Source organism: Opisthocomus hoazin, chromosome 32 (genome assembly GCF_030867145.1).
Source record: "Opisthocomus hoazin isolate bOpiHoa1 chromosome 32, bOpiHoa1.hap1, whole genome shotgun sequence".
In the NCBI taxonomy this organism is placed as follows: domain Eukaryota; kingdom Metazoa; phylum Chordata; class Aves; order Opisthocomiformes; family Opisthocomidae; genus Opisthocomus; species Opisthocomus hoazin.
In genome coordinates this window covers 3,663,586-3,732,598 of record NC_134445.1, presented here as the reverse complement: position 1 = coordinate 3,732,598, position 69,013 = coordinate 3,663,586, and the positions used below count along the sequence as shown (strand labels likewise).

The following is a 69,013-nucleotide window of genomic DNA, read 5'->3' as shown; positions in this document are numbered from 1 at the left end:
TTCCTTTCTTCTGTGAGCCCAAGCACTCACCCCTCATCCTTCTCCCACCTCCGCAGGAGCTGAAAATGGGGTGAACCAGGAGGCGAGTGCAATGGATTTAAGCAAGGTGAGGCACTGGTAGCTGTCTTCCGCCTTTAGGGCCAGATTTGGTCTTGCAACCTTGTCTGCAGAGTGCGCTGCAGAGTGCTTGTGGGCTTTGTTTTTGGGGTAACTGCCTGAGAATCGCTTGTCGTGCCCAGGCGGAGCTGCACTTCCTGAAGAAGATTCCCAGCGGGGCAGAAGCGTCCAACGTGCTCGTGGGAGAGCTGGCTTTCCTTCGCCAGCCCATCGTGGCGTTCGTCCGCCTGAGCCCGGCTGTCCTCCTCCCGGGCATGGCAGAAGTTCCCGTCCCAACAAGGTCAGAATGAGCAGCACAAAGTTTGCCTTTAAAACATCCTAAGCAAGCATCAGACTGCAGGCATCTGTTTGGCGTCCCGAGGGAACGAGGGCCGTGGGAGCAAGCACGTTTCTCCCACCCACATGTGCTCGCCTTTGTTTGTCCCTTCCCTGCTGTAGCCTTGAAAGCCATGGGCCAATTTTAGTGAAAGCTGGCCCAAAACTGAAATTTGTGGTTGATGTTGATGAATTTCAAATTCATTGCTGGAGTCGGTGAGCCCACCTGTCCCCTCTCGAGACGCGCTCTGGGCTGGGAGCTGCCAGGGCTTTCCTTGGGTGCTCTTTCAGCCCGGGCGTGGTGCTCTCTCTCATTTGACTTTTCTTGTCCAGGTTCCTGTTTGTTTTGCTTGGGCCGGAAGGAAAAGCCCAGCAGTACAATGAGGTCGGCAGGTGCATGGCTTCTATCATGACAGATGAGGTGCGATGAGATAAGAGAAATCAGCGGGTGCTTTTTGGCTTTCTTCACCTCTCCCTGTCTCTGAAGGAGTGAAGGAGAGGATGTGCTGTCCCAGCTGCCCGCAGCTTTCCAAATAGCCCAGCCCTCCTTTGCAGCCCAAAGCAAACCCATGGATTCGCATCATCCCCCATCCCAGAGGCTGCAATCCCACCGGGTGTGCATCCTGCCCTTAACCCTGGGGTGCCCAGCACACTGTCCCCAGGGGTGGCGTTGGCATGGCCAGCAAAGGCTCTGCTCTCTCAGCAGAGGTGTGCCACAGGGGATGGGAGCCTGGTGGAGATGATTCCAAATACCAGGATGCACAGCCTTTTCCTTTTGGGGGAACCTGTCCTGCCAGTTCCAGCAGGAAATCTGGGGAGAATTGTCTTGCCTTTAGGCAAGAGCTTATTGCACGGGTGAGGACATCTGAGACGGGTTGTCTTCTCACCAGGCTGTCTCCTATCGGCAGGTTTTCCATGCCGTTGCCTATAAAGCCAAGAACCGGGCTGACCTCGTGGCTGGAATCGAGGAGTTTCTGGATCAGGTGATGGTCCTGCCACCAGGAGAGTGGGACCCGTCGATCCGGATCGAGCCCCCGAAGAACGTCCCTTCGCAGGTGGGTGCTGCGGCGGAGGGAGGTGCGAGGGGGCCGGGCAGGATGGCTGACGGCTGGGGATGCTGCTCAGGGTCCCAGATTCACCAGGTCCCAGTTTGGCACAGTCACACAGCCGGAGCAGAAGCAGAACGAGCCAGTGGTTACAAATACATAGCTTTATCTTCTTGGTGTTTCCACAGGAAAAAAGGAAGATGCCAGGAGGTGTCAACGACAGTGCTTCTCGCAGCGATGTGGAGAAGCATGGTGGTCCTGAGCTGCAGCGGACGGGAAGGTGTGAGCTTGAATAGTTTGGGTTTTTTTCTGTTTGCCTCTACAATGTGAGCATGCCCCTCCGTTCTGGCTGTTTTTTGGGGGTTAGTTGGTTCAGAGAAGGGGCTGCACATCACCAGCTTGGTCCCCTGGGCTGGGCAGGTGGGAGATGTGGGCAGCTGGGCTCAGGCGCAGCGTCAGTGCACGCAGGGTTTCTTGCTCTGGGGTGGAAGCAGATGTGTGAATGCGTCCAGGTCGAGCTCTGCTGCTTCGTGGACATGGCACTGTGCATTTTTTCCCCTTCCTGCAGGCTGTTTGGCGGTTTGGTGCTGGATGTGAAGCGGAAAGCCCCATGGTTCTGGAGCGACTTTCGGGATGGTCTGAGCCTGCAGTGCCTGGCGTCCTTCCTCTTCCTCTACTGTGCCTGCATGGCTCCCATCATCACCTTCGGGGGACTGCTGGGGGAGGCGACCCACGGCCACATAGTGAGCGCCTCTCTCTGTTGGGTGGCATGGGGCAGGACACAACTCGTGCAGAAGTCCTCGCTGCAGTCACTTGGCTTTGCTTGGGTTTTATACTCTGTGCTGATCCATTGAGTCGCTGCTGCCTCTCTTCCCCGGACAGTGTGCCATGGAGTCGCTGCTGGGCGTGTCCATGACCGGCGTGGTGTATTCGCTGTTTGCTGGCCAACCTCTGATCATCCTCGGCAGCACCGGGCACATCCTTGTGTTTGAGAAGATCCTCTACAAATTCTGCAAGTAAGGCTGGCTGCCATGCCTGGGTGCTGCGAGAGCCTTTGGAAGAAGGCAGTGATGGAGAAAAGATGTTTTTCTTGTATTTTTCTTTGTGGTCCTTGTTAGATCGAAGTTGTCTTTTGTGTCACAGACATTGCCGGCTGCTGCTTTAGTAGGTGATGGTGCGAGAGGCCTCGGTCTCTGCAGAATGGATGGGGTAGTTTGGGGTTTTCAGGGTTAAAGCAAAGCAGCAGGAGGAGGAGAAAGCCCAAGGATGCGGCTGCCCAAGTTGGGCTGCCCAGGGAAGATGCGAGCAGTTGCTCCTTTCCAGCCTTGCTTTTCTCTTGGTTTCCCAGGGAGTACTCGCTCTCCTATCTCTCTCTGCGGGCGTGCATCGGGCTGTGGACCGCCTTCTTGTGCATAGTGCTGGTGGCCACCGACGCCAGCTCTTTGGTGTGCTACATCACCCGCTTCACTGAAGAAGCCTTCGCCTCCCTCACCTGCCTCATCTTCATCTATGAGGCTCTGAAGAAGCTGAGTCACCTGCAAGAGACCTACCCTGTGCACACACCCAGCAAACTTGACCTCCTCACCATCTACAGGTGGGTTTTTTCCTCCTACAAGGCTGCAGTGCCTCGGCAGGAGCTGAGGGCTGCACCTCCCTCGCCTTTCCCTTACCCCTGTCTTGGCTTGTCTCCTGCCAGCTGTAAGTGTAAGGCACCGGCCCAGCCCAGCAACGAAACGCTGCGTTTCTGGGAGAGCAACAAGATCAATGTGTCTGGCGTCACCTGGGAAAACCTCACGGTGACAGTAAGTGCCCCGAGCCACTGCTTCCTCGCGCCGCGGCCACGGGGTTTGGGGGTGTGTTGCAAAAGTCAGAGCCCTTTGTGTGATGATGGGCTTCCAGCTGTGGTAGTGCTGCTCTGGAAAGTCATTGCTTCAACACAATGCTTGGCTTTAACGCGCTTGGTCCACCTTGTCCAGAGCACCTTGTCCCCAACATGGTGGGTAATACCTGTCCTCCTCAAGTCGGTTCAGGACAATATTTCTGACTGGGAGCAAGGTGAAGCGGGTGGTTTGGTTGTTGTAGCGGTTGCTGGACTGGAGTTCATGCTTGAAGGTAGTAATTGGCTTCCTTACTGGGTTGGTAAGATCTCCAGGCCTTGCTCTCTGGTTCAGCGCTGTCTCTGGGTATGGGCAGAAATGTGCCCATCTGAGCAGGCTCTGGGGCTGTTGTTGCTGGAAGCAGAGGCCAGGCATAGGATGGGAGGCTCTTCTGGACTTCTTCATCCCCTCTTGGCCATGTCCTGTGAGCCCTCCACCGGGAAGGGCCGATTTGTCTCTTCTCCTTTCCTATCACGGTTGTCTTAGCCCTCCTTCCCTGTTCCCTCCTTCTCTGTCCCCAAGAGTTTGCAGCATTTCCTTCCCCTCTGGTGTTGTCTTCAGCCACGGTTCCCGGCCCTTCAAGCGGAGGATGTGCCATGGGTCTGTGACATGGTGTCCCATCACATCTCATCTCTCCACTCTCCTCTGTCTAGTTGGGTGTGTCCCTTGTTCGGCTGCTGCTGCTCATGAAATAGAAATCTCCATCGGCAGCAGCAGTTACAGGATCATGGATCTTGGACGGAGATCCTGAAAACACCGCAGTTATCCGAGGTTTCCTTGCTGCACGTGCACTGCCTTTGTGTCCTGACGCTCTGTTTCTCCAGGAATGTCAGTATTTGCACGGAGAGTTCCAAGGAGCTGCCTGTGGGCACAACGGCCCCTACGTGCCTGATGTCTTCTTGTGGTGCTGCATCCTCTTCTTGTGCACCTTTGTCCTCTCGAGTTTGTTGAAGAAGTTTAAAACCAGCCGCTACTTCCCAACCAGAGTAGGTAGAAGATGGTGGCCAGCAGCAGTCTCCACCTTTGTCTTTCAACTGCTTAGACCATGAAGCAGGATTTGCCAGTACTTGGTCAAGCTGGGCACCGTTGACCTTGAAGGCCAAGCTCTCCATCAGCTTGGATGTCCCTCGCTCATTTCCAGGAGGGCAAAACGACTGTAGCATTTCCCAGCTGCCTCGCAACCTGCCCCAGAGTGATGTTTTGCTCTGGCAGTGGGAAATCAGGTCTTCCAGAGGGTTGTTTTTTTTTTTTTCACCTTCTGTGCATGATGTTCTCACGGGGAAAGTTGATTCAAATGCGGAGCTGGCATAGAAAAAGAGACTGTGTCTTCCTTTTGAGGAAGAAAGAGTGCCACAGTGCCTTACTCCCGTTTTAGCTGTGAGTCTGGCTGTAGTGGCCAACATCTGCTTCCTTATTTTTGAATATGTTTTTGAAGGTTTGAATGAAAACATCCCTCTTCCACCAAATTAAACTTTTGTTGTCTTCTGACGGCAGATCTCAGAGTGACAAACGCAGCAAGAGAACGTAAACAAGAGATTTGGCTGCATGTCCTCTGAGCGGTGGGATTCTGTTACCCAGCCTTCATGTTGCTGATGTCCCTAAGTTTTCCGTCTCATGTTATGGCCTCGTTTGCGATGCCCCTTTCAGCTCTGGTTCTTGTCCCAGGTGCGGTGCACAGTGAGTGACTTTGCTGTTTTCCTCACCATCGTCGTCATGGTGCTCATCGACTTTGTTACTGGGATCCCATCACCGAAGCTCCACGTCCCCCATAAGTTCAAGGTAAGGGGGTGTTTTTAGCATGGAGCGGGTTTTGGCCCTTGGGACTGCCGGGGCGTGACACGGCTGTGTCTGGAGGAGATGCTGTCGGTGTGACCATCTCCTCTTGCATGTGCAAGTGCCTTGTCTCCTTCTGGACAAGAGAGGCCCACCCCCAAAGTAGATACCTCCAGGAGAAGTATGTCTAGGTGCTTGCAAAGAGGCCACTGGCACTGCTGAAGCCCGTGGGAGAGGGTGACCTGGAGGCAGGGCTGGGAGGTGCTCTGACCCTGGGATGGAGAGGAAAACGCAGGCGAGTGAAGTGGCTGGGCCAGGAGAGGATGCTGATGCGTGTGCTTTGTTGCAGCCTACCCGAGATGACCGCGGGTGGTTCATCAACCCCGTAGGACCCAACCCTTGGTGGACGGTGTTGGCTGCGCTCATCCCAGCTCTGCTGTGCACCATCTTGATCTTCATGGACCAGCAGATCACTGCCGTTATTGTGAACAGGAAGGAGCACAGGCTGAAGGTAAGGGGCTGCAAGAGATGAGCCCATCCCCAACCCACTCAGGGCTGCAGGTGTGGGGAGAAGCTCCTGTTCCAAATGCTTTGCGAAGGCATTGGTTTGGGACAATGTCAGGCTGCGTGGCCGGAGGCCCTCCTGGCTTGCTGATGACACAGGGAGCAAATGACAGGGGAGTTCAGAGGAGCGATGTCTGGGGGCGACAACTTAAGCTTTGAGCAAGATTGAAGAGTCCCATCTTTCTTGCAAGTGGTGGAAATTTCTTTTGGAATGAAAAAAATAGTGGGTTGGGGTTTTTTTGAGAAGTAGCTAGCACACCAACTCCCCAAATGCACTTTGTCTGCACTCCTGCCAGATTTTAATTGCTGTAAGTTTTCAAGGATGTGACCTGCGCTGGAGTAGGGTTTGAGCGTGAGCTGCGACGCTGTCCTTGCTCTTGTGCTGTGGGATGCTCTGTTTCTTGTTTTGCTTCCCCCAGAAAGGATGCGGGTACCACCTGGACCTCTTGATGGTGGCCGTGATGCTGGGGGTGTGCTCCGTGATGGGGCTGCCCTGGTTCGTGGCCGCGACCGTGCTGTCCATCACCCACGTGAACAGCCTGAAAGTCGAGTCTGAGTGCTCCGCTCCAGGAGAACAACCCAAGTTTCTGGGGATACGAGAGCAGAGAGTCACGGGCTTGATGAGCTTTGTGCTGATGGGCTGCTCGGTCTTCCTCACCTCTGTGTTAAAGGTAAGAGGAAAATGCAAAACACCCACCAACCACGAGCTTTCTGGCGGTTGTAGAAAAATAGTGTCCTCTCTGCAGGCCAGAGTGGCTGTGGAGCGGAGGAGGAGGCGATGCCAAACCCTGGGGTTTGAGGCATGGTGGGAACCAGCCTTGGTTCTGCTTCCCAGCCCTTCAGCCCCAGCGTGGTGTGCTCGAGGCAGGCCAGCACACAGCTGCCTTCATTTGCAGGTGTCTTTCAGGCCCATCCGTCTTGATGGGTTACAGCTAAGCGTATTCAGAGCAGTACATCTGCTCTCTTTGGGACAGGCAGCGCTTTATCCGTTGCCATTTGCTCCCCCCAGTGCCTCAGAAGAGCCGTTCTCAGCAGCTAAAGAGGCTGCGATCATCCCCGTGGGCTTCCTTGCCCGTTCCTCCCTCAAAGTAATCTCATCTCTAGGCTCCAAGGAGGCACGGCACGTTTGTGTGTTGCCACAAGAATACGTAGAAATGCTTTTCTGCCGTCACAGAACACGGCATACGGTAGCATGGGTGCAATGCCTGATTTTCCTCCAACCTAAGCCCAAAGTTCAGCTGAAAGCAGAGCATTATCGCACTCGCTCGCACAAAATCTCTCCTGGTTCAAATCTGACGCATCTCTAACCCTGTGGAAGCTGGAAAGCTGTGGGCAGTTTTAGGCAGTGGCTGTAGGAGAGAGGGGTAATGCTGCAAATGCAATTTAAAAAAAGAAATGGTTGCCTTCCTTTTTTCAGTTCATACCAATGCCCGTGCTTTATGGCGTCTTTCTCTACATGGGGGTGTCGTCGCTCCGAGGAATTCAGGTACGGCCATTCTTACAGCGCGCAGCGTGTCGGCTCCCTGGTGTTTCACCTCTGTAGAAGCAGGAACAAAGCAGTGGTGTGGGAAGAACCTCCCCGAAAGCAATCCGTGACAATACTTTGTGTAAGAAAAAGCTTGGTGGAGGCACGGGAGGTCTGCAGGGCTGGGAGGACCAGGCCAGTTGATCCCTCTCGGTCTCACGGTTCGGGGCAGGTCAGTGTTTGGCTAGGTGAAAATGCGGGAGTGGAGGTCAAAGGGAAGATAGTTCCTACCACCGCTGGAAATCCTTGCTGGGGGACTCAGTGGGCCGAGAAATGCTAGTAATAGAATACCGTGGAATAATTGCTGTTTGGTGGGCAGCTCTGATGGGCAGGCCGGTGAATAGCTGGAGCGAAGGGAAAAGGGGTGCTGCTCCCAGGAGGAGGATGGAGGGATCCAGGGTTTCTCACGGCAAGCCAGATCCTGATGACTCCCTGCGCATCTCCACGGGGCCAGAAGCTTTCCGCAGTCGCAAGGCGGCAGCTTTTCCCTCTTCCTTTGCAGTTCTTCGATCGCTTGAAGCTGTTTTGGATGCCGGCCAAACACCAGCCGGATTTCATCTACCTGCGGCACATCCCCCTGCGAAAGGTGCATCTCTTCACCTTGATCCAGCTGATCTGCCTCGTCCTGCTCTGGGCCATCAAGGTGTCCCGTGCCGCCATCGTCTTCCCCATGATGGTAAGAGCCGCTGTTGCTGGGCAGCAGGAGGTTTTCAGCATTGGTGGGAGGTGTGGCATCATCTCAGGCCTGATCGCATCTGCCCTCTTCTTGGTGAAGGTTTTGGCTCTCGTTTTTGTCCGCAAAGCGATGGACTGGTGCTTCTCAAAGCGAGAGCTCAGCTTTCTGGATGACCTGATGCCAGAAGGGAGGAAGAAGCAGCTGGCCGATGCTGAAGAAGCTGCCTAATGCTGAAGAGAATGCCCAAGAAGAAGAGGTAACGCTTGGCGGGTGCTGGGGACTGGGCATCATCTCCCTTGATCTGTGAGATTGCCTGTTTCACCCGGTCAGCTGGGTGGTCAAATGCCGTTCATGGGCAGCAAACCAGCTCCTCTCTGCCGGGGTGGTCCCAAGAACGGGGCCGCAGCAGCAGCAGCCGGCAGGTCCTCCACTGATGCTGCTCTCCCTCTTTTTCTCTTTTTCCCTCCCCAGTTTTCACGTTGAGGACTGCTGACCTGGAAGGAGAGGAGTGAGGACGTGACTCAGGGACGTGCCAGCACCGAGCTGGGGAGAAAGCGCTCTTTTTCAGCGGCAGGATTGGCATGAAAGCCGTGCAGACGTCGTCAGTTCTCTGTGGTGTGGTTCAGTGTCTGTGGATGTGGTGGTGCAGCCCCCCCGGTGGGCCACCTGGCGATGTCAGGAGAAGCCAATGTTGTGTTCCTGCCTTGGTTCAAAGAGCCGTGAATTGGGACCATCAGGCGCTGCCTGACCGTCCCTGGAGCTCCTGCTGCCTGGACTGTCTGGTAGTCTGTCTGGTAGATGCCAGAACTGTACTGTCTGGGAAGTACTGGAGTTGTAGGGTTGCTGCTAAGACAGCAGAACCACCTGACACAAGTTGTGTTCGGCAGAACGGAATAAAGTGCTGACCAAAGTCAGTCGTCTCGCGATCCTATAAATAGCCATGCTGAGTGAGACCCTTGGAGCTCTCCAGGATCGCAGTGGGCTGGGACCCAGTGTCTCGTCGTGAGCTGGGATGCCTCTCCGGGTAGATTTTGTCAAGTTCAACGGTTGCCCGCTGATAGATGCCAATGAAGGAGAAATGTTGCCTCATCATTCGCTGGTAGATGCCGACGAAGGAGAAAAGTCAGTAATTGACTACAAGTAGTAGTGCAGAGGGAGATTCTGCTCACAGGTCAACCTCTGTGTCTGTGCTTGCGTCTGTGCCCTTTTTTCTCTGTGTGTGTGTCTGTGTGTGAGATTTGCTGTGAAGACCCTGCTGTGAGTCTTGAGTGAACCCCTGCGCTTTGAAATGTTTAAGTCGCTGTTTTGATTATAGCAAATTTTATCAGCCTTTAAATTGGCCGATGATTGTCATTAAATAATCTTGGAAGTTATATAAAATCTGTAATCTTCAACAATTTTCCGTAGTTGTCAGGATTCTGAAGTACCCCTGCATGACACTCGCGCAGCAATCTGAGGGGCACATCACAGTCAGTGGGAGCTGGGTGTTTGAAGCCTCTGTGTGTACGTGCGTGTGTTCTTGCGGTCTGGTAGTGGTAGAGGGTCTGCTACCGCTTTCTCATTCAGTGCTCTGTTTTTAAGATCTAACACCTCCTCTCCTGTTCCTTTTTCCAAATATAAACTTTTCTGTTCTATTTGACACATTCTCCACTTTCTTCTTCCTCATGACTGGATTCTTCATCTGGTTTGGGATCCTGGCTGTAACTGCCTCTTCTGTCTCTCCCTGGAACAAGAGCCATGACCTGCGTGGTGGGAGAGTGTAGAGAGCGTCCAAAGAGTTGGGCCAAGGGGAAGAAAAGCATTTGCTCCCTGCGCTGCAGTTTTACATTGGGTTTCTTTGGCTTTGGCTCTGCCAGCAGCCTGGAAGCTGCCAAACGCAGAAATGCCACCTGCTTGTCCCCTGGCTGTCAGCCGAATATCAGGGAGCACTTAAACACTTTGGAATACATCGTATGGTGACGGCAGTGGCCGGGTGGACCTGGGGCTCTGGGGCCCTGAGCTGCCCCCTCCGTTGTTCCTCTGCTTTCCTTCCTTTTCCCTGGGTGTGGTTTTTTCTTCTCCCCTGTGCTTGCAAAGTCTGTCCTCTCGCAGGCTGCGACCAGCCAGGAGGGCAGCGGGAAGACGCCTTTTCCTCCTCCCTTCCCCTGCTGCTGTGCAGGAAGAAGCTGTTCAGCAGAGGTGGTACTGGCGCGCTCTTCGCATTCTGGGAAAAAGCAGCAGGAGAGCCCTGATCTCTCCACCACCTGGAAAATCACCTTTAATTCCCGTGGAGGTAGAAGCACTAAGCCTGTGAACAGAACTTCCACCCCAGAAGGAAGATGGCGCCGGTGTTCACGGAGAGCGGGCTGGGTCCAGCTCCGCGAGGGTCTGCATCTCCCTGCCTTGGGGGGCTGCAAATCGTTGGCAGCCGCCTTGGCAATCCCTTGTCTAAAAAGTGAACCAGGCTTCCTCGGTATGCCTGAGCACGGCCGTCTTTTGCCTTTGAAGCTTTGGTTTTTCTCTTTACAGCGCTACAATTTTTTCTTTCTATATTCTATTTTTCCTTTAAATGAAATGAAAGCTGAGGGCTTGCTTAATAACATGACTCGGGGTGATCCAAATGGAGCTGCAACCCCCTGGGCTGGCTGCAAGACCCAACGCTACGGCTGCCTGCCCCCTTTAGACACCATAAACCCAGGGATGGCTCCTTGTTTTGGGAGGATTTCGTGTTTCCCTGCGCAGAGGGAAATTATGTGCGTTTGTGTGTGGGGGAACCCTCTGAAAGGTATTCCTGGAGTCACTTTAGGACTAAAAAAACATCCTGGAAGTGGCCGGTGACACTTTAGTTGGCAACAAAGCCCCTTCCCAGCAATGTGAGATGGGGGCTGGGCGTTCTCCTCAGCTTCGGTGCCTTCAAACAGCTCCCAAAATCTCCTGTGGGCCCCTTCGAAAGAAGTTTCCTGAAATGAAGTCCACGGGAATCCCTAAGGGCACAAAAAACAATGTACAAAGGTAATAAATAAGGTGCTGGCGCCTTGTAAAGAGCCCACCCAGATGGAGGATTACAACCATCAGGGGAACTGAACGCCCTTTGGGGTTTGTAACAACCTCGGTGGGCCCACAGTGAAGCTGCACGTGTCACGACACCAGTGCGGACCCGGCAGCTGCTCCCTTCCACACACAGAGTTTTGGAGGCCTCTCACAGAAAAGTGCTTACGGGCTCAGTGACTTTCGTCTGGCTTTTGGTGGTGGTGAACGGAACAACGATGCAAATGCCGATCCCAAAAGCAACAGCAGAACAGATGCAAACTCTGTGCAGCCATACGGTCACCAGGCAAGTAGAGAAGCAGCTCCACGGATCCAGCGAGACATGGAAATCTAGAAGAAATCACAGATTTCGCAAGGGCAGAGTCCTACAGCGGGAATTTAGAACGAGCACACCACAACAAAGAATCACCCGGCACCCATGGCCCCGTGCCATCAGCGATTGCTCGGGCTCTGCAGCGAACAGCTTTGGGCTGAAGACCAGGCCCCAAAATGCACCAAGGAGCTCCACCCCCGCAGAGCTGTGTGAGCTGGGGTTCATCTGCGCACCCAAAGGAACGCTTTGGACTGCCTCATGGGAACTCTGGGTTCTCCTCAGCTAGGGCAGGTTCTGCCAGAAGGAAAGGCAGCAGAGCTGTGTGCTGTGTGCGCGTCCCAAAGTCACGAGTCCTTGTGAAGCACCCACCGGGCCGCAGGGGTCTCCGCTCTGCACAGAGCCGACGCCTGCAGAGCTCCGGCGCTGCAAAGCTCCACGGCGAGGGACAAAGCATCTCCACAGCGCTTGCTGCTGAGCACAGCCCTCGCTCGCGGCCGCCGCCCTGGCTCCAGCAGCTCGGACCCAGAGCTTCGAGGCCGCACTGAAAGCTGGGCCCAGCAGCCAGCGCTTTGCCAGCGCGCCGTCGCCTGGGCCAGGCCGGGCTCGGCCCAGCTGAGGTTCTTGGCGCCGGTTCCGCACATCGGGGTCCATCCCGCTGCAGCCGGCACTGCCCGTCTCCGGTGGAACATCCCGGAGCTGCAGGCGGGCTGCTCTGGGGCACCCCCGGCCAGACACAGAGCCAGCCCCGGCCACCCCTCCCTGCAGCCCCCTCGGGCCTGGTTTGGGCAGGCCTCGGGCAAGAGCAGCCAGAGCCAGCCGTGCCCAGAGCCTGCCGACTCGGCCGTCTCGCTCTCCCCGCTCTCCCATATTGCTGAAACCCCCCGCAGCGAGCAGTTCCTGCAATGGTTTATAGCATGGTTGTTAACCACGGGGAATAGCTGAACATGGATTCGTACCAGCTTTGTTGTGCCTCTTTCTCTTTCCTTCGTTTGTCTAGACGCTCTCGTAGCTTGGCCATGGTATCCCTAACTACTCCGGTATGATCAACATATACGCAACATTCCTCCCGTAGGGCGGCACACAACCCTCCCTGCTGCATGAACATTAAATCTAGGCCCTAATAAGTCGCAGTTCGTGACAACAAATGTGGGAGCTCCAGGGGTGGTATTTGTACAGATCAATTTTGAGTTTTCCATATGGGCTAAAGTCCACCGAAAAGGTTGGTGACCAGCCCCTGATCTTACAACAATAAACTTACATCCAAATAAGAGCAATATTACCCAAATACGGACTGCTGGCGGGGGCCTTGGGGGAGTCCAAATCTGGAAGGAGGCCAATTCCCTGTACTTGTGTCTTGGGGCGCAGTAGATTGGTCTAGACTCCTTCCCTTTCCGTCCCTTACAGGGCCACCCTGCGAGGGACCGGTTCCACATTCCACCTTACATGCGTCTCTGCCTCCTTCGCCTACTCCAGTGCCTGGAACAGCGAGGTTAGTCATCTTCTCGGCAGCAGCCGCAGTCTTCAGGAATGGGTTTTCCGGACCTCCTGGGGCCTGAACAGGTCCACACGCTTTTGTCAGCAGGGCCCTGAAGACAATAAACGAAATTTGGGAAAATGGAGCTCTAGGGTTGTTGGATCCACCCCTGCCCTTTTTGGGTGCCTCTCGAACAGGAGGTGTAATAACAATTCCCCAGTGAATGCTCCCATCCTTGGTCTTACCTCAGTTAGTCCCTTCTCCCCTGTGGTTGTTCCCACTAGCAGTCTCCTTTAAACAGTCTTAATACTCCGCTTGGCTTGCTTCCAGGCGAACCTGGCAGTACACTGGTTTATTGTTTTATTCCAATCTGTCTCATATATCTCCTAGGTTTCGGCATCAACAATTCCCGACCACAAACCAATCCGTATATCTCCATTTCTGTTCCCTGGATTCTAGTAGGTATAGGGTGTTTTCTACATTTCCTACAATAAAAGCGTCATATACACGAGACACAATACCATTTTCTGTTACACTTTACACATTTACAAACTACCCAACCCGAATGTCTAGAAGTCAGGTGTTTTATACAAGTTATCCCCCAAATGTTTCTATTTTGAGCGTTTCAGGTATTTCTGTTTCTACTTCACAACACAGAGGGAGGACTTGAGACGTTCCTATTAACTTATACAGTCCAGCCCCTCCTGTTCGATCAGGTATTTTCCCTTTACTCCAGGGTGCAAAGTGTACTTTCCGTAAAGTACTTTCGGGGGGGGGGGGGGGGGGGGTATTTGAAACCACTAGTTTAGATTGTCTCTCACTTCCCTTCTAGGATGGTTCATTCACTGGTGCCGGTCTTTTCCATCCTTATCCGAAGGTCTCCCGGTTCAGATGCTATAAGCCATTTGGTGGGAGTGGATTCCACCGGTCCCTTGACTCGAGATGCATGAGTCCAACCCCGCTCAGCTGTACGAATTGCCGTATCTGTGGTGAGAAGAACAACAAAAGACCCTTCCCAACGAGGGGTTAATGGGGATTCTCTCGATGTTTTTATCAATACTTGATCTCCCGGCTGAATTTTATCTATAGATATATTTAAGGGAGGTCGTTGTACCACCAGCCCTTTCTTTCTAAATTCTTGTCTTCCTTTTATTAATTCAATTATATATTCCCTTAGAAGGGTATTTTCTACCTTTGGATCCTCTGTTGGGTTTCCGAAATCATATGGCATTTCATACATCATCTCAAATGTTGAGATCCCTGTGTCAGTGCGTGGCTGGGTTCGGATATATAGTAAAGCTAATGGTAAACACTTTACCCAATTCATTTTGGTTTTAATCATTAATTTAGCTAAATGCCTTTTTTTATTTCTCCATTCATTCTTTCGATTTCACCAGAGCTTTGTGGATGCCAAGGGGTATGATATTCCTACTTAGTTCTAAAAAGCTCCAGATCCGCTAGGGTAAATCCCCCAGGTCCCCGTCAATCCTCCTTGACGTGGGCCTGTATTTTTTTTTTTCCTCCTGCCCTGCCCTTCTGGACACCCATTTTTTTAATGTCCCCTCTGCCTAAAACACGCACATTGGTTTCTTTTCAAGGGCCTCTCAGGTCCTTCACTTCTGAATCTTTCACTGTTTTGTAACACCGCTACTAACATCTGCTTCTTTTACTCTCTTGTAACGCTGCTAACAACATCTGCTTATCTTTTTTTTTTTTTTTCCTCCTCCCTGTTACTAAACACTCTCCAAGCCTCGTCTAGTAAGCTTTCCAAATTCCTGCCGCTCTCAGTTTCTGCATTACTTGCTGACTGCCCAATGAGTAATGTTCTGGCAGGTCAGATACATGATCCCTCTAGGATCTTTCGTTTTATCCAACTTAGTACATCTCTGCCCTATACTACACGCTGAGCAACATCCTTTCAACTTTCTTGTTCTTCTTTCTTATTTTATGCAAAATACAGCCCAAAGGGCTTTAACCAAACTTTTATACTTTAAGCACCGAGACAACATAACATCAATTGCAACAAAGTATTATAATTCAGAATTCCATTAAGGGGCTATTTTCTTTAATATCTAGTTTATACTAAAGCCATCACTGATCACAATACTTTATTAAGGTCTCCTTTTGTTCACACTCCTGCCTGGTGGTCCTCCTATATCTTTCCATTGAACCAAAATACAGCCTAAAAGGCTCTTTTCCACTGTCTCTCCACTTTGTTTACTTCTTCTAATTAAACTGACAGCACTAATAACTTATCCAAAGCAGAAGGTGCAGAAGTGTACTCACCCCACAGCAAATACACCTAAATTCAAGACAATTATTGACCTAAAACCCCTGTCTTCCGTTTGACAAAAATAATGTACTTCTAACACTTTGAACACTGAGTGTGAACAAATAGGCAACAGCAGTGACAAAGTGGCCAGGAGCTAGTACGAGCTCCACATTGAGGGACCACAGTGCTACTCTGTCCTATGTCCCTTCCCACGTAACAACAAGAACTCTGTAGCTATACTTTTATTGCCCGAATTTCACTGATTATTAATTTTTCCTAAATTTCCTCAAATCGCTTGCTTAAGTCCGCCTGAGCGATCAACCCTGTCCCAGTCAGACTAATTTCCACATTATGTACACTGTCTCTAAACAGTACTTAAAGGTTTTTCTCACAAGAAAAACACTTAAAAATCGAGTTACATGAAAAATCCCCCTGTACAGAACACCAGGGGTTAATACCTGATTCAAGTAACCCTGTTTCACAGTCTGCCACACGCTTCCTTAGTCTCCGGCTTGCTCTCCTCGCAGAGAACACAGAACTGCGGATCAGAACTCTGCACTCACTTTGCAGCCAGGCTGCCTCTCACTCGCCCCGTCACTCACCCAGCACTTTTAACGCACAATAACAACACAATAATACACGTACATTCTGGAGCTAGCCTGGCACTTCATACAGACATCAAGGCCCCATTTTTAGGTGCTACAATAGTGTTAGATGGTGTGATCCTTCACACAACACAGGGTACCGAACTTTCACAGCACATAACAATAACCATGGCAATACCAAATATAACTCCTGCTTCTGCTTCTTCTTCTCTTTTAAAGGGAATAAATGAGTTCTAGTATCCGATCCTATCCACTACTTGCGTATTCCCTTTCCTCAGGACTGGCTGGTGGTCTCTTACCATTCACCCATATACTTAATTGTTGGCACACCCAGTCCTCAAATGACCCAAAAATGGGCCAAAGTACATGGGGGTTTGTGAGAGGCTTCCCTCCCCAGACCTCAGTACAATAATGGATCATCTTTTCTTTACTTTTTCCTCGCCTGGACGGCCAGTCCCCCCAGTGGGCAATCATTAACCCTAAGGGACTGTCTGGCGGTATACCGGGTAGCCTTATCCTTCCTCCTCGGCGAGCTAGCCCAATACTTCATCATCTTTTCTTTAGACTTATTTTTCTTCCTCAGCGAGCTATCCCAATACCTCATCATCAGCTCTAGAGGGCATCCTGGGGATACTCCTCCCCCTCCCCATGGGTGCAGGGGGCTTGCTTTTCCCCTGTCCCATCTTCCGAGGTACCTTTATTCACACACATACAGGCTCCCCTCGTTCGTGGCCCACGCCCTCGCGGGCAATGGGAACCGCACTACCAGAGGGTCCGCACTCGCTTCGCCCGGTGGACTACTAAGTCCGGTGGACATCTCAGTCAGTTGCACCTCGGGAAACCCACCCCGACCGAACGGAAACCTTTAATGGTACTCACGTGTCCGGGAGCCTTCGTTCGGCTCTTCATGCACAAAAATTACGGGGTACTGCAGGTTCTTTTGCTCAATTATCGTAATTTGGAAGGTTCGTGGATCCAGGATTTGGTAATGGCTCCCTCCAGAACACGGCTATCTGTAGATAGGGCACCTCCTGCCCTACAGGGGTCCGCACCAAAGGGCCTGGATCCGAGTCACGGCACCAAATTGTTATAGATGCTCGTGCTCAAATCAAATTGAGAAGCCAATTTTTCATTAACCAAAGTGAATTTATTGGCAAGCGATAAAAGAGCAAAACAGCGCTGGGCAGCCGGGGAGTCAGTGCTCCGCCAACGGTTCGCGCCAATAACGGATGCAGCCCCTCTTTTTATAGAGTTCCCATTTCCTGCATACGTGACTTTTGGTATTCTCTGCGTTGTGTTTGCGCTTGCGCGACTAGTTGCTAGGTGGTCGTTGTCTGCCTCTCGGTGGTGGTTGGGATGAAGGCCGAAGTCTTTCTCAGGCGTCCTGCTGTCTGCTCATTCATCCCCCAAGCCATTCTTTTGCTCGTCAGCAGATGGGCCATTCCCTTAGTTATTGTTCACTCCTCGGGATGTCTTCGGCTCCAGCTTAAGTTGCAAAAGAAACTCTAACACCCACATGCGATTTCATGAACAAAGTTAACCCATTCATCACAGGGTTTCTTCTCTTTCTCCATCAGCCAGTTTGAGAACAAATTTTATATGTATACAGTTATTACAGCCATCCCCTCAGGAGGGCATTCCCTCCCCCCTCCGCCACACCCGAGGGGACCCCGGGGCTCCCGGCCCTGCTGCCCGCCTCCCCCCGTTTCCCACCAGACGGCTCTTGCTGCGCCACGGTGGGCGGGGACGTCACGGCGGCGGCCAATGGGGAGGCGGCTCCCGCCCGCCCGCAGTCCGCCATGGCGATCTTCACCCCCACGAACCAGATCCGCGTCGCGAATGTGGCCATGGTGCGGGCGCGGCGGGGCGGGCAGCGCTTCGAGATCGCCTGCTACCGCAACAAGGTCCTGGGCTGGCGCAGTGGAGCGTGAGTGCTGGGCCCGGGTGGGGGGGGGAGTGCCCCGGGGCGCTGCGCGGTGCCGCCGCCCGGGCCGGGGCAGCGAGGCTTCGGCTGGAGCAGTTGACGGGCCCCGGCTGCGGCCTGAGGCGTTGGTGGGGTCCCGGAGGGGCTGGGGCTGGGGCTGGGGCTGGGGCTGGGAGGGCCCCTCCGAGGCCGCCCGGAGCAACCCCCCGCAGCGAGCAGGGCCGTCTGCAGCTGGCTCCGGTTGGTCGGAGCCCCAGGCGGCCCGGCCTGGAGCGTTCCCCCGCCGCCGGGCAGCCTGTGCCAGGGCTTCCCCGCCCTGGGCGTCGAGCAGTTCTTCCTTGCGGCCGCTCTCCGCCTGCCCTCTGGTCGCTGACAGCCGTTGCCCGCTGTGCTCTGGCGACAGGCCCTGCTCAACAGCCCGTCCCCATCTTTGTTCTCAGCCCCGGCGTCCGCCTTTCTGCCCTTGTTCAAAACGGGCACAACGTTCCTGTCTTTCCAGTCGGCAGGGACTTCCCCTGCCTGCGTGCCAGGACTTTACAGGTATCGTGGAGAGTGGCTTGGCAGCTCCATCAGCCCGTTGCCTCAGGACTGTGGGGGGCATCTCGTCAGCTCCTGTAGACTTCTGTCTCCTGTACGTCGAGGCTCCTCAGCTGGTGCCGGGCCTGATCAGCTTCTCTGGCGGCGGGAGGGACTCTGCTCCCCAGTCGCTGTCTGTCGGTCCGTCGGCTCGAGAGGTGTGGGCAGAGAGGCTGCCAGCGAAAGCAGAGGCAAAAGAGTTGCTGAGTCCCTCAGGCTGCTCCTGGTCCGTTGGTACCAGTTTGGCAGCCTTGCTCCTCGGGGGGGGGTGGGGTGGGGTGTGTCGCTTTCTTTGGCCTTCGTCTTCTGGCTGCCGTACCTGTAGGAGCCCTTCTTGTTATCTTCTTGGTATCTTCTGCTGTCTTCTTACAAGTTTCCTAACCCCATCCTGGTCTGTAGGGAGAGAGATCTTGACGAGGTCCTGTAGACGCAGACGGTGTTTGTCACCATCTCCAAAGGCCAGGTGGCGAAGAAGGAAGATCTCGCGCGAGCGTCTGGGATGGACGACCCAACAGAAATCTGTAGGACCGTAGGTTTCACCCGCTTTGCATCAGAAGAGCTTGGAGAAGGCTTTACGACTGGTTTACATAAGGCTTGCGCAGACCTGGAAGGCTGTCTTTTTACTGGAAGGTTTTTGTCGAACGCAGCGCTGGTGCAGGCCACAGGGTTGTTTGTCTGCTGAGAAATGGGTAGAAAGTGGTGGGACCGCGGTGGTATCGTCTTGCATTTTGTACCTGCATCTGGCTGGAGGAGTTCCGAGTGTCCTGTAGAAGACTCGGCTCCTGTGCACGGGTGTCTCCGGACACAGAGAAAAGGTGAGGCAGCGCTGAAGAGTTTCTCCCCTCCGATCTCTTGTGAAGGGTGCAGGGAGAGGCAGGGGGCGGTTGCTCTGCTTTGGACAGTTCAGTTCAGCGGTAAGGGCAGATCTGGTTTCTTGGTAGGATCGGAACTGTGGGGCTTGTTGTGGGCAGTGAGAATTGCAGTAAAGCTGCGCTTCTCTTTCTGCAGTGCAGAGTTTCTGTGGTGGGTGTTTTGTCTGAAGTCTTCCTGGTGTTGTCTGTCGTAATGATGTGCATTGTTCATAGGGTTCTTCTTTTTCTGCACTTCACGTCTAACCAGAGCATTCAAGCAGCAGTTAAATTTAACAGAGCGACTAGAGTTTTCACTCTGAAGTCAGATGGGAGCTGTTTATGAACTGGTTTCTTTATTTTGACTCTGCATCTTTTATCCAAAGGGGAGCTGCTGCAGGTATGGGACAAGGAAGGACAGACACAGCTGGAGCAGATGTTTAGAGACATCGCCACCACTGTGGCTGAGAAATGTGTGAATCCTGAGGCAAAGCAGCCGTACACCGTGATCCTTCTAGAAAGAGCCATGAGGGATATTCACTTCTCGGTCAAACTGCACAAGAGCACGAAGCAGCAGGTCAGGCGAGTTCTCTTGCACAGTCAGCTTCTGCGGAGAGGTGGGTGGTGTCTGCAAGTGTCGTTTCTGTGTGAGCAGTCAGCGAGGGATCCGCACCGCCCCAGGGCCTCAAGCCCGCCGAAGGAGCGCTCAGCCGGCTGGCAGTCGAGTGCTGGACCCAGGCGGCCTCTGAAAGTCGTGCCGTTTGTTTTCTGACCGTTGCGGGAAGGGGGGGGAAAGAAACTGCCTGAAGCAGCAGCAGCGCTGTGCCTGGAGCAGAAATAAAAGCCTGATGGTTTATTTTAAGTGAGGGAGCAGATCAGGCTTTGCACCTGAGCCCCAAGGCTGTTGGTGGTTCTGCAGTATCGCTGCTCCTTCACCTGCAGCAGAGTGGCGGGGGTCAGTACCCAGCGCTGTGTCGGCAGCTCATGCCAAGGCTTGGAGATCTGGACGTGGGCGGTGTTTGTGAAGCAGGTGTGTAAATGCTCTTTCTTCTGCATGTCTGTGCAGGCCCTGGACATGATCAGACAGTTGAAGGAGACCATGCCAAGGAACATGAGGAAGAATTTCTTCCCTCTGAGGGTGACGGAGCACTGGAACAGGCTGCCCAGGGAGGCTGTGGAGTCTGCTTCTCTGGAGATATTCAAGACCCGCCTGGACAAGGTCCTCTACAGCCTACTGCAGGTGACCCTGCTTCGGCAGGAGGGTTGGACTAGATGACCCACAGAGGTCCCTTCCAACCCCTACCATTCTGTGATTCTGTGATTCTGTGAAGGTGCTGGCATGAGGCTGCGAGTTCTTCTTCCAGCCAAGGAGGGGAAGAAACTGGAAGAGAAGCTGAAGCCCCTGATGAAAGTTATAGAGGGTGAAGAGTTCCAGGAGCAGCTGGAAATTGTAAGCGATAAAGCAGTCCGTGGGTTTCGTACGTGATTTGGCTCCACCTGTACGGGTTCCTAGAGGATGAATTAATACAGGGGAGTGGTTTAGAGAAGCTGCAAGTTTACCAGAGGTTCAAAGGGAGAGGTGTAGTTTTAGTTAAGAATTTCACAGAGTGCTAGTGATGAAGGCTTGTCAGTAGCCTTTGTTGCACAGAGATGGCTGCTCCAAGCTGAGGAGAAGCACAGCATAATTTCCCTGAGCAGTGACTCTGCTGCAACACTGAGAAGTTTCTCGGGAAGTGTGGAATGTTAGTGTTCAGTGTTTGGTGGGTCAGGGCTGTGTTTTGGCAGTGGTTAATGAGTTTTTTACTAAACAGTCTGCCGTAAAGCAAAATTTGGTATTGGTAAAAATCTGGCAGAGAACAGATTAGAATGGAGCAATCCCAACGCTGCGAAGACCTGTGCAGCATGGGTGAATGGAACTGCAGAGCCTCTGGGGAAAGGCTCCTCGGTAGAAGTGGCTTACCAAGTCTGCAAAGTCCTGCTTTGTACCTAGGGTTTGGGATTGTTTGTTTTTTTTTTTAATTTTTAAAATAACTTTTTTTTTTATTTTTTAACTTTATTTTTTAATTTAATTTATTTCCTTTTTCTTATTTGCCTGTGCAAGTCACTGTGCTGAGCTCTGTGCTGCAGGAGGGAGAGGACAGCAGAGTCACACTGCTCACCTCTGCCAGATGCAGGGCTGGGCAGGCAGCTCCGAAATGGGACTGGGGGGTGGATGAAGGTGGCGGCACAAGAGAGAAAACCCTTTAGGTCCCTCAAGCTGTGGTAAAAGCCTCATGCAGAGCCAGCACTTGTTTGGTTTGGGAAACTTGCTTGGCCACACCATAAAGATGATGGATTTTCAACGGGAATAAAAGAACCGAAACTGAACATGGGTTTGTCTGCACCCAAAAGTGAGCAGCTTAGATTTGAAAACTGGGCCACAGAGTTACAGTTTTATCCCTCTCTTCCATGCTACAACCATCACAACTAAAATCCAGGCAACGCGATTGAGGAAGTGTCCTGAGCTGCCCAGCCCAAAACCAGTGAGATTTGCCACTGCTGCCTATTCTGCTTTCTCTCACACAGAGCAGGCAGTGCACATCCTTTCACAACGTTCTAAAGCCAGAAGGAAATTGCCCGGTTTCTACCATCCTCAATCTGCAGTGACTGTCAGAGAATGTAAACTGGTTGGTCAGGAAACCAGAGCAAGAGAGACAGCCAAGAGCCCTGCAGAGCATCCCTCGAGAGCCAGAGCTCCACTTCCCAAAATCACAGGCCAGAGAAGGGTCAGAAATGACTCGGTGCTTCATCCTCTCAAGGGGGACACAGCACAGCTCCGGGCGCCCAACCGCCCCAGCTGCTTTGCCAGCAAAGCCTCGTGCTTTGAAGGAAGCCACCAGCTTCATTGCCCTTGTCTGGACGTGCTCCAGCACCTCAAGGTCCTGCTTGTAGTGAGGGGCCCAAAGCTGAACACAGGAGTCGAGGTGCGGCCTCAGCAGTGCCGAGCGCAGGGGCCCGATGCCTGCCCTGCTCCTGCTGGCCACACCATTGCTGATACCGGCCAGGCGGCCGTTGGCCTTCTTGGCCACCCGGCCACACTGCTGGCTCAAGTTCAGCCGGCTACAAAATTCTTGAAAGAGAAGTTAGTCAGATGTTTATTCAGCATGAGCAACAGTTTAGTGCTTTCCAGCAGCATGGGGAGCAGAAACCTGGACTGGTTTCACAAGCTTCTGCTTAGGTGCTGCCTTTGTGGGAGCCTTTGCAGCAGAAACAGCCGTTTTCTTGGTTGCCTGCTCAGCCTTCTTGGCCACATTTTGGCACGTTTGGAAGCTACAGTCAGTGTGCAAATCGGACCGCAGGATGCACCTTCCTGCTCCACCCCATCCCAAGCCGACGGGTCCACAACCCCGCAGCTCTATGAAATCCTGAGACCGTGCAGCAATTTCCTGAATGGAATAACCACTCCGAGTTGGTCGGAGTGGCCATCGGGGATGCTGCAATGGCCGGGGAAGGGCGATGGGATGCTCGGAGCATCTTGCCGCGAAGCTGGAGGGGAGTAAAGAATGTCGCTGATCTGGGCATTGGCGTACCATGCGGGGAGCTGGTCAGGCTAACGAGGGTTTATTGAAGCACCCGAGGGCTGGAGGCTGTGCCAAAGGCAGACCTTCCTGAAACGCCCTGATGTTCTCCAGGAGATGTGGATGGAAGTCAGTGCCGCCCCGTAAGGTGCCTTTTTGCCGTGGTTTGCACCCCAGTTTGCATTTTGGCAGCTTGTGCTTTTCAATACCCCCAAACGCTGCGGAGGCCTTTGGCCCCGGCGGGACGTGGCGTTTCGAGCCCAGTTCTCTGTTTGCAGAGTTTTGCTGGAAAACAGTGCTGGTTTGTCCCCATCCGCTAAGTTTTCCAAGCGGGCAGAGTCTCGGGGCGTGTCGCTTTGTGCGAGCGCCTGGGTGTGCATCAGAGCTGGTGACTTCATAAAGGGTCCCGCTCTGTGTCCCTGGAGTCGGAGCACTCTGGGTGCCACTGAGCTCCTCTCGGTGAGGGCTGTCCCAGTGTCACGGAGGAATCCGGCCCCTGACTGATCTTTTGCGTTCTGTTATCCCCCCAAACCGGTGGTGGACGTGAGGATGGACCGGAGCGGGGGTCGCCAAATGACCCTTCTGGAAGAGTTACAGGTGGGACGGCCAGGGCTCTGCTGAGGGGCCGAGTAGCCCCCAACCCTGGGAACACTCTCCCCCAGATCCCGTTGGCATTTCTGCGGAGCGCAGGAGGCTGGGCAGGGGGAGATGCTTTGTGCCGGGGAGGGCAGCCGTGGTCGGGTTTGGCGTCGCTGGTCGTGGGACGGAGGCAAAAGGTTTTGTGAGAGAGGAGGAGACTTTGCCTGTGTGGCCCGCGGGGCATTGGAAAGCTGCAACTCCCAAATCGCTGCATGGATTCCCAGTCTGACACCCATGTGAGGTGCTGGAGGTTCCTGAGGGCCTTTGGAGGCTGTTGGTGACCATGTCCTGTGGCCAAGTGGCATCTAGTGAGCCCTGCAGGTACCGCGTCTGGAGACGGAAGCTTGGTGTCCTCCAAAGCGCAGTTTTGGTGGGGTTTTTTTCCCAGTTTGGAAATCTGCTTTTGTGTTAGTTTTGTTTTATTTGGGTTTTGTTTTTTTTTTTTTTTCAAAAAGGAACTGGAAGAACAAAGCAGGAGCGTTGTCTTTGGTCTCAAACCCGGAGTCTTCTCCTCCTGTAGCAGAGACTCCCAGACTCCCATTGTGTATAACATAGGTGATGTTGTGGGCTGTTTTTTTTGGGTATGGGAAGAAAAACCTGCACAAATCCATGTTTTTAGAGGTGTGCCTGGAGGAGGAGGCAGGTGGAGACCTGATGTTCGTGGACTGGTGTGGTCGCAGGGGTGTTGGATGGCCGGGAAGCAGTAAGGGAGCTCTACACCCCGAGTCCCACCTCTTACCTTCTTCTCATTGCTGCACAGAGACCTGACGAAGAGGCAGTGATTGACCAGGGAAGAACGAGCGCTCTGGTCAACATCCACTATGAAACGGAGGCATTGGAAGGTGAGTCTGTGCCGAGATGCTGGCAGAGGGGCCACCAGCCCAGCGCCTTTTCCCGTTGCACAAAGTCCCTACAACGTCCCTTGCTCGGTGTCACAGCATGTGCAGCCAGGCGTGCCGTGCTTCTTCATAGAGCAGCCCAGTTATTTCACGTTATCAATACCGTGGGTTTTAAAGAGAGGGCCAAAGCCCCTCCGGAGGCCACGGTGTGAGTTTCAGCCACGGGGCTGGAGCACTGAGGGCTTGTTTTCTCACAGAGGCTGCTCCTGGCTGGGAGAGGTCAGGAGAAGAATCTGACGGCTGCAGGCATGGGGCTGTGGTTTTCTTTCTTTGTTGTGGAGTTCATTGTCACGGGACTGATTTGATCTTCTCTCGTTGGCTTGTGCCATGGAAAGATTTTAAAAAGCCTGACCTTGTGTGGCTGCGTAAGGAGCAAGTGTGGGTGTTGTCCAGCCGAAGGTGGAATTGGAGGAGAGGTTCGATACTTTCAGGGCCCTTTTAGATGACCCGGAGCCATCGCTCGTGGTCGCTCTGTTGCTGCAGAGCTCGAGTCAAACAGGCTTGGCAGAAAGGCCAGGTCTGTGGCATTTGGGGGTCCAGTGAACATCAAACGAAGAGCGGTTGGTGCTTTGTCCTGGGATGGCTGCACTGATTTAACCGTGGCATCTGCGTCAACCATCTCCGCAGCACCGAGAGCGCTGCAACTGCTGCTTTTTCGCAGGCCACCGGACCCTGTGCACGGGCGTGCGGATGCCGGTGGAGAGGCAGAGCCAGCGGCATGAGCGAGCCCACAGCCAGCAGCGTCAGCAGCTGGAGCGGGAGAAGGACTCTGCCCCGACGAAGCAGGGCTACCACCGTAAGTCCCGCCGTGGCCATCTCTAAACTCCTCGGGGCTACTTTTCTATGTCTTTGGTTTCTTTTTTTTTAAGGCAGTTAAATGCTTCCTGCATTTAGGCTGATCTTCCTTAGAAGGATCCATGCTTGAAAGTGGAAGCGTGGGGAAGGAAAGCTGCCCTCCCTTCTGTGGAGGTGGAATAGATGCTTCTCCTTCAGTGTGGCTGTGTGCAAGCCCGGACAGAGCCAGGGGAGAGGGCCCAGCCCAAGATTTCGGGCTGAGCTGGTGCTGCTCTGATGCCCACTTTGCCTGTGAGTGTGACGGGCCATATTAAAGCGCAGTAACGGGACGAGGCTTTGCCTTCTGCCCCCAGACAGCCCGTCCCAGCGGGTGCAGTTCATCCTCGGGACCGAGGAGGACGAGCAGCACGTTCCGCACGACTTGTTCAGCCAGCTGGATGAGATCTGCGTGAAAGAGGGCGAAGAAGCCGAGTGGAAGGAATCGGCAAGGTAAATGCGTGCTGCCGGCTGTGGTGGGACAGGGGTCCCCTCACCAGCAGCGCCCACGGGCTCTGCTTTCCGCTCTCACGGGCACGAAGCTTTTGCAGGTGCAGGTGTCGATACGAGCAGCCTTCTCCTCTTGCCACCCCGTAGCTCTGTTCAAGGGGTTGCGGAGCTGGGGCTGTTTCCTTGCAATGGGGCTGATGGCACCCGATGTCTGCAGGTGGCTGAAGTTTGAGGAGGACGTGGAAGATGGCGGCGAGCGCTGGAGCAAGCCCTTCGTGGGCACGCTGTCCTTGCACAGCCTCCTGGAGCTGAGAAGCTGCATCACCGACGGCACGGTGCTGCTGGACGTTTGTGCCACCAGCATGGGAGAGATTGCAGGTGGGCGCTGCGTCCCTGTGGGAACGGCCGAGCTCGGCTCGCCGCGGTGCCCTTCACTCCTGAATCAAACCCTGTCCCAGACGCGCGTCTTTTTCCAGAAGTCCCACTGTGTTTTGAAGTTGTGAGATGGTTTTGGGTGTTGACTGGTCGTGCAACAGTCGCACCAGCTTTTTCTTCCAATATGGGATGGTTTTGAAAGCCATTTGTGGGGTTGGAGAAGCGATTAGAGAATATTCTGCAGCCAGATGGGGCCTGAAAATGGCATTATTCAGAATGGGAAATGATTCTGTTAGCGCAGTGATGAAGAAGCAGCAGGATGGTGGGTTTTAGCAAACAACCATTGCTGCTTTCACTGCAGAGGCTGAACTGTAGTGAAATGCCTTGCTAAGCAAGGCTGATCCTGCGTTAGGGTATTCTGTGTGGCACAGCCGTCCCGGGGGGCTTTGTGGGTCAGGACCTGAGGGGGGTTTCTGTCCTGATGGCTTGGTTTCCCTTTGCCATCCCCAGACGTGATCCTGGGCCAGCAAGAGCACTCGACAGAGTTGGACGAGCACATGTGGGCGAGAGTTCGGGAAGTTCTCCTGAAGAGGCATCACCATCAGAAGGAGAAGAAAAGAAACCTTCTCCTGAGCATCTGCTCATATGTTGATGTGAGCAAGAGGCGGTCAGACCAGCAAACGCTCGCCAAGCCGGGTGAGGATTCCTGCAGGCGTTGGCCCCAGGAGAGGGTTTCTGCCAGGCTTTGGCCCCATTAGACTTGTAGTGGCAAAGAAGCAGCAACCTCATTGCACCCTGTCCCTCTCTCTGAGCGTGCGTTCTTTACTTTCTGTCTGTCTGTCTCTCTTGCTTCCTGCCCGCCTTTCTTTTGGCCTTTCATCCTTTTTTCCTTCCTTCCTTTCTTTCTTTCCTATCTTCTGTTCTTCCTTTCTTCTGTGAGCCCAAGCACTCACCCCTCATCCTTCTCCCACCTCCGCAGGAGCTGAAAATGGGGTGAACCAGGAGACGAGTGCAATGGATTTAAGCAAGGTGAGGCACTGGTAGCTGTCTTCCGCCTTTAGGGCCAGATTTGGTCTTGCAACCTTGTCTGCAGAGCGCGCTGCAGAGTGCTGTGGGCTTTGTTTTTGGGGTAACTGCCTGAGAATCGCTTGTCGTGCCCAGGCGGAGCTGCACTTCCTGAAGAAGATTCCCAGCGGGGCAGAAGCGTCCAACGTGCTCGTGGGAGAGCTGGCTTTCCTTCGCCAGCCCATCGTGGCGTTCGTCCGCCTGAGCCCGGCTGTCCTCCTCCCGGGCATGGCGGAAGTTCCCGTCCCAACAAGGTCAGAATGAGCAGCACAAAGTTTGCCTTTAAAACATCCTAAGCAAGCATCAGACTGCAGGCATCAGTTTGGCGTCCCGAGGGAACGAGGGCCGTGGGAGCAAGCACTTTTCTCCCACCCACATGTGCTCGCCTTTGTTTGTCCCTTCCCTGCTGTAGCCTTGAAAGCCATGGGCCAATTTTAGTGAAAGCTGGCCCAAAACTGAAATTTGTGGTTGATGTTGATGAATTTCAAATTCATTGCTGGAGTCGGTGAGCCTACCTGTCCCCTCTCGAGACGCGCTCTGGGCTGGGAGCTGCCAGGGCTTTCCTTGGGTGCTCTTTCAGCCCGGGCGTGGTGCTCTCTCTCATTTGACTTTTCTTGTCCAGGTTCCTGTTTGTTGTGCTTGGGCCGGAAGGAAAAGCCCAGCAGTACCATGAGGTCGGCAGGTGCATGGCTTCTATCATGACAGATGAGGTGCGATGAGATAAGAGAAATCAGTGGGTCCTTTTTGGCTTTCTTCACCTCTCCCTGTCTCTGTAGGAGTGAGGGAGAGGATGTGCTGTCCCAGCTGCCCGCAGCTTTCCAAATAGCCCAGCCCTCCTTTGCAGCCCAAAGCAAACCCATGGATTCGCATCACCCCCCATCCCAGAGGCTGCAATCCCACCGGGTGTGCATCCTGCCCTTAACCCTGGGGTGCCCAGCACGCTGTCCCCAGGGGTGGCATTGGCATGGCCAGCAAAGGCTCTGCTCTCTCAGCAGAGGTGTGCCACAGGGGATGGGAGCCTGGTGGAGATGATTCCAAATACCAGGATGCACAGCCTTTTCCTTTTGGGGGAACCTGTCCTGCCAGTTCCAGCAGGAAATCTGGGGAGAATTGTCTTGCCTTTAGGCAAGAGCTTATTGCACGGGTGAGGACATCTGAGATGGGTTGTCTTCTCACCAGGCTGTCTCCTATCGGCAGGTTTTCCATGCCGTTGCCTATAAAGCCAAGAACCGGGCTGACCTCGTGGCTGGAATCGAGGAGTTTCTGGATCAGGTGATGGTCCTGCCACCAGGAGAGTGGGACCCGTCAATCCAGATCGAGCCCCCGAAGAACGTCCCTTCGCAGGTGGGTGCTGCGGCGGAGGGAGGCGCGAGGGGGCCGGGCAGGATGGCCGACGGCTGGGGATGCTGCTCAGGGTCCCAGATTCACCAGGTCCCAGTTTGGCACAGTCACACAGCCGGAGCAGAAGCAGAACGAGCCAGTGGTTACAAATACATAGCTTTATCTTCTTGGTGTTTCCACAGGAAAAAAGGAAGATGCCAGGAGGTGTCAACGACAGTGCTTCTCGCAGCGATGTGGAGAAGCATGGTGGTCCTGAGCTGCAGCGGACGGGAAGGTGTGAGCTTGAATAGTTTGGGTTTTTTATCTGTTTTCCTCTACAATGTGAGCATGCCCCTCCGTTCTGGCTGTTTTTTGGGGGTTAGTTGGTTCAGAGAAGGGGCTGCACATCACCAGCTTGGTCCCCTGGGCTGGGCAGGTGGGAGATGTGGGCAGCTGGGCTCAGGCGCAGCGTCAGTGCACGCAGGGTTTCTTGCTCTGGGGTGGAAGCAGATGTGTGAATGCGTCCAGGTCGAGCTCTGCTGCTTCGTGGACATGGCACTGTGCATTTTTTCCCCTTCCTGCAGGCTGTTTGGCGGTTTGGTGCTGGATGTGAAGCGGAAAGCCCCATGGTTCTGGAGCGACTTTCGGGATGGTCTGAGCCTGCAGTGCCTGGCGTCCTTCCTCTTCCTCTACTGTGCCTGCATGTCCCCCATCATCACCTTCGGGGTATTGCTGGGGGAGGTGACCGATGGCCACATAGTGAGTGCCTCTCTCTGTTGGGTGGCATGGGGCAGGACACAACTCGTGCAGAAGTCCTCGCTGCAGTCACTTGGCTTTGCTTGGGTTTTATACTCCGTGCTGATCCATTGAGTCGCTGCTGCCTCTCTTCCCCGGACAGAGTGCCATGGAGTCGCTGCTGGGTGCGTCCATGACCGGCGTGGTGTATTCGCTGTTTGCTGGCCAACCTCTGACCATCCTCAGCAGCACTGGCCCCATCCTTGTGTTTGAGGAGATCCTCTACAAATTCTGCAAGTAAGGCTGGCTGCCATGCCTGGCTGCTGCGAGAGCCTTTGGAAGAAGGCAGTGATGGAGAAAAGATGTTTTTCTTGTATTTTTCTTTGTGGTCCTTGTTAGATCGAAGTTGTCTTTTGTGTCACAGACATTGCCGGCTGCTGCTTTAGTAGGTGATGGTGCAAGAGGCCTCGGTCTCTGCAGAGTGGATGGGGTCGTTTGGGGTTTTCAGGGTTAAAGCAAAGCAGCAGGAGGAGGAGAAAGCCCAAGGATGCGGCTGCCCAAGTTGGGCTGCCCAGGGAAGATGCGAGCAGTCGCTCCTTTCCAGCCTTGATTTTCTCTTGGTTTCCCAGGGAGCACTCGCTCTCCTATCTCTCTCTGCGGGCGTGCATCGGGCTGTGGACCGCCTTCTTGTGCATAGTGCTGGTGGCCACTGACGCCAGCTCTTTGGTGTGCTACATCACCCGCTTCACTGAAGAAGCCTTCGCCTCCCTCACCTGCCTCATCTTCATCTATGAGGCTCTGGAGAAGCTGGGTCACCTGCGAGAGACCTACCCTGTGCACACACCCAGCAAGCTTGACCTCCTCACCATCTACAGGTGGGTTTTTTCCTCCTACAAGGCTGCAGTGCCTCGGCAGGAGCTGAGGGCTGCACCTCCCTCGCCTTTCCCTTACCCCTGTCTTGGCTTGTCTCCTGCCAGCTGTAAGTGTAAGGCACCGGCCCAGCCCAGCAACGAAACGCTGCGTTTCTGGGAGAGCAACAAGATCAATGTGTCTGGCGTCACCTGGGAAAACCTCACGGTGACAGTAAGTGCCCCGAGCCACTGCTTCCTCGCGCCGCGGCCATGGGGTGTGGGGTTGTGGTGCAAAAGTCAGAGCCCTTTGTGTGATGATGGGCTTCCAGCTGTGGTAGTGCTGCTCTGGAAAGTCATTGCTTCAACACAATGCTTGGCTTTAACGCGCTTGGTCCACCTTGTCCAGAGCACCTTGTCCCCAACATGGTGGGTAATACCTGTCCTCCTCAAGTCGGTTCAGGACAATATTTCTGACTGGGAGCAAGGTGAAGCGGGTGGTTTGGTTGTTGTAGCGGTTGTTGGACTGGAGTTCATGCTTGAAGGTAGTAATTGGCTTCCTTACTGGGTTGGTAAGATCTCCAGGCCTTGCTCTCTGGTTCAGCGCTGTCTCTGGGTATGGGCAGAAATGTGCCCATCTGAGCAGGCTCTGGGACTGTTGTTGCTGGAAGCAGAGGCCAGGCATAGGATGGGAGGCTCTTCTGGACTTCTTCATCCCCTCTTGGCCATGTCCTGTGAGCCCTCCACCGGGAAGGGCCGATTTGTCTCTTCTCCTTTCCTATCACGGTTGTCTTAGCCCTCCTTCCCTGTTCCCTCCTTCTCTGTCCCCAAGAGTTTGCAGCATTTCCTTCCCCTCTGGTGTCATCTTCAGCCACGGTTCCCGGCCCTTCAAGCGGAGGATGTGCCATGGGTCTGTGACATAGTGTCCCATCACATCTCATCTCTCCACTCTCCTCTGTGTAGTTGGGTGTGTCCCTTGTTTGGCTGCTGCTGCTCATGAAATGGAAATCTCCATCGGCAGCAGCAGTTACAGGATCATGGATCTTGGACGGAGATCCTGAAAACACCGCAGTTATCCGAGGTTTCCTTGCTGCACGTGCACTGCCTTTGTGTCCTGACGCTCTGTTTCTCCAGGAATGTCAGTATTTGCACGGAGAGTTCCAAGGAGCTGCCTGTGGGCACAACGGCCCCTACGTGCCTGATGTCTTCTTGTGGTGCTGCATCCTCTTCTTCTGCACCTTTGTCCTCTCGAGCTTGTTGAAGAAGTTTAAAACCAGCCGCTACTTCCCAACCAGAGTAGGTAGAAGATGGTGGCCAGCAGCAGTCTCCACCTTTGTCTTTCAACTGCTTAGACCACGAAGCAGGATTTGCCAGTACTTGGTCAAGCTGGGCACCGTTGACCTTGAAGGCCAAGCTCTCCATCAGCTTGGATGTCCCTCGCTCATTTCCAGGAGGGCAAAACGACTGTAGCATTTCCCAGCTGCCTCGTGACCTGCCCCAGAGTAATGTTTTGCTCTGGCAGTGGGAAATCAGGTCTTCCAGAGAGGTTTTTGTTTTTTTCACCTTCTGTGCATGATGTTCTCACGGGGAAAGTTGATTCAAATGCGGAGCTGGCATAGAAAAAGAGACTGTGTCTTCCTTTTGAGGAAGAAAGAGTGCCACAGTGCCTTACTCCCGTTTTAGCTGTGAGTCTGGCTGTAGTGGCCAACATCTGCTTCCTTATTTTTGAATATGTTTTTGAAGGTTTGAATGAAAACATCCCTCTTCCACCAAATTAAACTTTTGTTGTCTTCTGACGGCAGATCTCAGAGTGACAAATGCAGCAAGATAACGTAAGCAAGGGATTTGGCTGCATGTCCTCTGAGCGGTGGGATTCTGTTACCCAGCCTTCATGTTGCTGATGTCCCTAAGTTTTCCGTCTCATGTTATGGCCTCGTTTGCGATGCCCCTTTCAGCTCTGGTTCTTGTCCCAGGTGCGGTGCACAGTGAGTGACTTTGCTGTTTTCCTCACCATCGTCATCATAGTGCTCATCGACTTTGTTACTGGGATCCCATCACCGAAGCTCCACGTCCCCGATATGTTCAAGGTAAGGGGGTGTTTTTAGCATGGAGCAGGTTTTGGCCCTTGGGACTGCCGGGGCGCAACACGGCTGTGTCTGGAGGAGATGCTGTCGGTGTGACCATCTCCTCTTGCATGTGCAAGTGCCTTGTCTCCTTCTGGACAGGAGAGGCCCACCCCCAAAGTAGATACCTCCAGGAGAAGTATGTCTAGGTGCTGGCAAAGAGGCCTCTGGCACTGCTGAAGCCCATGGGAGAGGGTGACCTGGAGGCAGGGCTGGGAGATGCTCTGACCCTGGGATGGAGAGGAAAACGCAGGCGAGTGAAGTGGCTGGGCCAGGAGAGGATGCTGATGTGTGTGCTTTGTTGCAGCCTACCCGAGACGACCGCGGGTGGTTCATCAACCCCGTTGGACCCAACCCTTGGTGGACGGTGTTGGCTGCGCTCATCCCAGCTCTGCTGTGCACCATCTTGATCTTCATGGACCAGCAGATCACTGCCGTTATTGTGAACAGGAAGGAGCACAGGCTGAAGGTAAGGGGCTGCAAGAGATGAGCCCATCCCCAACCCACTCGGGGCTGCAGGTGTGGGGAGAAGCTCCTGTTCCAAATGCTTTGCGAAGGCATTGGTTTGGGACAATGTCAGGCTGCGTGGCCGGAGGCCCTCCTGGCTTGCTGATGACACAGGGAGCAAATGACAGGGGAGTTCAGAGGAGCGATGTCTGGGGGCGACAAATTAAGCTTTGAGCAAGATTGAAGAGTCCCATCTTACTTGCAAGTGGTGGAAATTTCTTTTGGAATGAAAAAAATAGTGGGTTGGGGTTTTTTTGAGAAGTAGCTAGCACACCAACTCCCCAAATGCACTTTGTCTGCACTCCTGCCAGATTTTAATTGCTGTAAGTTTTCAAGGATGCGACCTGCGCTGGAGTAGGGTTTGAGCGTGAGCTGCGACGCTGTCCTTGCTCTTGTGCTGTGGGATGCTCTGTTTCTTGTTTTGCTTCCCCCAGAAAGGATGCGGGTACCACCTGGACCTCTTGATGGTGGCCGTGATGCTGGGGGTGTGCTCCGTGATGGGGCTGCCCTGGTTCGTGGCCGCGACCGTGCTGTCCATCACCCACGTGAACAGCCTGAAAGTCGAGTCTGAGTGCTCCGCTCCAGGAGAACAACCCAAGTTTCTGGGGATACGAGAGCAGAGAGTCACAGGCTTGATGAACTTTGTGCTGATGGGCTGCTCGGTCTTCCTCACCTCTGTGTTAAAGGTAAGAGGAAAACGCAAAACACCCACCAACCACGAGCTTTCTGGCGGTTGTAGAAAAATAGTGTCCTCTCTGCAGGCCAGAGTGGTTGTGGAGCGGAGGAGGAGGCGATGCCAAACCCTGGGGCTTGAGGCATGGTGGGAACCAGCCTTGGTTCTGCTTCCCAGCCCTTCAGCCCCAGCGTGGTGTGCTCGAGGCAGGCCAGCACACAGCTGCCTTCATTTGCAGGTGTCTTTCAGGCCCATCCGTCTTGATGGGTTACAGCTAAGCGTATTCAGAGCAGTACATCTACTCTCTTTGGGACAGGCAGCGCTTTATCCGTTGCCATTTGCTCCCCCCAGTGCCTCAGAAGAGCCGTTCTCAGCAGCTAAAGAGGCTGCGATCATCCCCGTGGGCTTCCTTGCCCGTTCCTCCCTCAAAGTAATCTCATCTCTAGGCTCCAAGGAGGCACGGCACGTTTGTGTGTTGCCACAAGAATATGTAGAAATGCTTTTCTGCCGTCACAGAACACGGCATACGGTAGCATGGGTGCAATGCCTGATTTCCCTCCAACCTAAGCCCAAAGTTCAGCTGAAAGCAGAGCATTATCGCACTCGCTCGCACAAAATCTCTCCTGGTTCAAATCTGACGCATCTCTAACCCTGTGGAAGCTGGAAAGCTGTGGGCAGTTTTAGGCAGTGGCTGTAGGAGAGAGGGGTAATGCTGCAAATGCAATTTAAAAAAAGAAATGGTTGCCTTCCTTTTTTCAGTTCATACCAATGCCCGTGCTTTATGGCGTCTTTCTCTACATGGGGGTGTCGTCGCTCCGAGGAATTCAGGTACGGCCAGTCTTACAGCGCGCAGCGTGTCGGCTCCCTGGTGTTTCACCTCTGTAGAAGCAGGAACAAAGCAGTGGTGTGGGAAGAACCTCCCCGAAAGCAATCTGTGACAATACTTTGTGTAAGAAAAAGCTTGGTGGAGGCACGGGAGGTCTGCAGGGCTGGGAGGACCAGGCCAGTTGATCCCTCTCGGTCTCACGGTTCGGGGCAGGTCAGTGTTTGGCTAGGTGAAAATGAGGGAGTGGAGGTCAAAGGGAAGATAGTTCCTACCACCGCTGGAAATCCTTGCTGGGGGACTCAGTGGGCCGAGAAATGCTAGTAATAGAATACCGTGGAATAATTGCTGTTTGGTGGGCAGCTCTGATGGGCAGGCCGGTGAATAGCTGGAGCGAAGGGAAAAGGGGTGCTGCTCCCAGGAGGAGGATGGAGGGATCCAGGGTTTCTCACGGCAAGCCAGATCCTGATGACTCCCTGCGCATCTCCACGGGGCCAGAAGCTTTCCGCAGTCGCAAGACGGCAGCTTTTCCCTCTTCTTTTGCAGTTCTTCGATCGCTTGAAGCTGTTTTGGATGCCGGCCAAACACCAGCCGGATTTCATCTACCTGCGGCACGTCCCCCTGCGAAAGGTGCATCTCTTCACCTTGATCCAGCTGATCTGCCTCGTCCTGCTCTGGGCCATCAAGGTGTCCCATGCTGCCATCGTCTTCCCCATGATGGTAAGAGCCGCTGTTGCTGGGCAGCAGGAGGTTTTCAGCATTGGTGGGAGGTGTGGCATCATCTCAGGCCTGATTGCATCTGCCCTCTTCTTGGTGAAGGTTTTGGGTCTCGTTTTTGTCCGCAAAGCAATGGACTGGTGCTTCTCAAAGCGAGAGCTCAGCTTTCTGGATGACCTGATGCCAGAGAGGAAGAAGAAGAAGTGGGACGATGCCAAAAATGAAGGCAGAGAAGAAGAGGTAATGCTCACCGGGTGCTCGGGGCTCGGCGTCTCCCTTGAGCTGTGGCATTGCCTGTTCTTATCACAGCTTGTCTTTAAATGTTGGGGAAAGATCAGAATGAGTAGCAATAGATCCTAATAGCCTTGATCCACCTCGTAATGTTTTCTCCGTAAATTAGCAGACAACACTTGACTAGAGGTATAATTTTTAAAAGAAGTGTTTTGGAATAAGGTGGATGAAATGCCTGCAAAGTAGCTACAGGAAAACCCATGTCCAAAGCAATGCCTCCCACCACAGAGGGTAGTGTTGCACCCAAGGGACATCCGCAGAGCTCTGTCTCAGGAGGGCAGAAGAAACCTTGGCAGAATGAAGCGGGTAAGCCTTTTCTTGCCGGGAGTGGCACTGCAGGCTCCCTGCTGAACGGCCCCCACAAACGGAGGGAGTGTCACCCTGCCGTGTGAACATCGTGTCCCCGGGTGAGGCCTTGGAGGAAAGGGCTGATGCAGACCAGCCAAAGGGATCTTGTCTGCAGAGCTGAGGGAGCAATTTGCCAAACGATCCCTGATGACTCCCGGGCGCCCCTTGCCACCTGCTGACGCTGCCATTTCTGGTTTAGGCACAAGTTGCTTCGCCTCCAGCCACCCCAAGGACACCGGTCGACTCCCTGGTATACGCAGAAGGACCAAAGAGCCTTTTGGAGGATAGAAGGTAAAAGGAGTCAGCTCTGGTGAAATGCAGAACTGATTCCAGTTGATCCTGGCTTCCCCTATCTAATCCCACTGTGGGATGGAAAGATTTGCAGGCTCCCCCCAGGAACATGAAAATGGAAGAAAAAGAAAGAGAGAAGAGGCGTGGGCAGAGCCGAGGGAATTCCAACAAGAGAAGAAAAGAAGGAAGACAGAAGAAGACGGGGACTGAAAAAAGCAGGAGGGTCCAGAAAGTGAAGCAGCCAGATGTGTGCCGGGCTCTGCTGCCCGTCTTTCCCAGCTCTGAGCACTGCTCTGAAGCAGTGCAGCTCGCTGGCGAGGGACGGCGAGGGCTGGTGCTGCACAGGGTTTGGGAAGAACCCCACGGCAGCTCCCCAGGGGCTCCTGATGGAGCCCCGCTGCCTGGCACAGGGGCATGGGGGCTCTCTGCGCATGCACAGCTCTGCGAGGGCATCGCCCGTGGGGACAAGGTGCCAGAGCCACCGCGTAGCCACTGCCAGCAACAGCTCTGTCTGCTAGGCTGTCGACAGCTCCCTGTGCGCTGTGTTCCCCAGAGACAGGGGAACCGAGCCGCGGCTGCTGCTGCCTCTGTGCATTGATCAGTGCTTTCTGACCGTGTCGCTGCAGGTGCCGATTTCCTGCTCCTGGCTGAGCCCCTGCAACTGCCGGGCTCCCGCACTTGGTGACCACAATAAAACAAAATGAAATCATTAACTGCAATAAGGAAATGAAATAAAAAGAAAGAATTAAATGAAACAAAATGAAATAATAAAATGAAACGGAAGAATGGAATACTGAAATGCAGCAAAGTATGAAATACTGAAATGCAATAATTAAATAATGAAATTACAACAGAATGAATAGAAAGAATGACGTAATACATTCTTTAATTCCATTTGATTCATTCATTTCATGTAATTTCATTCTCTTTTAATTTCTTTCATTTAATTTCTTTTTTCATGCTCTCATTTCATTGTTTCAGTTCATTCCTTCATTCTCAGCCACCACCTCCCTTATTGTCATCACTCACCGACAAAATCTGCGTTGTAAAATATCTTACAGCTAATTAAAATTATCCTTTCCTTCCCAAATCTTTGTTCTTCTCATGCCCTCAGACTAATGTGGTAATGGTCATATAATTATCCTGTAATCACCACCAAAGGCAAAGGGGACATGAGAGCCCCCGGGGAAGCAGGGTTACCCAGGGAGCATCCCGATGCCGTCCCTTCCCAGAAGCACATGGCAGCACAGCACACGCTGACCCCGGGTGTCCTTACAGCAGAGCCCCAGCTGCCCCGCTGGAGCACAGAGACCCGGAGGGGAGGAGGAGGAGAGACGCTATAGGCAGCCTGTCCCCTCCTCAGACACCCCCGGGCACCGAAAGGCCCCTGCGCCCTGCCAAGCCGGCAAGTCGCCACTCGTGCCGTGGTGCAGAGGCGGCCACCTCCTGCGTGCTCTGGGCTGGCGCAGCCTTGCCCTGAGCCGGGGGAAGGTTCCCTGTGCCTCCGTCCAGAGTCCTCACCTGCAAAGCCTCATTTTCAGGGCCAAAATCCTCATTTTCAGGGCCCCAACCTGTCTGTTCTTGCCCACAGCCCTGTGTTTCCCTCTCCCACTTCAGCACTCTCCACAGCTTCCCCAGGAGGGGACGTGAGAGGGAGGTGCTGAGGTCTTCTCCTGGGATCCATTATTTATGGACTATTCTCCCCCAAAATCAAATCCCCGTGAGGTACACATCAGACTTCCCCATCCTTCCGCATTACCCACCGGGTACACCCAGGTCCTTGAGCAAAAGCAATCCCGTGGACGGGCTTGCTTTTGCCCGAGGCAGGACTAACCCAAACTGTCTTCCCTAACATGTTCCGCATGTGCACTACAGGGACTTTATCCCCCTTCTACGGGGTGCTGAGGTTTTGACTGGGCAGGACCAGCCCGCTTGGTGGATCCTCTGGTGTTAACCAACCAGGTGGCCTTTGCTAAATGGGTATCCCAATTTTTGAAAGTCCCACCCCCCATTGCCCTCAAACTGGTTTTTAGCAGCCCATTGTACTGCTCGATCTTTCCAGAGGCTGGTGCATGGTAGGGGATGTGATACACCCACTCAATACCATGTTCTTTGGCCCAGGTGTCTGTCTATGAGGCTGTTACGAAAATGAGTCCCGTTGTCCGACTCGATTCTTTCGGGGGTGCCATGTCGCCACAGGACTTGTTTTCCCAGGCCCAGGATGGTATTCCGGGCAGTGGCATGGGGCACAAGGTAGGTTTCCAGCCATCCGGTGGTGGCCTCCACCATTATGAGCACATAGCGCTTGCCTTGGCGGGTTTGTGGCAGTGTGATATAGTCAATCTGCCAAGCCTCCCCATATTTATATTTTAGCCATCGTCCTCCATACCACTGAGGCTTTACCCACTTGGCTTGCTTGATTGCAGCGCACGTTTTACATTCATGGATAACCTGTGCGATGGTGTCCATGGTCAAGTCCACCCCTCGGTCACGAGCCCATCGGTATGTCGCGTCTCTTCCTTGGTGGCCCGAGGTGTCATGGGCCCACCGACCTATAAAGAGTTCACCCATATGTTGCCAGTCCAGATCCACCTGAGCCACTTCAATCTTAGCAGCCTGATCTACCTGGTGGTTGTTTTGATGTTCCTCAGTGGCCCGACTCTTAGGGACGTGGGCGTCCACATGACGGACTTTCACAGCCAGCTGCTCCAGACGGGCAGCAATATCTTGCCACAATGGGCAGCCCAGATAGGTTTTCCTCTGCGCTGCCAGTTGTTCTTCTTCCGTTGCTGCAGCCACCCCCACAAGGCATTGGCCACCATCCAGGAGTCAGTGTAAAGACAGAGTACTGGCCACTTCTCTCGACTGGCAATGTCTAAAGCCAGCTGGATGGCTTTCACCTCTGCAAACTGGCTGGACTCACCTTCTCTCTCGGCAGTTTCCGCGACTTGTCGTGTAGGGCTCCATATGGCAGACTTCCACCTCCGCTGCTTCCCCACAATACGACAGGACCCATCCGTGAACAGGGCATACTGTTTCTTATCTTCTGGCAGCTGATTATACAGTGGGGCCTCTTCAGCATGTGTCACCTCCTCCTCTGGCGAAGCTCCAAAATCTTTGCCTTCTGGCCAGTCCATGATTACCTCCAGAATTCCTGGGCGACTGGGGTTTCCCATTCGGGCGCGCTGGGTGATCAGCGCGACCCACTTACTTCATGTAGCATCAGTGGCATGATCCGTGGAGGGGACCCTCTCTCTGAACATCCAGCCCAGGACCAGCAGTCGTGATGCTAGGAGGAGCTGTGCTTCAGTGCCCACCACTTCTGAAGCAGCTCGAACGCCTTCATGTGCTGCCAGAATCTCTTTTTCAGTGGGAGTATAGCGGGCCTCGGATCCTTTGTATCCCCGGCTCCAAAACCCCAGGGGCCGACCTCGAGTCTCCCCTGGTGCTTTCTGCCAGAGACTCCAGGTTGGGCCATCCTCCCCGGCTGCAGTGTAGAGCACGTTTTTAACATCTTGCCCTGACCGGACTGGACCAAGGGCTACGGCATGAACTATCTCCCGTTTAATCTGTTCAAATGCCTGTCGTTGCTCAGGGCCCCATTCAAAATCATTCTTCTTCCGGGTCATGTGGTACAGAGGGCTTAAAATCTGGCTATAATTTGGGATGTGCATCCTCCAAAAACCTACAACACCTAAGAAGGCCTGTGCTTCCTTTTTGCTGGTTGGTGGAGACATAGCTGCTATTTTGTTGGTGACATCCATTGGGATTTGTCGGCGCCCATCCTGCCATTTTATCCCCAAAAACTGAATCTCTTGCGCAGGTCCCTTGACTTTACTTCGCTTAATGGCGAAACCGGCTTTCAGAAGGATCTGAACTATTTTCTCCCCTTTCTCAAAAACTTCCTCCACTGTGTCACCCCATACAATGATGTCGTCGATGTACTGCAGATGTTCTGGAGCTTCACCCTTTTCCAGCGCAGTCTGGATTAGTCCATGGCAAATGGTGGGACTGTGTTTCCACCCCTGGGGCAGTTGATTCCAGGTGTACTGGATGCCTCTCCAGGTGAAAGCAAACTGTGGCCTGCACTCTGCTGCCAAAGGGATGGAGAAGAATGCATTAGCGATGTCAGTTGTAGCGTACCACTTGGCTGCCTTTGACTCCAGCTGATATTGAAGTTCTAACATGTCTGGGCATGGCAGCACTCAGCGGTGGTGTGACTTCATTCAGGCCATGGTAGTCTATTGTCAGTCTCCACTCTCCAGCAGATTTTCTCACTGGCCATATGGGACTATTAAAGGGTGTGCGAGTTTTGCTGATCACTCCTTGACTCTCCAGCTGGTGGATCAGCTGATGAATGGGGAGAAGGGAGTCTCGGTTGGTACGATACTGTCGCCGGTGCACCGTTGTGGTTGCGACTGGCACCTGCTGTTCTTCCACCCTCAGCAACCCCACAACGGAAGGATCCTCCGAGAGACCAGGCAAAACGGACAGCTGTTTAATTTCTTCCGTCTCCATAGCAGCTATGCCAAAAGCCTACCGATACCCCTTTGGGTCCTTGAAATACCCTCTCCTAAGATAGTCTATGCCAAGGATGCACGGAACCTTGGGGCCAGTTACAATGGGGTGCTTCTGCCACTCCTGCCCAGTGAGGCTCACTTCAGCCTCCAGTACACTCAGCTCTTGGGACCCCTCTGTCACTCCCGAAATGCAAATGGACTCTGACCCTTTGAACTCTGATGGCATTAAAGTACACTGTGCACCAGTGTCCACTAGAGCTTTATACTCTTTTGGATCTGACGTGCCAGGCCACCGAATCCACACCGTCCAATAAACGCGGTTGTCCCTTTCCTCCACCTGGCTGGAGGCAGGGCCCCTCTAATCCTCGTCAGAGAATTTGCTGCTCACCTGCTGTAAAAATGACTTGGAGGTCCCCTCCAGAGGATCGGAATCAAGGTCAAACTGTCTGCCTGGCCTGGAGAGCTGGCTGCTGGAAACTGGAGCGGCATTTTTCCTAACAGAATCCCCTTTTGTGATTGTTTTACCTCGCAACTCACGCACTTGTGCCTCTAGACTTGAGGTGGGTTTTCCATCCCACTTCCTCATGTCCTCTCCGTGGTCTCACAGGTAGAACCACAGCAGGTATAACCACAGGGTGCCCCGTGGTGTGTAGCCTCTGTATTCCCTCTCCTGAGCAGAGAAACGCTTGCCCCTAATAGCTAAGACACTGGCCCGTACAGGTGGGGAGTAGGACATGTTCTCTTTGATTCGCTGCACTTCCCGGGCCAGTTTCTCCACAGCTGAGACAACGGAGGAAGAGAGACTTTCCTCATATTGCCGGAGTCTGACAGCCATCTCATCCACTATAGGTGCCTCTTTACCTTTCCAGTTTACAACTGCCAGTGAGTCGGCATATGAGGATGGTGCGCTCCGCACAAACTTCCTCCACATGGATGCTGTGCACTGGACTTCATCTGGGTCTGTGGGTACCTGCTCATCGTCTGGTTCATTATAAACCAGCTCCCACACAGCTAATTCCCTCAAGTACTGAATACCCCTCTCCATATTGGTCCACTTGCCAGGATAACATACAAAATCGTCGCTGAAGGGGTACCTCTCCCTCATGCATGACAGAAGTCTCCTCCAGAGGCTGAGGACTTGTTGCTTCTTCCCAATGGCCTTGTCAATGCCCCTGTCCCTGGCCAGGGATCCCAGCTGCTTGGCTTCCTTGTCCTCTAATTCCAAGCTGCTGGCCCCATTCTCCCAGCACCGCAGCAGCCAGGTGACAATGTGCTCGCCTGGGTGGTGGCTGAAATCTTTCTGCATGTCTCACAGCTCGCCCAGGGACAGGGACCGGGTGATGATCTCTGTCCCTATCTCCCGTGATGACCCTGGCTCATCGTCATCCCTCCCGGAGTGATCTGCTCTCTTTGCGTCTTTCTTTAGTTTTACAGGGTCGACTGCTAGTGGCACAGGTTGGTCATTGGGCTCAGCCGCAATGCCTGCAGCTGGAACTGGGGCTGGAGCTGCTGCCGTGCCCACCGGGGGAGCCAGGACAATGCCAGTGGCTGCAGCAGCAGTGGTGCCGGTCGGGAGGGTTGTGACTGCCTGCTGGGCTGGAGGGGCTGCAGGGCCGGCTGGGGGGGCAGCGCCAGTGCCTGCCGCTTCGTTTCCCCCCCTTCCCCTTTAGGGCACTGAATCAGGTTGAACAGGGCTCGGTAGGCGTGGGCCAGACCCCAGAACATTATGGTGATTTGTGTCTCCCTAGAGTTCCCAGGGTGGCAGAAACAGATTTTGTATTTGTTCAGGGGTGAGTTTAAAACACACCAGGGGTGCCCATTGCTCTAAACACCTGCCCATGCTGTCCCACACACCCAGCCACTCACAGCTATCCAGCCCCGGGGCAGGTCTCTGCACGAGGTTCTTAACGACTTGTTTAACCCTAAACAAAACCTACAACCCGTTCAGGAGGTTGTAGGTTTTGTTTAGGAGAGTGAAGGCCTGAGCATCCCACGGGTACTCGAAATTCTCAAAAGCTGTTAGGAACAGTCTGAAGGAGAGAGGGGGGTGAAACAGTGGGGGAAGGTATCCCCTTCGGTTTTCCCCACAGATTGGGTTTGATTATTAACAAATTCTAAGACATAGGATCCAAGGTATGGAAATTGCCGCAGTGCCGCATGCAAACACAAGCCTAATTTCATGCACAGTTATGTTATCATGTCATAAGTTGATATCGTACAGTAGAGCAAAATCATCATCCTCGTCCTTTTCCCAGTGATGATGAACAGCATGGCAATGAATACATAGTGCAAATAGGGATTTACATAGCAGAGCCACTTGATCAAAGTCAGAAACATTTTTTACCGACGACTACTTAACACAGAAAAATGTGTAAAACAAAACTTAACAAAAATCCATGAAAGCAGTTTTAACACCCGCTGCTCAGCCCTGCCGTTATCCCTGCTCCACGTTGGGTGCCAAATTTAATGTTTTGGTTTTGGCTGCCGCCGGCAACAAAAGCGCCACGCGGCCGCCTCTCCCCACCCCACGGTGCGGAGGAGAATGGAAAGAAACAGGCAGAAATCTGGTGGGTAGGGATAAGGGCAGTTTAAGAGAACAGCAAACAAAGGGAACAGGAACAATGATACATAAAAGGGGAATACACAGAAAAAACCGGCACGACCTCACAGAGGCGTTCTCCCGGACAGGAGTGGCGCTGCATGCCACCGAGCTGTTTTAAGCACCGTAGATAAAGGTAGCAGCCTCAGACTCCTCCAAGACAGCTACCCAAGGTGATTTTTCTCTTTTGGAGGACACTGTCTTCTCTGGGGTCCACCTGAGACTCCTCCCAGGTATCTCCTGGGGTCTTTTGCCCCCTGTTGTAGAGACAGAATGTCCCGAGTAGCAACCCCAGACTCCTCCAAGTCAGCTAGCCGAAATGATTTTTCTCTCTTGGAGGACACTTTCTCCTCCAGGATCCACCTGATACTCCTCCCAGGAATCTCCTAGAGTCTTTTGTCCTCTGTTTTAAGCACCATAGATCCAGGTAGCAGCCCCAGACTCCTCCAAGGCATCTACCCAAGATGATTTTTCTCTTTTGGAGGTGTCTGCTTCTGGATCCACCCGAGACTCCTCCCAGACATCTCCTAGAGTCTTTTGTCCTCTGTTTTAGGCATCATAGATCCAGGTAGCAGCCCTAGAGTTCTTCAAAGCAGCTACTCGAGATGATTTTTCCCTTCTCAAGGAAATTGTGTGCTCCGCAATCAGTCCGAGAATCCGCTGAGAAATCTCCCAGAATCTTTCCGCCTCTGCTGTTGCAACCTGATATCCCAGGTAGCAGTCCCAGACTCCTCCAAGGCAGCTACCTGAGATAATATTTCTCTTTTAGAGGACACTGTTTCCTCCGGAATCCACCCGAAACTCCTCCCAGGTATCTTCCAGAGTCTTTTGCCCTCTGTTTTAGAGACAGAAAATCCCGGGTAGCAGCCTCATACTCCTCCAAGGCAGCTACCCGGGATGACTTTTCTCTTTTGGAGGACACTTTCTCTTCCAGCATCCAGCTGAGACTCCTCCCAGGTATCTCCTGGGGTCTGTTGACCTCTGTTTTAAGCACCTTAGATCGAGGTAGCAACCCCAGACTCCTCTAAGGCAGCTACTCCAGATGATTTTTCCCTTATTGAGGAATCTCTGTGCTCTGCAATCAGCCCAAGACTCCCCCGATATATCTCCCATAATCTTTCCAACTCTGGTTTCACTTCCAAGGCATCTACCAGAGAAGATTTTTCTCTTTTGGAGGACACTTTCTCTTCCAGGATCCACCTGAGACTCCTCCCAGGTATCTTCCAGAGTCTTGTGCCCTCTTCTTTAGAGACAGAACATCCCGGGTAAAAGCCCCAGACTCCTCCAGGGCAGCTACCTGAAATGATTTTTCCCTTCTCGAGGAATGTTTGTGCTATGCAATGAGCCCAAGACTCCGCTGATATATCTCCCATAATCTTTCCAACTCTGGTTTCACAACGTGACATCCCAGGTAGCAGCCCCAGACTCCTCCAAAACAGCTACCTGAGATGATATTTCTCTTTTGGAGGTAAGTGTCTTCTTCCGTATTCACCCAAGACTCCTCCCAGACATCTCCTAGAGTCTTTTCCTCTGTTTTAGGCACCATAGATCCAGGTAGCATCCCTAGAGTTCTCCAAGGCAGCTACCCGAGATGAGTTTTCTCCTTTGGAGGACACTTTCTCTTCCAGGATCCACCCGAGACTCCTCCCAGGAAACTCCTGTGGTCTTTTGTCCTCTGTTTTAAGCACCATAAGTCCAGGTAGCAGCCTCAGACTCCTCCAAGACAGCTACCCGAGCTGATTTTTCTCTCTTGGAGGACACTGTCTCCTCTGGGATCCACCTGAGACTCCTCCCAGGTATCTCCTGGGGTCTTTTGCCCCCTGTTGTAGAGACAGAATGTCCCGAGTAGCAATCCCAGACTCCTCCAAGTCAGCTACCCGAGATGATTTTTCTCTCTTGAAGGACACTTTCTCCTCCATGATCCACCTGAGACTCCTCCCAGGTATCTCCGAGAGTCTTTTGCCGTCTGTTTTAAGCACCATAGATCCACGTAGCAGCCTCATACTCCTCCAAGGTTGCTACCCGAGATCAGTTTTCTCTTTTGGAGGACACTTTCTTTTCCAGCATCCAGCTGAGACTCCTCCCAGGCATCTCTGAGAGTCTTTTGTTCTCTGTATTAAGCACCATAGATCCAGGTAGCAACCCCAGACTCCTCTAAGGCAGCTACCCAAAATGATTTTTCCCTTCTTGAGGAACCTCTGTGCTCCGCAATCAGCCCAAGACTCCCCCGATAGAGTCCTCCTAGGCAGCTACCCGAGATGAGTTTTCTCTTTTGGAGGACACTTTCTCTTAAGGGATCCACCCGAGATTCCTCCCAGGCATCTCCTTGTTGGCGTGGGTGATGGATCCGTTGTAACGATGTGACCCCTATATGAGTATGATTGTTCACCTTTATTAGTCAGCAAAAACAAGGTTTATATAGCAAAACTATTACAGCATCTGAATGGTTAAACCCCCAATCCATATATAGGGAAAACTACTGCAACTCGTTGTGATTGGTGCAGAGCTGCATCTCGAAGTGAAAACAGTAGTGCAGCAGGAAACAACAGCGTGGCAGGAAGGAAGTGACAGTGTGGCAGGAAACGGTGACGTTCCCCCTGCTCCAGTGTCCCGAGCTCGTCGCTCTGCCTTCCCATCAGGGTTCCGTGTCAGCCGCTCCCAAGGCTCACTTCCGGATCGGAACCTGGGTTGCTCAACACACCAAGCTATGTCCCATCTCATCCAGCCAGGACTCCACAATTCCCCCTTCTTGTTTTTGAGCAAGCCAGGTTTGCTTCGTCATCTTGGAGAGAGCCCTTTTAAGACAGCTAAAGCAAATACATATTATAATTCCAACAGCAAGTAACACGATACATATACGCAAAATTTCTATAATTAAACTGTTAAACCAAGCGGGCAGATTACCAAAGAGCGAGGTGAGAAATCCATCAAAAAATCCCTGGTTTTGTTGTATTTGATTGGCGTGCTGTTCGAGCCATTGTAATTGCTTGTGGATGGACTTACTATGATCGGACAAGTTCATACAGCACATGCCTTCAAAATCCTCACAACCATGTCCTTGGGCCAGCAGTAAAAAATCAACTGCGGCTCTATTTTGCAATACCGCATGTCGTAGACTACTCTGATCTTCTAGCAGGGATTGCAAGACTTTTGTGGTAACACTGGCTTGCTTCTCTGCCCAGCATGCCAATTTCCCTAGCTGGTTTAATGCTGCGCCGGCGGTGGCATCGGGCACTAATAATGCCATAAATACTCGCTCGGTGGTACTTGGGAGAGTGGTTCCATCATTGCAGTTAGGAGGAAGACCCGTAACACCTGGCTTGGGACGAGTTGTTACCTTCTTCCACCACTGTCGATCTGGAGCTAGCAATGTCAGCTGACCTAAGTAACAAGGGCCGCCATAGATGTTACGAGGAATTCCTTGCCACGCCCTGTCGCCACAGATTAAGAACACGTCAGGAGGCAAGGCTTTAGGCATAGCTTTATTTCACAAGGGAGAACCACCTTCCATCCTGTAGGCGCCCAGACTTTGGGGGCTTCTTTTGTTCATATCATTGGTACCACAGAAGGTGACAGCTCTAGAGTGGCCCTGATAGTCATAATAAGAAGCAATTGGAGTGACATTGGCCCACCCTGACTGGTTGAAGAAATGGCGATGGTTAGGCCTAGCAATAGCAGGCCCTGCAAGTATAAAACAAGTTTGAGTCCAGTTTTCGGTCGTGTTACCAATCCTTATCGATCTTAGCAAGTTCAACTCTTGAGGATCCCAGGGCAATGTGCGATTCAGACCTTGTATGAGCTTGGCACTGCAACTACTCACTTGAATCTCCTTTGTACATCTGCCTGCACTATAATTAGCAAAATGAGTAACATTGTAACTAGGTACTCCTATTAGACAGGCGCGAAAAGTTTCTGTTGAGTTTTCTTATTTGGAGGACACTTTCTCTTCCAGGAACCACCCGAGACGCCTCCCAGGCATCTCCTAGAGACATTTGTCCTCTGTTTTAAGCACTATAGATCCAGGCAGCAACCCCAGACTCCTCTAAGGCAGCTACGTGACATGATTTATCCCTTCTCGAGGAACGTGTGTGCTCCGCAATGAGCCCAAGACTCCGCTGATATATGTCCCATAATCTTTCCAACTCTGGTTTCACAACGTGACGTCCCAGGTAGCAGCCCCAGACTCCTCCAAGGCAGCTAGACGAGATGATTTTTCTCTTTTGGAGGTAAGTGTCTTCTTCCGTATTCACCCAAGACTCCTCCCAGACATCTCCTAGAGTCTTTTCCTCTGTTTTAGGCACCATAGATCCAGGTAGCATCCCTAGAGTTCTCCAAGGCAGCTACCCGAGATGAGTTTTCTCCTTTGGAGGACACTTTCTCTTCCAGGATCCACCCGAGACTCCTCCCAGGAAACTCCTGTGGTCTTTTGTCCTCTGTTTTAAGCACCATAAGTCCAGGTAGCAGCCTCAGACTCCTCCAAGACAGCTACCCAAGGTGATTTTTCTCTCTTGGAGGACACTGTCTCCTCTGGGATCCACCTGAGACTCCTCCCAGGTATCTCTGAGAGTCTTTTGCCGTCTGTTTTAAGCACCATAGATCCACGTAGCAGCCTCATACTCCTTCAAGGTAGCTACCCGAGATCAGTTTTCTCTTTTGGAGGACACTTTCTTTTCCAGCATCCAGCTGAGACTCCTCCCAGGTATCTCTGAGAGTCTTTTGTCCTCTGTTTTAAGCACCATAGATCCAGGTAGCAACCCCAGACTCCTCTAAGGCAGCTACCCAAAATGATTTTTCCCTTCTTGACGAATCTCTGTGCTCTGCAATTAGCCCAAGACTCCCTTGACAGATCTCCCATAATCTTTCCAACTCCGGTTTCACATCCAAGGCATCTTCCCGAGATGATTTTTCTCTCTTGGAGGACACTTTCTCTTTCAGGATCCACCCGACACTCCTCCCAGGTATCTTCCAGAGTCTTGTGCCCTCTTCTATAGAGACAGAATATCCCGGGTGAAAGCCCCAGACTCCTCCAGGGCAGCTACCCGAGATGATTTTTCCCTTCTCGAGGAACGTGTGTGCTCCGCAATCAGCTCGAGACTCCGCTGATGTATCTCCCAAAATCTTTCCAACTCTGGTTTCACAACCTGACATCCCACGTAGCAGCCCCAGACTCCTCCAAGGCAGCTAGACGAGATGATTTTTCTCTTTTGGAGGTAAGTGTCTTCTTATGGATCCACCCGAGGCTCCTCCCAGACATCTCCTAGAGTCTTTTCCTCTGTTTTAGGCACCATAGATCCAGGTAGCAGCCCTAGAATCTTTCAAGGCAGCTATCTGGGATGAGGTTTCTCCTTCGGAGGACAATTTCTTTTCAGAGATTAACCCGAGACTCCTCCCAGGCATCTACTGCGGTCTTTTGTCCTTTGTTTTAAGCACTATAGATCCAGGTAGAAGCCCCAGACTTCTCCAAGGCAGCTACACAAGATGATTTTTCTCTTTTTGAGGTGTCTTCTTCTGGATCCAACCGAGATTCCTCCCAGACATCTCCTAGAGTCTTTTCCTCTGTTTTAGGCACCATAGATCCAGGTAGCAGCCTCAGACTCCTCCAAGACAGCTACCCAAGGTGATTTTTCTCTTTTGGAGAACACTGTCTCCTCCAGGATACACCTGAGACTCCTCCCAGGTATCTCCTGGGGTCTTTTGCCCAGTTTTAGAGACTGAATGTCCCAGGTAGCAACCCCAGGCTTCTCCAAGTCAGCTACCCGAAATGATTTTTCTCTCTTGGAGGACACTTTCTCCTCCAGGATCCACCTGACACTCCTCCCAGGCATCTGCTAGAGTATTTTGTCCTCTGTTTTGAGCACCATAGATCCAGGCAGTAGCCTTAGACTCCTCCAAGGCATCTACCTGAGATGATTTTTCTCTTGTGGAGTTAAGTGTCTTCTTCTGGATCCACCCGAGACTCCTCCCAGACATCTCCTAGAGTCATTTCCTCTGTTTTAACCACCGTAGATCCCAGGTAGCAGCCCTAGAGTTCTCCAATGCAGCTACCCAAAATGATTTTTCCCTTCTCAAGGAAATTCAATGCTCTGCAATCAGTCTGAGAGTGCACTCAGAAATCTTCCAGAGTCTTCCACCTCTGCTTTCGCAACCTGACATCCCAGGTAGCAACCCCAGACTCCTCCAAGGCACCTATCTGAGATGATTTTTCTCTTTTGGAGTTCACTGTCTCCTCCAGGATCCACCCGAGACTCCTCCCAGGTATCTCCTAGGGTGTTTTGTCCCCTGTTGTAGAGACAGAATGTCCCGAGTAGCAACCCCAGGCTTCTCCAAGTCAGCTACCCGAAATGATTTTTCTCTCTTGGAGGACACTTTCTCCTCCAGGATCCACCTGACACTCCTCCCAGGCATCTACTAGAGTCTTTTGTCCTCTGTTTTGAGCACCATAGATCCAGGTAGCAGTCCCAGACTCCTCCAAGGCATCTACCCGAGATGATTTTTCTCTTTTGGAGGTAAGTGTCTTCTTCTGGACCCACCCAAGACTCCTCCCAGACATCTCCTAGAGTATTTTCCTCTGTTTTAGGCACCATAGATCCAGGTAGCAGCCCTAGAATCCTCCAAGGCAGCTACCCGAGATGAGTTTTCTCCTTTGGAGGACACTTTCTCTTCCAGGATCCACCCGAGACTCCTCCCAGGCAACTCCTGGGGTCTTTTTTTCTCTGTTTTAAGCACCATAGATCCAGGTAGCAGCCCCAGACTCCTCCAAGGCAGCTACCCGAGATGATTTGTCTCTTTTGAAGGCAAGTGTCTTCTTCTGGATCCATCCGAGACTCCTCCCAGGCATCCCCCAGAGTCTTTTGCCCTCTATTTTACAGACAGAATGTCCTGGGTAGCAATCCCAGACTCCACCAAGGCAGCTACCCGAGATGATTTTTCTCTTTTTGAGGAAAGTCTTTCCTCTGGGATCCACCTGAGACTCCTCTCAGGTGTGTTGCAGAATCTTTTGCCTTTTGTTATATAGACAGATTATCCCAGGCGGCAGCCACAGACTCCTCCAAGGAGGCTTACCCAGATGATTTTTCTCTTTTTGTGATCACTGTCTCCTCTGGGACCCACACGTGACTGCTCCCAATCATCTCCCGTCATCTTTTCTCCTCTGCTTTTTATTTTGTCTAGGCTCAGCGATGTGCAATGACCGCTGCTTACATCGTCTCTGCTCTGCTTGCCCTGTCAGGCACAGTTCCGCTTGTGACCTCACCGCCAGTGACAGCAACCTCACACATGCAGCCCTGGGGTGGTGCCTGGGGGTCAGCCCCTTCCAGGCGCTGGGGGACAGCATCGACGGTAGAGGAAACCCAGCACCCTTCTGCTCTCCTTCTCAGCCAGGACCAGGCCCCATGGGCTGCCCAGCCAGCAGTGGGGTCAGACAGCAACCGGGGCTGTCTTGCGTCCCCAGGAAACATACAGGCATGGGGGCTTCCCCCACTGCGCCTCTGCTGTGTTACAGATCGCCACTGCCGCCACAAAATCTCCACTGGCAAGTATGCCCAAGACCAAGAAGCAAATGTGAATATATAGATATCTCAAGCTAGCACAACAATCAATAACAGCATATGTAATAATTCTTATGTCTTATCTTACTTTGGGTGGAAAGTAAATCCTTTTCATACCACAGAGACCTACGAGGGCGCAGGACAGCACCGCTTCGAGTGGCCAATAGACACTGGTAACTGCTGTGTTTCACCTAGGACAGCCAATGGGGAATGATGTTTCCTCTCAGACCAATTTTTATTTTCCAGACTGTTTTCCTGTTCTTGCAGTGAGGATGGCTAGTGGCTATTACTGATCCTGTCTTCCTCAGGGTCTTCCTCCTGTTCCACACTATTTTTCACCTTTTCCGACGATAAGCTGCTGTTGCAGTCCCTAGTTCTGTGCTTATCGATGGTACCTCAGTGTCTCTCCTGTTTCTTGGTACTGTTGCCAAAATGGATTTGCTCGCATTTTCTTCTCTTCTAGTTTGTGCGTGGGTACCGGAGAGAAGGCAACAGAAGTGCATACCAGTTAAAACCTCTTTTTACTGCCAGCAAGAAAGGTGCCCCCTGGCAGAAAGCAGAAGAAGGACCCCATATTACAGCTTTTTCAGTTGTCTCCAGTTTTCCAAAGCCCATTCAGATTGCTGCCTTAAAACCCCAAACAGCATTCTGGCCATAGCAGCAGGGAGGTCACAGTAGTGCTGGTGGTAAAGCTGGGCAGAATTGCATGGTGGAAGAACACCTTCGGGTGGCTAAATACTTCTTAGTCGAAAAATGGGATCTGACTGTCAGCCCGCAGCCAGCCTGACCCCCACATCCGTCCCTCTTCCCAGGCCAGAGCCTGCTGCAGCAGTCCTGTTGAGATTATTGTCCATCCCCACAGCACCTGGACGTCCATCCAGGGTGCCAGTAATGACTGCAGAGAAGAGCTGTGAGCCATGCTGAGGGAGAGGAGCCACAGGGCTGTGCAGGGAGACAGCTCACACACACCCCGACACTGCTGCTGACAGGGCAAAGTGGGAAGCAAAGGATCTTCCCTTGTTTTTCTCCTCTCCCCTGGACAATGTACTTCTTATTCCCCATTTATTTCAAAAGGTGGTTTCTAAACCCAAAACTGCAAGATAACCAAAGTACAGAACAAGATACCAGAGCTAAAATGAAGACATCCGTCTTGTCTATACTACTGACTAGCAGCCAACTACTTCACTCTGTAACTGTTACTGTCAGAATGGGCTCAATCTGAGCTCTCTCTGAATCGCAGCTGGGCTGCATGCCAGCTGACTCTCCCCTTGAGCAGGGACGCCTCTCAAAGTTTGAGATCTCTTGCCTGAGACTAAGAGATCCTTCCTTATCCAAGGTGAGAGATCCCTTCCCTGCGACAGATCCTCGCTAAGTGACTGACAGCAAACCAAATTAATACTAATGAAACTTTACTAATCCATGTAGCTACTCTATATTATAAAGATTATACTGATAATTCCATTTGTCCGAGTCTGAGACTAAGATTAGACCCAGCTGCACCTAGGCTCCATGAGGAGCTTAGCAAGCAAAGGGGTCCATGCTGAGCCTTGTGACTCCACAGGAGGGTCTTCCTTACTCTTTGCATCTCCCATCTCTTTGTGAATCGTTCTAGCTCAATTCTAATTCAACTTTCCTTTGTATGTTTCTTCCATGCAGTAATTAATCATAGAACAGTTTGGGTTGGAAGGGACCTTTAGAGGCCATCTAGTCCAAACTCCCTACAATGAGCAGGGCCATCTTCAACTAGATCAGGTTGCTCAGAGCCCCGTCCAACCTGACCTTGAATGTTTCCAAGGATGGGGCATCTACCACCTCTCTGGGCAACCTGTGTCAGTGTTTCACCACCTTCATTGCAGAAAATTTCTTCCTTATATCTAGTCTGTACTCCTCTCTTTTTGTATAAAACCACTGCCCTTTGTCCAATTGTTACAGGCCCTACTAAAAAGTCTGTCCCTATCTTTCTTATAAGCCCCCTCTAAGTATCAAAAGGTGTGAGAGACTGAAAGTGTTAATGTGTCTTCTCTTTTCTTCTCTTTCTTTTCCCCTCCCTCTCATAGATGTTTCTGATAAGAACCCACCTTGCCAACATTTTCTGTGTTTTCTAAGTTACCGCTGTTATAAATAAAATGCTTAACTGTTTGGTGTCGTTTCACCTTAATTTAGCCCGAGGGGGTTCATAGAACCTGACTCGATTTTCCTTCCCCATAGGCAGGATACAACATTTTAAATTGGCGTCATGGACAGGATCCCCTCGTTGGTGCTAAAGCGATCATTTGGGATTGGCCTTTTGTTGCAGCCCCTCCTCTCCGAGAGGAGTCATACATATATGGGGAGACAGGCCTCTGAGGACTGGTAGGGGAGCTGACGCCCACCATTGCAGGACTCAGCATGGCCTCCCTGGGAGGTCCCATTGTAGTTTGTGTCCCTCTCCTGGAGAGGTTACAGGGCTGTAACGCCCGACCTGCTATAACCTGGGCCCATAATAATGGGTACGATCCGCAAGCTGTAGTGGACAGAATCTCCACCTTAGCTAAAGAATGTAGGTTGAAGCTTGGAAAAGGGAAAGCATTGGTTTGTGCAGTTTTGGGAGCTGCCTTGGTGGCAGTATGATGGGATAAGTACATGACCCAACAAACAGGAGGGGAAACAATAAAGTCCCTCCAAGATTGGGTGGGGGCTTTGCAGAAGCACTTAGAGAATGGAGAAAAAAGCATCTCTGATCAGCTTGCTGCCAAGCGGACTACTAACCAAAGGCTAAAAACCACCTTAACGGAGGCTTTGGAGTGGGAAAAGATATTCAGGGAACGATTAGATTAAACCCACCCTAAACCAGTGTAGACAACAGAGACGTAAATTGTGATTGAGAAAAGGAGTTGGAGCTGCAATACCCTCTTAAAGACGTAGCACATGTAAAAGAAATGCATTCTCCTGGAAAGGAGGAAACCAGCGTGCGACCTCTAATTAAGACTGAGACTGTAGATGGTGGTCTGGGAGGTCCTCCAGAGAGGACACGGGAGGAGGTGGCACAGGAGAACCCCAGTGGCATAGCTGCTGATGGGAACCAGGTTTGGGTCACAGAAGCCTGGATGGGCTGGAGGGGGAGAGCGAGTATACGGTCTCCCGGCTGCCTCAGAGTGATTAACTCCAACCTGTGCCAGAATTACTCCTTCAGAAACTGTAAGTGTTAAACCTTACCCCCTTCCCTTAACCACTGCCATGCCTAACATAGCCGAACTGATTGCGACCGCAAAGGAACAAGCCCACCAATTTAGCAACTATTAATGTGAAAGATACAGTTTTTGTGGTTCCCTTGCAGGACGCAGAGACCACTTTGCTTTTACCTGGGAAGGCGTGCAGCTTATTTTACAGGTCTCCCCCAGGGACACTGCCATTCACCCACCATTGTAATTCAGTCAGATAATGGTAGCCGCTTTGCTGCAGGGGTGGTTCGGGAATGGGCAAAAGGCGAGAGAACACACAACAGATATTTCACACAATCAGGCTGCTGGAATGTGTTATCAAACCCCACAATACTGAAAGGCCAATGTGGCTCTTGGATGCTGTAATGAAAGTTAATGGCCGCTAGTGGGTAAATGGATGTCCTAGGCTCACCGCTTTTTACCCCAGACCCCCTCCCTTCTGCCAGGGAAAAGGGAAATAAAGGATCCTGTAAAACCACCCTACTATCCAGGACAACCCGTTCTAATGGACCTACCAACAGTAGGGGAAGTACAAGGGAAAGGGAAAAAAAACCCCTCCACTTAACCTATATACCTGCATAGCCACTGATGCTCACAGAAAAGAGCACTGGATCAACACGAGACGGACTGTGCCATCCTTCTAAACTGGGTTTGTTGCTTGTTCTGTGTATTTGCAGGTCCTTGCAGAAACCTTTGTGAACCTTATGTTTGTATTACTACCCTTAGTAATTATTTGCATCGTGTGTCCAGTGTTCTTTATTGTTTTTGTGTGTTACAGCAGAGCACAATGCTTTGGAAAACCCTTTGCTCTCCTTCAGGGGGGAGAGGAAATGAATGCCCAAACTAATTCAAGGCTTTGTGCACATCTGGAACCACACGGACCAAGGAGATTGTGTTCAAATTCCCACATCTTCAGAAGGTATTAGCTTTTCTATCATTAATCTAAATTTCTCCAAGTTACAATCACTAAAACTGTACTGCTGTCTGTATGAATGCTCCGTTTGAGAGTCGATTTGGTGTCACTCTCGCATAGGATCCATTTCACCAAATTCTCCCAGCGGATTGGACCAAGCTTTGGTGCAGATGGAACGTGAGTGACCTGGCAACTCCCATACTGGAAACTCCATTTGAATCACCAGTATCCCCCTGTCCTGAAGATTTGCACTGTAATAATCCTAGTCCATTATCATGCACCGAAATCCCCCATTGGCCTCCACCTCCTGTAACACCCCTGTACGGTTCAATGGTCTCCACTATGGTGCATACAAATTCCCAATCGCCCAGGCCAAAGATATGATAAAAGCAAGAAAACCAGATATGAGTGGGCCTGGTCTATGATGGACATGACAAACCTGCTTGTCCCATTGATGAGAAAAACGTTGATGTTAGAAAAAATATTTACCCCATACGTAACCCTTAAAGGACATCAGTTTGTCTTAGAAAATTTAACCTGGCAAGTAGACATCCTGAGCAACCTGACCCATTATGCTTTTGGGGAAAAGAATGTACAAATTAACAGGTCAGCTCTGCAAAACAGGCTGACTTTGGATATGTTGTTATTGAGCGAGCAGGGTGTGTATGCAATGCTGAATCTTACGGACGGAGAATGCTGTCTCACCATACACAGCACAACTAACTCTCTGGAAGAAACACAGCAGAAGAAGTATCAGAGTAGGCTGGAGAACTTTTTCATGCGATGCAGCCAAAGGACTGGTTCAACGGTTGAAACCATAAATCTTGGCTTACCTCTCTCCTCAGCCCACTGGGATTTACAGGTTGGGGCGAATGGCTTTTGAAAACTGTTATACTGCTAGGATCACAGAATCACAGAATCACAGAATGGTAGGGATTGGAAGGGGCCTCTGTGGGTCATCTAGTCCAACCCTCCTGCCGAAGCAGGGTCACCTACAGTAGGCTGCACAGGACCTTGTCCAGGCGGCTCTTGAATATCTCCAGAGAAGGAGACTCCACAGCATCCCTGGGCAGCCTGTTCCAGTGCTCTGTCACCCTCAGAGGGAAGAAGTTCTTCCTCATGTTCAGACGGAACTTCTGTGCTTCAGTTTGTGCCCATTGCCCCTTGTCCGGTCGCTGGGCACTACTGAAAATAGCTTGGCCACATCCTCCTGACACCCACCTTTCAGATATTTGTGAGTACATATTAGGTCCTCTCGCAGCCTTCTCTTCTTCAGGCTGAACAAGCCCAGCTCCCTCAGCCTCTCCTCACAGGAGAGATGTTCCAGTCCCCTCACCATCCTTGTAGCCCTCCGCTGGACTGTCTCCAGTAGCTCTTCATCTTTCTTGAACTGGGGAGCCCAGAACTGGACACAGTACTCCAGATGAGGCCTCACCAGGGCAGTGTAGAGGAGAAGGAGAACCTCCCTCGACCTGCTGGCCACACTCTTCTTGATGCACCCCAGGATCCCATTGGCTTTCTTGGCAGCCAGGGCACACTGTTGGCTCATGGTTAACCTGTCGTCCACCAGGACACCCAGGTCCCTCTCCGCACAGCTGCTCTCCAGCAGGTCCACCCCAAGCCTGTACTGATGCACGGGGTTGTTCCTGCCCAGGTGCAGGACCCTGCATTTGCCCTTGTTGAACCTCATCAGGTTCCTCTCTGCCCAACTTTCCAGCCTATCCAGGTCACGCTGAATGGAAGCACAGCCTTCCGGTGTATCTACCACACCTCCCAGTTTGGTGTCATCAGCAAACTTGCTGAGGGTACACTCTAACTCTTCATCCAGGTCGTTGATGAAGAAGTTGAACAAGGCTGGGCCCAGTACTGACCCCTGGGGGACACCACTAGTTACCAGCCTCCAACTAGACTCAGCACCGCTGATGACAGCCCTCTGAGTTCTGCCATTCAGCCAGTTCTCAATCCACCTCACCGACCACTCATCTAGCCCATAATTCCTGAGCTTCCCTAGGAGGATATCATGGGAGACTGTGTCGAAAGCCTTGCTTGAATTCGAGGTAGACAACATCCACGGCTCTCCCTTTGTCTACCCAGCCAGTCATGTCATTGTAGAAAGCTATTAGATTGGTCAGGCATGATTTCCCCTTGGTGAATCCATGCTGACTACTCCTGATAACCTTCTTTTCTTCCACTTGCTTCATGATGGCCTCCAGGATAAGCTGCTCCATCACCTTTCCCGGGAAGGAGGTGAGGCTGACCGGCCTGTAGTTCCCTGGGTCCTCCTTCTTGCCCTTTTTGAAGATTGAAGTGACATTGGCCTTTCTCCAGTCCTCGGGCACCTCTCCTGTCCTCCAGGACCTCTCAAAGATGATGGAGAGTGGCTCAGCAATGACATCTGCCAGCTCCCTCAGCATTCGTGGGTGCATTCCATCGGGGCCCATGGATTTGTGGACGTCCAGATCGCTTAAGCGATCCCTCACACAGTCCTCCTCGACCAAGAGAAAGTCATCTTCTCTGTAGGCTTCTTCTCTTACCTCCGGGGCCTGGGATTCCTGAGGGCCAGTCTTAGCACTGAAGACTGAAGCAAAGAAGGCATTCAGTAGCTCTGCCTTCTCCGCATCCTCCGTCACCAGGACACCCGCCTCATTCAGCAGCGGCCCCACATTGTCCCTAGCCTTCCTTTTGCTGCTGATGTAGTTGAAGAAGCCCTTCTTGTTGTTTTTGACATCCCTTGCCAGCTTCAATTCCAGGTGAGCCTTGGCCTTCCTCGTCGCATCCCTGCACGCTCTGACCATGTTCCTGTACTCTTCCCAAGTGGCCTGCCCCTCTTTCCACATTCCATGAACCTTTCTCTTCCACCTGATCTCTGCTAGAAGCTCCTTGTTCAACCATGCAGGTCTCCTGCCTCCTTTTCTCGATTTCTTTCTCAGGGGGATGCATTGCTCCTGAGCATGGAGGAAGTGTCATTTAAAGAGCGACCAGCACTCATGGACCCCCCTGCCTTCGAGAACCCTGGCCCACGGGATTCCTCCCAGTAGCTCCTTGAAGAGGCCAAAGTCAGCCCTCCTGAGGTCCAAGGTTTTGATCCTGCTTATCGCCCTGCTTCCTCCACGCAGGATCCTGAACTCGACCATTTCGTGGTCACTGCAGCCGAGTCTACCTCCGACCTTCACATCCTCCACCAGTGCCTCCTTGTTTGTTAATACAAGGTCCAGCAGAGCGCCTTTCCTTGTTGGTTCCTCCACCATTTGCATCAGAAAGTTATCATCGATGCTCTGTAGGAACCTCCTGGATTGCGTCTGCCTAGCTGTATGGTCTTCCCAGCTGATGTCAGGGTGGTTGAAGTCCCCCACGAGAACCAGGGCCTGTGACTGTGAGGTTGCTTGCAGCTGCCTGTAGAAGGCCTCATCAACCTCCTCCTCCTGGTCAGGTGGCCTGTAGTACACACCACTGTAATGTCACCCATGTGATCCTGTCCCTTAATTCTAACTCACAAGCTCTCAACTCGTTCCTCATTTGCTCCCAGGCCAAGCTCAATGCATTCCAGTTGCTCCCTCACATATAGAGCAACTCCACCACCTCTCCTTGTTGGCCTGTCTTTCCTAAAGAGTGTGTAGCCATCCATGACAGCATGCCAGTCATGCGAGTTGTCCCACCACGTTTGTGTGATGGCGACCAAGTCGTAGCCGTCCTGCTGTATAATGGCTTCCAGCTCCTCCTGTTTATTGCCCATGCTATGTGCGTTGGTATAGACACATTTGAGCTGGGCTGTCAATCTCACCCCTGACCCTGGCACACCAAGCCTGGGCTCATCCCTAGTGAGCTGTCAATTTCCCCTTCCCCCTTCGAACCTAGTTTAAAGCCCTCTCAATGAGCCCCGCCAGCTCGTGGCCAAGAATCCTTTTTCCCCTTTGAGATAGCTGCGATCCACCTGTTGCCAGCAGGCCCGGTGCTGTGTACACCTCCCCATGATCAAAGAAGCCAAAATTTGACTGATGGCACCAGTCCCTGAGCCACCTTTTAACCAGGTGAGTTTTCCTGCCCCTTTCAGTGCTGTTCTCTGCCACTGATGGGATGGAGGAAAACACAACCTGTGCCCCTGATCCCTCAAGCAGTCGCCCCAATGCCCTGAAGTCCCTTTTGATGGCCTTGGGACTTCTCTCCGCTATCTCGTCCCTGCCAACCTGCATTATTAAGAGGGGATAATAATCAGAAGGCCGCACCAGACCAGGGAGTTTCTTCGCAGCATCCCTAACCCGGGCCCCATGGAGGCAGAAGACTTCCCTGTGGGATGGGTCAAGGATGTGGATTCTTATTTTTGATGATTGGCCCTGCCATTATAAAATGTATGATTTTGTAACCAGGGTGATAGAATCAGTTAACCATAAACATGAACAGTGCTGCTATGTCCCTTGTACAGCCCGACCCACCTGGACATTAGGTCTGGGAACAGAGGGTCTAGTCTCTAGGTAACCATTAATGCTATGAATAGTGGGTAATTGTGTTTTTGTCAAGAGAAATGATGGAGTGTGGTTCTGTGAAATGGACTGAAGAAACCGACCAGGTTTGCCAAGATTGCGAGCCTGATAGGTAAAAGGTAATTCCGGCAGGGGGAGATTGCGACCACCGACTCACTGACCCACTATGCAAGTAACACCACCTACTCAAAAAGGAACAATGGAAGAGGGTAACTGAGTCTGCGCAATAATTTACATAGGAAGCGAAAAAGTTTACACCAATCGCCAAAGAGAATAATACTGAATATGCATGAATAAAATAAATATGCATATTTTTTATCTATATAAACCACATGGAAAAAGTATGAGGTATGCATGTTTGGTGGAATTATCCCCCATGCATCCAGCGCTGCCATAAAGATTGCCTGCCTGTTAACACTACAGTGGTGTTACGAGGTTTTACTCCTGGATGGCCGGTGACAGTTTCTGGCGACCCAGGTGGGACCCTGCTTGTGAATACCGATGGATCTGTGGGATCACGGGACCTCCAGCCGGCATCGAGGGATTCTTGAGGAGAACCTCTGATCCCCGGACCGAAGGATTCCAAGTAAGTCCCCTGGAACTTAATTAAGGCATTCTTTTAACAAGTAACAGAGCTCCTGACAGGACGTGGGTTAGAGTCCCGCTGAAGCCTGCTGGTAAGGTGGGGTGAAAGCCACGCAGAGTTGGGCTAAAAAGGTACCTCGGTTGGAAACTCTCTTCTTGGCGAAAGCTGGTGGAGCGGGGCCCAAGGGGGGAGTCTTCAACGGAGGGTGGTGGAAGTCTCCAAGCTTGGGATCTCTGGCAGGGGGCTGGGATTCCAGAAGGAGCTCCTGCAAGGGCTGGGGTCCCTCTGACCAGTGCCTGTGATAGTGCACAACCACAACCACTGGTCGTTTGGGAGATGGGCACATACCCGAGCAAAAAGCCCATCCCACGGGGTACGCCTTTGGCATGAATTCTGAAACATTGGAAAGATCTGGGAGGTGATCCTTTGACTCGGAAGCAATTGATTGAGTACTGCAGTCATCGGTGGCCAATGTATACCTTGGAAAGTGGGGAAAAACGGCCAGGGAATGGGACACTGAGTTATAACACCATCTTGCAATTAATGTTGTTTTGTAAAAGGGAAGGTAAATGAGATAATATATGCAGATCTGTTTTTCACACTGAGAAATCATCTGGAGTGGCAGAAGCAGTGTGGAGTACATCCACAAAATGCTAGGGTGATGGTTTTAAAGAAAGGAAAATCTGAAGAGGATTTTTAAAAGTGTTGTTCTGCTTGTAGTATTGGTAAAAAGTGTTTAAAATATGGACGTGAGGAAGATGATGTTAAATTAATGATTGTGCCTCACTAGAGATGGGGAGATGATCAAGAGGATCAAAATTTGGAGGCTGATAGTCCTTCTGCTTCTCCTATGGGAGCAGGGGGGGGGGCAGGGGGATTCAGCCCAGTTTCAGGAAGGACATGGGGAAGAACCGGGGGGGGGGTGGGGGTGGCTGAACCGGCTCCCCTCCAAGCGCCTCTCCGAGAAGCTAAGGAATGAGGAAGGAGTATTTTTAGTAGATACAGGGGCCACTTATTCGGTATTGAACACTTGTAAAGGGAAATTTAGTCATAAATCAGTAGATGTTGGTGCGACAGGGCAAAAAGAAAATTAACCTTTCTTAAAGCTGTTGAAATTTAGATTGGGAAAACAGTGGGTAACTCACCAGTTTCTATACATGCCTGAATGTCCGTTGCCTTTGTTAGGACGAGATTTATTAAGAAAATTAGAGGCACAAATAACTTTTAAAAATGGGGAAATTAAATTATTGATACCAGAATCAAAAGCCGTAGAGGCAAGAGTGTTTATGTTAGAGGATTCTTTTAAGGAGGAACAAATTCCAGAAGTGGTGGAAAATGCAGTAATTCCTTTGGTTTGGGCAAATGAAGTGCCGGAATGGTCCAAATTAGCAGAACCGGTAAAAATGGCCTTGAAACCTGGATCCAAGCCGGTAAGACAAAAACAATATCCTATTAAGTGGGAGGCTCAAAAAGGATTGGAGGGGTTAATCACGAAATTTTTGGAATATGGACTTTTGGTAGAATGCGAGTCAGAATGTAACACTCCTATATTACCGGTAAGGAAATCTGGAGGAAAAGAATATCGACTAGTCCAGGATTTAAGAGCTATAAATCAGATAGCTCAAGATACACACCCAGTAGCAGCCAATCCCTATACTTTACTGACATCTCTGAAAGAGGAACATAAATGGTTTACTGCACTAGATTTAAAGGATGCCTTCTTTTGTGTACCTCTGGATATACAAAGTCAAAGCATATTTGCTTTTGAATGGGAGAGCCCTGCTACAGGATGAAAGATGCAATTAACACGGACTGTACTTACACAAGGATTCAAAAAAATAGCCCCACAATATTTGGGAATCAGTTGGCAAAAGAATTAGAAATACGGAAGAAACAGAACCAGGAAAAGGGAAAATTGCTGAATTTAAAAAGGCATTGATGATGGCCCCTGCCTTGGGTTTACCTGATCTAACCAAACCTTTTGAACTGTTTGTCCATGAGAGGCAACACCTGGCCCTTGGAGTGCTGGCACAATGTCTGGGATCCTGGAAGCGGCCAGTAGGATACTTCTCTAAACAACTTGACAACATGAGTAAAGGATGGCCAGGATGTTTATGCACTGTGGCAGCTACGGTATTGCTGAGTCAGGAAGCTCGAAAATTGGCTATGGGCCATAAGATGGTGGTATATGTACCACACATGGTGATAACTGTTTTAGAACAAAAGGAGAGTCATTAGCTATCCACCAGCAGAATGCTGAAATATCAGGTTGTCTTGCTGGAACAAGACGAGGTGGAATTAAAAACCACAACTATTGTAAATCCAGCAATGTTTCTGTCGACGGAAAATCCGACAGAAAGTCTAGAACATGACTGCCTGCTAACTGTTGAACAAGTTTATTCCAGCAGATCGTACCTGAAAGATGAACCTCTGGAAAATACTGATTTGGAGTTATTTACGGATGGGAGCAGCTTTGTGAAGGAAGGAAGATGAACGACCGGATACGCTGTTGTCACCACCACCGAGGTACTGGAGTCAGGAACGCTGCCTGCAAATACCTCAGCACAGAAAGTAGAACTGGTGGTGTTGAAGCAAGCCTTGTGAATGGCAGAAGGAAGGAGGGTAAATATATGGACTGATTCCAAATATGCATTTGGCGTGGTTCATGCTCCTGGAGCCATCTGGAAAGAAAGAGGACGGCTCTCTGCCTGAGGATCATTGATAAAACATAAAGAAGAAATCCTCCAGCTCCTAGAAGAGGTGCAGAAGCCAAAGGAAGTGGCGGTAATGCACTGCAAGGCTCATCAATTTGGTCAGACAGCTGTAAACATAGGTAATTGATTGGCGGATAAAATGTCAAAAGAGGCTGTGGAATGAGGTATCCTTGCACTACTACCAGTAAAACAGATAAAAATCCAAACCAAAATATAGCAAATTGGATGAGCAATTGGCGGAACAATTAAAAGCATCACAAAATACAGAAAGGTGGTGGGTAATGCCAGAAAAGCAGGTAATAGTAACACCACAAGTTATGTTAGAACTTTTGAAAGAAAAGCATGCACAGACACATTGGGGTGTAGATGCTATGGTCTCAAGTTTAAAATCATCTGTAGTGTGTATAGGAATGACAGGAATAATTAAATCGATAGTGGCCAAGTGCCCAATTTGTCTCAAAAATAATCCCTTAAATCGGAGAAAGGCACCCTTAGGAGTTACGAAACAGGGTAACTCCCCAGGAGACTACTGGCAGGTTGATTTTTCTGAATTACCTAGGCAAAATGGATTTAAGTATTTATTAGTATTGATTGATACATTTTCTGGATGGCTGGAAGCCACCAACAAAGCAAGAGAAACAGTTAAAATATTGCTAAAAGAAATAATACCAAGGTTTGGGGTACCAATAGGCATGTCTTCTGATAGGGAACCATATTTTGTAGCAGAAATAGTTCAACAAGTAAGTAAAATTTTAGGAATAAATTGGGATTTACATACCCCCTGGAGGCCGCAATCAAGTGGGAAAATTGAAAGGATGAACCAAACATTAAAAAGACAAATAAGTAAGATTTGTCAAGAAGTATCTTTAAAATGGCCACAGGCCTTACCATTAGCACTCCTGAGAATCAGAATCCAACCAAGATCTAAAGATGGTGTAAGTCCATATGAAATCTTGTATGGCAGACCTTATCAAACTCCTCTAATCCCAGAGGATATGAGAATAGCAGGGGAAACAGTTTTAAAAATGTATTTGATTTCTTTAGGAAAAACCCTCGAAGCACTCCGAAAATACGTTGTGCTGACCGGATTGCTTGCTTTGGATACGCCTGTGCATCAATATCAACCAGGTGATTTCATGTATATAAACACTTGGAACTCTGAACCACTGCAGGAGAAGTGGAAGGGACCTTGCCAGGTACTGTTTACAACTTACGCTGCTATCAAAGTAGAAGGAGTGGAACTGTGGATACACTACATTCGAATGAAGAAGACCCCTTCATGGAGAATCATCAATAGAGATCCAGAGACTGCAAAACTGATCCTAAAATATGTCTGAAAAGGGTGGTTATCATTGTGGAATATGGGGGAAATGGATCTTGATTTGGAAACTGATGATGATGGGAACATTGTCTAGAATATTAGAAGCGAAAACAGGGAGTGCTGATCCGCTGTCAATAGAAGCGGAGTAATTGATACACCTCCCAAGGGCAACTCTGGAAGAAAATTTGATGGTCGGATTGATAAAAGAGTTCGCTCATTTGCAGAATGTAACCCAAATAACTGCATGTCTTCCAATCCCGAGAGCAGTAGGGGAATTGGTTCCATGGGGAATTCTGACATCAAATCTGAGTAGCGAAACATCCAAAAATGATGGTACTCATTGTGAGCAAGTTCCTGTTGCTGAGTGGCAGGAACAAATAGATTATGTTAAAAAGCAATGGAAAACCCCTGGGAGTAGAGCAAATTGTGAGAAGTTACTGAATTATGTTTTTGTCCAAACAGTCTTCCCCAATGTAGATTGGTGTGCTTATGATGAGCTGATGAAGAAAAACGTTAGTCGAATAATAATAGAATGGAAATGCAGGAAGTCCAACCAAACTACAAGAGATGGCTTTGTGGGATTCAGCATGGTCAATGGCCTTCTCATCTCAATTTCGGTGCATGGCCAATGCCCCTTGGTGTTTTACTTGGGATGGGATGATTTTTGCTGCTTTCCCATTGGTCAATGACAAAGGAAGCACTTCCCGAGAAAAGGAAATTATCTCTCCAAGGGGTCCTGGGGCCTTGCTGTGCCCTCCCACTGCCCATCGGGATCCCACCACGGCAGGACCACCTCTGGCACCAGCCAGGGCTGGCGTAGGACAGCCCTGGCCGCACACCACAGCAGGCTTTGCCCCCGGTGTCCCACCATGCTGGGCCCCCCCATGGCACTGGTCCAGGGACATAGTGGGGGGGTAGCAGGGGAAAAGGGGGACACTGGGGGGAGCAAGGAGCTCTGACGATGGGTGGGGGGAACTGAGGGAGGCATAGAAATTTACAGTGGTGTGGGCAGAAGGCGGAAGGGGGGCACTGGGGAACAAGTGTGATACCTGTAAATGTAAAATTTCCACTTACCAGAGTGATTGCAATTAAACTAAATTAGATCCTTGCTCTTTTGAGAAGACAGGAAAGCTCTAAGATAGAGAGGCTCCTAAATAATTCTACCCCAGACAGCTCAGCCTTGGGAGGGCAGATGCACCAAGCTACAGAGAGAAAGAGGCACCAAGAGGGCAACGAGACCGGAGCAAAACAACCTGGAAGGATACGGTATACTGATCTTCGAACTGAGTTTGTGCAGAAACAAAGGTCAACCAGCATACACTGTGATGAGGAGTATACGCCTCCATCTTGAGACGTCCGAAGACCACCCGAGGACGCTAACAGACGTGCGTGAAAGATATTAACATATGCTAATTAGTTCTTGATAAGGTCATGAATATGCTAAGCATTTCTCGGAAATATAATTAAGATGTATATTGTGATTGTATTTAACCTGAAACAACAGGGTGTTTGGCACGCACGTCTGGGGGAGAGATCCCCCTTGTGCCCAGCGCCGCAATAAAGAATCCCTGCTTCATAGTCGGCCGACTAGTGAGTCTTCAGTTTCGGCTTTTCACGGCGTCATTTCTGGCACCCCAGATGGGACCCACTCTGCTCGGCTGCAGGACCCACTGGGAACAGGACTCCCTGGGGTACCCCCGGGATTTCCCGAAGGGACTCCTCGCTTCAGTCGGATCACTGCGGGAACAGACAAGGACCGTCTAAAGGAGTAAAGGTATTCTTTTTATTGTCTTTCTTTCTCTGTTTTGAAATGTGAGACTGGTCATTTGGGGAGTTCTCCTAAGTCGCAGGAGACGTCCTACCCTGAGCACTGTATCCCAGGCTCCTGGTGCCGGAGGGTGTACGTTTTGGTATGTTGGTACAAGCACAGGTTGTGCTTTGCACTTCTGTAACAACGTACTTCTGGTATTGGTACACTTAGGAAACCCGCTGAAGTTGTACTTCTGGCAATAGGGATTTGTTGGTACTGAACTCGGATATCGGAGATCTCGGACACTGGCTCGTTAACATCCCGTTAGGCACCGTAAAACCGGCAATTAAGTGTGAATGAATGTGAATGTGAGTTAACTGGTGAATGAATGAGTGACTGAAAGGCGGTACGGTGGTAAAGTGGGGGTGGAAAAAAGAAACAAACAAAACAACACCAAACTTGAAAATCTGTGCATTTTGCCATGAACTTCTTTTTCTTATGAATTGTTTGTTTTTTTTTCTGCAACTAGAATGTTAATTGTGACATTTGTGGAATGTGGTCAGAGCAGTTAAAGACAGGTTAAGGTTGTGAAGATAATCTGCGGGAAGATAACAGAAGTACACAACCAGTAAAGTAAAATAGGGGGACAGCAAAGTAATGGTGTTTTAAAGAAAAGCCCCTTAGGATGTATCCTAGCACATTGGAAGGATATAGGAGGACCACCAGGTGAGAGTGTGAATAAGAAAACCCTGATCAAATACTGTAATCAGTGGTGGCCCCTGTATAAATAAGAAGTTGACGAGAAATGGGCCTTCAACGGATCTTTGAATTATAATACTGTATTACAGTTAATGTTGTTTCTACGGAGAGAAGGAAAATGGGATGAGGTTATGTATGCAGATATGTTTTTCACTTTGCGAAATCATCCGGAGTGGCAGAAGGATTGTGGTATTAACATCCCACACAGGACCCCCTTGTCTTATCCTTAGAAAAGGACAAGAGAAGTGAAAGGAAGCAACAGGAGAAAATTAAGAGGTGCTGCTCCGCATGTAGTATCGGACAAAGGTGTTTAAAAGCTACAGACCCCAGAAAAGAAAAAGAGCAGGCAGAGGATCAGCCTGAAGATTTGGGACTACCCCCTGCATGACAAAACTTGCCTCCTCCACTTCCATCATTACTATCCGGAACAGATAGTAGCAGTGAGGAGGAAGGAGCAACAAATAAATTTACTCCAATTACTGCACGTACTCAGAGTAAGACTCAGAAAGCTCCACAACTCCTGGCCCCGTTGCGGGAGGTAATGGGAGTGGGAGGCCCAGCTGAAGTAAAAGTTCCCTTTACCTCTGCTGATCTAGATGCTTGGAAAGAGATTGCTAAGGGATACTGAAATGACCCCTCTCGAGTGGCAAAATGATTTCAATTAATTGTAAAAAACCAGGATCCTGATTGGGCAGATGTAGATTTGATTCTGGGGGAAATGACTGAGACAGAAAAGCCGTTGGTATTAAAAACTGCACAAACTCATGTACAAGCCCAAATTACTGGGGGAGTCTTACAAGGAAATGTGGATAATTACATTCCCCTGAATGACCCACACTGGGACCCCAATGATGAGCGGGATTATGGAATGTTAAGAAGATACCGAGACTGGATAAAACTGGGGTTAGAGAATGCGATTCCAAAAGCTGTAAACTGGTCAGCACTGTATGCTGTCAAGCAAGCGGCGAGGGAGACCCCTACTGAATTTTTGGATCAATTGAGAAATGCTATGAGAAAATACACTACCCTTCACAGAATCACAGAATCACAGAATAGTAGGGGTTGGAAGGGACCTCTGTGGGTCATCTAGTCCAACCCCCCCGCCGAAGCAGGGTCACCTACAGCAGGCTGCACAGGACCTTGTCCAGGCGGGTCTTGAATATCTCCAGAGAAGGAGACTCCACAACCTCCCTGGGCAGCCTGGGCCAGGGCTCCGTCACCCTCAGAGAGAAGAAGTTCCTCCTCATGTTCAGATGGAACTTCCTGTGCCTCAGTTTGTGCCCATTACCCCTTGTCCTGTCACTGGGCACCACTGAAAAGAGCTTGGCCCCATCCTCCTGACACCCACCCTTCAGATATTTGTAGGCATTTATAAGGTCCCCTCGCAGCCTTCTCTTCTTCAGGCTGAACAAGCCCAGTTCCCTCAACCTCTCCTCGTAGTGGAGATGTTCCAGTCCCCTCACCATCCTTGTAGCCCTCCGCTGGACTGTCTCCAGTAGCTCTTCATCTTTCTTGAACTGGGGAGCCCAGAACTGGACACAGTACTCCAGATGAGGCCTCACCAGGGTAGTGTAGAGGGGAAGGAGAACCTCCCTTGTCCTGCTGACCCTTGATCCGTCCTTGGATGTGGGACAGCAACAGCTTGTCTCTCTGTTTTTGGGACAATCATCTACAGACATCAGAAAAAAAGTTACAGAAACTAAAAGAACCGGAAATCAGAAACCTAGAAGAACTGCTTGAGGAGGCATAGAGAGTTTTTAGGAATCGTGAGGATGTGGATAGAGGAAAATTAACCAGAAAAATGGCAACAGCAAAGGTGGCAGCTTTAGAACAGAAAGGAATGATAGATAGAAGAGGATTTAGAGGACGAGGAAGGGGAAGATCCTTGGGAAATAGAAGGGGACTGGGAAATGTAGTGGGAAGAATTCAGTGTATGTACTGTCAAGAAGAGGGACATTGGAAGAATGAATGCCCAAAACTCAATAGAACCTTGATAGTTGAAGCAGGGGTTAACTGATGGGGGCCTGGGGACTCTAACCTAGAGGATCCACTGGTTAAAATGAGGCTAGGGAGACAGGAGAAAGAAGTAGAGTTTTTACTAGACACAGGCTTCTCTGTCTTAAATCAGGAGTTAATACCTGTAAGTAACGACTTTGTGACTGTAGTGGGAGCTACTGGCCAACAAGAAAAAGCTTTTTTTCTAAGACCCCTCAATTTTAAATTAGAAAAACAGGTTGGTATACATTGATTTTTATACTTACCAAATTCCCCAAAATCACTGTTAGGTAAAGACTTATTGGAATGATTGGAAGCAGAAGTAACTTTTAAACAAGGAAACATGGAATCAAAGGTGAAAGAAAATCAATTAATCGAAATACTAAGTTTAGCTCTAATGGACCCTGGAAGCTCTGTCACATCTGCACCAGATACAAAGAAATTACTAATCGGGTATATCCAGGAGTATGGGCTATGGGGATCCCAGGCCGAGCAAGGCATGTAGCTCCCATAACAGTAGAACTCAAGGAAGGGGCAAAACCAACATGACAAAAGCAATATCCCTTGAAATTAGAGGACCAAAAAGGAATAGAAGGACCAATTAATAACTTTTTACAGTATGGACTGCTAGTGGAACGTGAGTCAGAATACAATACACCTATATTACCAGTGAAAATAACAGATGGAACTTATAGGGTAGTACAGGATTTAAGAGAAGTGAATAAAATTGTTAAAGACATACACCCTGTGGTGGCTAATCCTTATACTTTACTTACTAAATTACGAGATAGTCAAGTATGATTTACAGTATTGGATTTAAAGGATGTATTCTTCTGTCTGCCTTTAGCCAAAGAAAGTCAGAATTTATTTGCATTTGAATGGGAAAATTCTACCACGGGTAGAAAAACCCAGCTTACCTGGACAGTGTTACCCCAAGGTTTTAAGAACAGCCCAACGATCTTTGGAAATCAACCAGTATGAGAACATGAAGCATGGAACCCCCTCCTCTGGAGATGGAACTCTTTTACAGTATGTAAATAATTTACTAATAACAACTGAAAGAAAACCTGACTGTATACAGTGGGCTTTCAGTTTGTTAAACTTTTTGGGACTAAACGAATATCGAGTCTCTCAACAGAAAGCTCAGATGGTGAGCCAATGATAACCTACCTTGAACACGAACCATTTGGAGGACAGAGAGAACCAG

At 51.2% G+C, this 69,013-nt stretch overlaps 2 protein-coding genes and 1 pseudogene across 2 annotated transcripts in view; all 3 read left to right on the top strand.

The window, feature by feature from the left end:
- The window catches only part of LOC142365105 (electroneutral sodium bicarbonate exchanger 1-like), a 10,320-nt gene extending 1,918 nt beyond the window's left edge, over positions 1–8,402 (top strand). Inside the window, exons 5-21 of the mRNA XM_075445554.1 lie at positions 18–106; positions 240–397; positions 766–853; positions 1,341–1,487; positions 1,667–1,758; positions 2,047–2,221; positions 2,361–2,494; positions 2,827–3,072; positions 3,175–3,280; positions 4,180–4,341; positions 5,021–5,134; positions 5,478–5,639; positions 6,112–6,363; positions 7,110–7,178; positions 7,720–7,893; positions 7,993–8,149; positions 8,365–8,402. Coding sequence (XP_075301669.1) covers positions 18–106; positions 240–397; positions 766–853; positions 1,341–1,487; positions 1,667–1,758; positions 2,047–2,221; positions 2,361–2,494; positions 2,827–3,072; positions 3,175–3,280; positions 4,180–4,341; positions 5,021–5,134; positions 5,478–5,639; positions 6,112–6,363; positions 7,110–7,178; positions 7,720–7,893; positions 7,993–8,121 — 2,297 coding nt within the window. The 3' untranslated portion in view covers positions 8,122–8,149; positions 8,365–8,402. The remainder of the gene's footprint in view (positions 1–17; positions 107–239; positions 398–765; positions 854–1,340; positions 1,488–1,666; positions 1,759–2,046; positions 2,222–2,360; positions 2,495–2,826; positions 3,073–3,174; positions 3,281–4,179; positions 4,342–5,020; positions 5,135–5,477; positions 5,640–6,111; positions 6,364–7,109; positions 7,179–7,719; positions 7,894–7,992; positions 8,150–8,364) is intronic.
- An 8,981-nt stretch (positions 8,403–17,383) lies between these two features.
- LOC142365160 (ribosome maturation protein SBDS-like) lies at positions 17,384–20,922 on the top strand (annotated as a pseudogene).
- A 3,780-nt stretch (positions 20,923–24,702) lies between these two features.
- Positions 24,703–41,391, top strand: LOC142365159 (electroneutral sodium bicarbonate exchanger 1-like). Its single transcript, XM_075445716.1, has 25 exons — positions 24,703–24,823; positions 25,176–25,311; positions 25,526–25,686; positions 26,194–26,379; positions 26,624–26,712; positions 26,845–27,002; positions 27,371–27,458; positions 27,946–28,092; positions 28,272–28,363; positions 28,653–28,827; positions 28,967–29,100; positions 29,433–29,678; positions 29,781–29,886; positions 30,786–30,947; positions 31,625–31,738; positions 32,082–32,243; positions 32,716–32,967; positions 33,714–33,782; positions 34,324–34,497; positions 34,597–34,781; positions 35,333–35,424; positions 35,704–35,893; positions 35,978–36,050; positions 40,552–40,566; positions 41,371–41,391. The coding sequence occupies exons 1-25, from the start codon at positions 24,718–24,720 to the stop codon at positions 41,389–41,391; spliced, it is 3,333 nt and encodes a 1,110-aa protein (XP_075301831.1). The 5' UTR covers positions 24,703–24,717.
- The last annotated feature ends 27,622 nt before the right edge of the window (positions 41,392–69,013 follow it).

Bases quoted from the DNA above. Each gene is read 5' to 3' on its own strand.
- LOC142365159 (XM_075445716.1), top strand. From the start codon at position 24,718: ATGCCGGTGGAGAGGCAGAGCCAGCGGCATGAGCGAGCCCACAGCCAG. The intron at 28,364-28,652 runs GTGTGAGCTTGA...CCCTTCCTGCAG, and splicing joins GAGCTGCAGCGGACGGGAAG to GCTGTTTGGCGGTTTGGTGC. The intron at 34,782-35,332 runs GCATTGCCTGTT...TTTCTGGTTTAG, and splicing joins GGCGTCTCCCTTGAGCTGTG to GCACAAGTTGCTTCGCCTCC.